The sequence below is a fragment of the Solanum pennellii genome, chromosome 2, assembly GCF_001406875.1.
Source record: "Solanum pennellii chromosome 2, SPENNV200".
Classification (NCBI taxonomy): domain Eukaryota; kingdom Viridiplantae; phylum Streptophyta; class Magnoliopsida; order Solanales; family Solanaceae; genus Solanum; species Solanum pennellii.
This window is the reverse complement of record NC_028638.1, coordinates 32,943,792-33,015,880: the sequence shown is the minus strand read 5'-3', so window position 1 is coordinate 33,015,880 and position 72,089 is coordinate 32,943,792. Positions and strand designations below refer to the sequence as shown.

Below are 72,089 nucleotides of genomic sequence, written 5' to 3'. Positions count from 1 at the left end.
GAAAGAAATTATGGTATATAAATTTTAAAGTGGTATACTAGCACTTAAAAAAGCTTTTCACAATTATTTGAACTATGTAAGTTTGATTAACATAACTGCTTATGATAAATGTAGAATAATTATTTAAAATACACTGAGAGTGTAAAAAATCCATATTATAAATAAATTTATTTAATTTACATCCAAAATATGGTCAATGAGTGCTGCTAGGCCACAGCTGGCCCCACACATTGGTACTACTATAATTAAAGAGTGGAAAAATAATAGCCCATGCATAGACTTTGGTGTAAAATGTTCTTGGGTAGGTTAGTTTTAAAATAGTCTTATTTGTATTACTGGCAGTTCTAGTCACATTTGTCAAATATGATATCACAAAATGTTTAATAAACTTTGACATCTGATTTAAATGGGAATTGTTAAAAAAAAAGTTTATCAGATAAAATTAACAGAATCCCAAAACAGACAACCAAAACTAGCAAAAAAAAAACGCACCTTTACGTGTGAATTTTCTTTAAAATTCTTCTTTTTAAAAAAATAAATAAAATTCCCATTAAATTTAACAACGAAAATTTATTAAAAATTTAATCTTTACAAAAATACAACTCCACTTTTAACAAAGTTAAATGATCAAACCATGTGATATATATTGCACGATTGCTTTTAAAGTATCCTGAGTATAAGGAGTATTTTTTTTTTATTCTCTCATATTAATAGTAGCAATTTAACATATTTGTGATTGTTCGCTTGTGGTCTCAAAGAGAACTTTAAGATAATTTTTAAATTACCTTTTAAAAGATTGTGATCGAAATAGTACTCTCTTTAATTCATATTAAGTGAATTATTTAGATTTTTTCATAAATCAAAATAATTGATTTATTCAATATATAAGAGAATTGTTAAATTTTTTTATATATATTTATTCTTCATTTAATGAGGGTTCTTAACTACTTTTTAGTTTAAAGAATAATAATTTTGAAATAATTAAAAAGGATAATAGTGTAAAGTAATATTTGATTTATGTCATTAAATAACTTTTTTTAAACAGTATTTCATATCTCAATATTTTACTTTATATAAGTTAAAAAGAATAATATTAAATTTATGTGTGATTAAAATTATCTTTCATGGTAGGAGAGAAACCTGAGAGCACTCCAAGAAAAGAAGAAACAGCCAATTGATCCAAATGATTATTCAGGAAACCATATAAAGCTAGTAGTTGTGTCCAACTCTCCAAGTGGTTCAAGCTATATAATGTTCATCCTATATGATTTAATAGATATTAATATTGATGTTTTATTCTAATTTTGATATTGAGCTTAAACTAACTATTAGGGTTGTATACTTGAATGTCCCACTTTGTTATTAATACAATTTATTTACCAAAGAAAAATTAAAAAGAAATATCTCATTAAAATTAGAATGTACATTTTAACGTAAGATTGATTCTTCTTAAATAATCGAAATTATTATAGATCAAGTAAGTGTCACCAAAACTAGAATGAAAATTTTTAATATTAGATTATTCTTAAAATATAAGAAATTATTATAGACTAAATATAAAAGTGTCACTAAAACTAGAATGAACATCTTAACATTAAATTATTCTTAAATATAAGAAATTATTATAAACTAAATTATAAGAAATTTTAGAGAATCATACAACAAAAGAATCACAAGATCATCGATCTTTTTAAATATTATTGGCATTATTGGTTTGTTCTTTTGATGAATTTGTATAGAGATCGTTGCTCATTGAAAAAAAATTGTACTCAAGAAAAATGTGAACCTTACAACTCCACAAATCCTCCAAATCAAATTATTTCAAAATTGAACTCACTTTTTATTTTCAAATGATAAAAATTTTATATACGGTAATGTTTTTTGTCCCCTAACAAAAAAATAATGGATACAATATTTAAAAATAATAATAATAATATAATAAAAATAATGTAGTAATTTTTTTGTTTGGCGGTTCATGCTAATTAGTAGTCTAAAGCCAAAAAAAAAATCAAAGACCTAATTTTTAATTATTTTTTAATTTTTTATTTATTAGTTGCAAAGTTATTTCTTTAGTTTTAATAAACAAACTTTATTTTTTGTATGGTCTTAAATCAAAATATTTTTTAATCTTGTGGTCTTAAGCATATTATGTGGAAATTTAAATTAAAAATTGATATCAAATAAAGAAATATTATTTAATATTTCGAACGAACTAAAAATGACAAGTAAATTAAAAAATATAATATAACTTTTTGTTAAAAAAACTTATAATAATTTCATTATTAGTTAAAAAAAAATGGGCTCTTCAAATTTTGGAACTTAAGGCGGATGCCTCATTTTTATAGGATTGACTCAACTCTACATATTTTTATACTTAGTCTTTCAGAATGGGAAAAGGAATTTGAAAAATACTTCAATTTTGATCGAAATTGTTGTTACGATATCAAATTTTATAGATGACCTTTTATCCCTTAGACTATTTAATAGTGTATTTTAAAGGTATATATGTGCCCACTAGACACATTACTGTTTATAATTATGCAATATTTTTTGTGTCTACGTGGACACATATATACTTTAAAACACACTATCAAATAGTGCAGGGGTAAAAGGTGTTATTCTTACTATAACCTGTATTTATAAGGTTAATAAACAGAAACAGAAATAAGATGAAGCAGAAAAAATATAAAATACAAGAATTAATCCGAGTTCACAGAAACTATTGTGTGTCCTTACGAAATTTAATCCCCTCACTGTACCCAAGGTTATGGATTAATTTCTCCCAAGATAAAACGGATTAAACCTGTTAAAGAAATAGCGGTACCTCAAACTTCTTTAACTTCAACGAACTTAAGAACAACAACAAGTCACACAGACTCAGTCGATCGACACTTTGATTTTATTTGAGAGAAAAATAAATGCATAGAAAGAAAAATTTTCAGTGTTTGAAAAATTGAAAATTGACTTTCTTTTACAGCCATTTTCAGCAAGAAACGTGTCTGTTCAGAGAAATCTGTTCAGACCTGTTTATTCCATAAAGTTGTGTCTTTTGGAAAAAATAACATCATTTGCCAAATCCAAATCCGAGCCGAGCGACGACGACGGCGGCGCGAGGGGGCATCTTCTTCTTAGCTCTTTAAGAAGTAATGGAAGTGTTTCCTTCTATAAGGACAACAATTTCCATTTCTTTTGCCGATATGGAGGAAATGACTTTTCATTTGCACTTTGCAAATGCCTTATCATTTTTCCCTCCAAAGTAGTTCCCTCACTTTTCATATTCTCTCTTTTCTTTTTTTCCCATTCACACTTGCTAAAACCCAACAAAAGGTCCTTTCCAAAATCTGGTATCATAACAACAATTTTGATCAAAATTTAAATATATTTAAGATATTTTTCCCTTCAGAATGACTCAATTAGTTTGGAGGGTGGTCATCCACATGAATGATCCCCTCAATGTTTTCAGAGTCAAGTCTGTCGCATGTGTCTTACTTAGTGCACTTTACATTCACTGTGATGTTTGCAACCTATTATAAAGTGGGGAATGCGCACATAGTGTTCACCCAAAGAACAGAGACCATGACAAAGATTGGGACAATTACAAAATTTATCATGGAATTTCGAAACAAAAAATAACTATTTATCTTTAAAATGTTTATTTTATCATATTTGTTTGGGACTTTATATTTCAAAAATTTTTATTTGCTTTTTAAACTTTTATCTTAAATTAAACTAATTTATATAAATTGAAATAGAGGGATGAAGTAGCTAATAACCAAGTCGTAAGTGAGGTGAGAAATTTGTGCTTAAAACTAGTTGACTTTGTTGTCACTAGCTAGCTTACCTTTTCATTTTGATTTTGATCACGCCTTACTAGTCGGGCCGGTGAGTTTCATCTTCTTCTTTCTTCCTCTTTTTCTTTACTTTAATGCGAACAAGTCAATCTCAGTCTTGACATTTTTTTATACTTGGTCCCACTAGCCCACCCTTGACGCACCACCTTACGTTATTATTTTTATCAAAATCTTCTCTTTTGACCACACCTTTTCTTTTTTCTTTTAGTCTTCATCTCAACCTTTTATATACCCTCTTCCCATTTCATCTTCAAAAAAGAAAGTCTTCACAATCATTTTTTTTTTAATATTGTTTCATAATTAATTGGTTTCTTATGGATAAAGGATGGGGACTTACACTTGAGAATAAGCCATTTTTTGGGTTTAATCATATGATGAACCGTAGAGAAGAGCAATTAGTAGCTGATCATGACAAAAAAGAAGTTGATTTCTTCTCTCATCATAATAGGAAGGCTATACATCATGATTTTATAAAGAAGGAAGATTTGAATACTACTACTATTACTACGCCATCGAAATTCGTTGTAAATGTAAGTAATTCACAATCATGTACTTGTATAAGTTTGTATTGTACACCTTTCTACTTATCGCTTTTCCATCTAAACCTCTGAACCCATCAAATGTTGTGTTTCGATGAGTTCAGCGATTCAGTTGATACATGGTTACAAAGGTCCATCAGACCATTTCGTTTTAAATCTTTGTACTTGATCACAACTTGTAAACTAAAATTGTTCCTAATGATTTAATGTATGGCTATATTATATATAGACTGGTTTGCAACTTGTGACTGCAAGTGATCAATCAACGGTAGATGATGGGATTTCATCGTCGGAGTTAATACTAGAAGAAGAAAGAGCTAAAAATGAGGTAAAGGACTGGACTATAAATTGAATTATGGCTTCAATTCATGTTCTTATTGAATTTACTACATATATATATCTAATTTCAGTTTCTCTTAATAAACAGTTAGCAGAACTACAAGTTGAATTGAGAAGGATGAATGCCGAAAATCAACGTTTGAGAGGGATGCTTACCCAAGTCACCAATAATTATACTGCACTTCAGATGCATCTTGCTACACTCATGCAACAACAACGACAAAACATTTCAATAACTCAAAATACACATGACCACAATTTTCAGATTGTGGAAGCAAAGTTAAATCAAGAAAAAATAGTTCCAAGAAGATTCCTGGAATTAGGTCGAAGTGGTAACGATCTATCTCATAATTCCAATTCTTCATCAGAAGAAAGAACAGTTTCTAAATCACCTAGAAACGATACACAAGTTACAATTATGCATAATAAAGGCAGAGAAGAAAGCCCAGAATCTGATAGTTGGGTACCTAAAAAGGTCCCCAAATTGAATTCCTCAATGCCAATTGATCCAACAACAGACGCAACCATGAGGAAAGCTCGTGTCTCTGTTCGTGCCCGATCAGAAGCTCCCATGGTACATATTCATCATTTACTAATAGCACTATAATTTATTTATTTTTTTACATTCGATCATTGGAAACAAAAACTAATGTAATAGTTGCAATATTTTTAGATTAGTGATGGATGTCAATGGAGAAAATATGGACAGAAAATGGCCAAAGGCAATCCATGTCCTCGAGCTTATTATCGCTGCACTATGGCTGTTGGTTGCCCAGTACGAAAACAGGTACTCATAAATCATGTTCAATATGATATATAACTCTATGAATAGTGCGATAATTTGGTATATATTGAGGTTATTCTAAAAGTTGTTTTAATTGTATAATTTTGCAGGTTCAAAGGTGTGCTGAGGACAGGACAATTTTGAATACAACTTATGAAGGTACACACAACCACCCTCTACCACCAGCGGCGATGGCTATGGCATCGACTACATCAGCTGCAGCAAATATGTTGCTATCAGGTTCGATGCCAAGTGCAGATGGTGTGTTAATGAATCCGAATTTCCTAGCTAGGACTATGCTTCCATGTTCGTCAAGTATGGCGACTATTTCAGCATCAGCTCCATTTCCCACTATAACATTGGACCTAACTCAAAACCAAAACTCGTTGATTTATAATCAAAGAAGTACTCAAATTTCTCAATTTCAAGTTCCTTTCCAATCAAGCCCGAACTTTATTACATCAATGCCGCCACCACCAATGCCTCAGGTTTTACATAACCAATCAAAGTTTTCAGGCCTACAAATTTCTCAAGACATTCATCATCCTCAACAATTACAACATGTTCAAAACCACCAATCATTTTCCGACACGCTCACCGCCGCCATAACGGCCGATCCCAATTTCACTGCCGCTCTGGCCGCGGCAATCTCGTCCATAATTACTGGTCCTGGAAAAGAACAGTAGTTTTGATATCATCTTTGTAAAATTGTTAATTAAATAAGTACCGTAATATTAGTAATTTTCTTGGTTCTTTGATTTACGAGGCTATTTTGGGCTGAAACTTAAGATTGAATATATACATGTTCATATTTTTTTTTTTTTTGGTAAAAGGGTTTGAGGAGATGAAAAAGAGTATATATTTTCATTCTTTCATATTTTGTTACTGTCAAAATAACTAATTAGTTCGAGAGGTTAAGATTTCTAAGTTATATTAAAGAGATTGAGCATCAATTAGGGTGTTCAAAAATCGAATCAAAATCAATATTTCATATCGAAAAAAAGTTATTGGTTTGTATATAATTTCTAATGAGTTGTTAGTTTAGCAATTTTGATAACAGTTTTGATTTTTTTTAATATTGGGTTATTTATACTTAATGATTTGAGGTTTTCTCTTAATATATTAATCCGATAGTAGATTAATTAATTATATTTCTACTTTTCAATATATATGTCATTGACAACTTAGAATTTAGTTTCATATTTTCAGTTCTGAATGCCTGAAACTTTTAATTATTCTACAAGGTGTCAATATTTCTTTTGAACAAAGATGACAATCCATCTACTCAGATACATGATTTATTTAAAATGCTAAACTTTTAAAAAAATTTTATTCAACATTCAAATTCAAAATCTCTATTAACAATAAATTTGATCTTTCATCTATCCAACCCACACCCACGTAGATGTCGTTTATCATTAAATTGGAGCACTCAAATAGGTCATTCACTATTATATTAATTTTAAATTTCTTGATCGAACGTGTAAGTTATGACTTCGTGGTCACCGTACTTATTACACCTTATAACAACGTTTACCAACTACCTTGTAGTTCCACGTGCTTCATGTGTGATGATAAGCTGCACGTAAATATTTATTTATATTGAGTAATATATAAAATCATGCAACTTTATCATAAGTTTAAATTCTACTTTTTCCTTTGATTTTTTGTTTTCTTAAAATATCTAAGTATTTATTTCATTTGAAAATAATTCGCTTATGATCTATTTATTTGACTCAATTACTCCCTTCTTTTATTTGATTCTTATTTACTTGATACTCTTTTTAAAATTATTTATTAGTAATTTATTTAATAAATAATTATCTTTATTAGTTATGCTTTAAAAATCTTAGTTTGAGTAGTACTATTTTATAGTAATAACTGATAATAGTGTGAAAAATAATGGTCTCTCTTAATTTGCTATAATGGAAAATTTAAACAAATCTCATTCATATATATACTACTAGATAAGATAAGTATGAATTAGATTGATATTTTAAAGTATCCATTATTGACCACATGAGCCTTAGCAGTGTATATATATTTATATTATTTCGACCGTGATGCTTCTAATTAGCAGTAATTGATATCCAGCAAGTCTAACTAGCAGTTGATGATAATATATTGAGCTTGTAACTAGCATAATTCTTGATAGTTAAAATATTTGATTTAAATTTCTGGAAAATCCGCAGTCACTTTCAACGCAAAAGGTAAAATCTCTGCTTTTATCGCAAATTACACCGGAGATGAAACTCGTATTAGGTAAGTCGACTCTGGTGTAATGAGCTCGATCAGAAGACAAACCCATTAATTTCGCTGGCAAGGGATTTCAGACCTGAGACCTCCAACATGGAAATCCTACGCCAAACTACTGGAGAGTCCAAAGGATAATATGTGAATAATGCATGGGGCAAATATCTCTAAATGTTTTAATAACTTTATAATAATTTAAGAGTTCGATTTGAATTAATAAAATTTTTAGTTTTGTGGAGGATGAAGACTAAGGGTGTGTTTGGTACGAAGGAAAATATTTTCTGTTTTCCTTCGTACCAAACACACTCTAAGAGCGTAAACTTGTCTGTCAAAAAGGTTGCCCCATAAGGGAAGAATAATTCATGCATATTATTGGAAAAAGATTAGGTCCACATCATTGAATGAAAAAGCTCTTAGTCTGCACTAATAAATGTGTTAAAGAAATGAGTTTAATAGCAATGTAATGTCAAATTTATAATTTATTTCAAGGCCAAGTTGTCATTTGTTGGGCCCAAATTTCTTAATTGTTCTTATGCATAGAGGACCCCATTATTGACTCTAGCCATTTTTGAACTTATTTGTGTTTTTGGACTAAATCTCATTGTTGAATTTTGCTAGAATTAATGAAGGATTCACATTGACTTGTAGTCAATAGGAGGCCATTGCAGGTCTTTGGCACAATTATTTGGATGGATTGAATAGCCCATTCAATTTGCTATTTATATGTTTATTCAGTGGTATAAACTTAGAACAAAATAATCCGTCTACATATAATAGGAGAAGAAAAAATGTCACGTGTCAGCATTAAAAAAAGAATTTATAAATTATTAAAATTAATTTAAAATATAAAAATCTAAAAATAAAATAAAAATTGCAATCACTAAAAAAAGATCAAATTTTTTGAATTAGATTTAATTTTTTTTAAAATACAATTTATAAATTAGTAAAGAAGATTTTTTAAAAATTATCCACTGATTCAATATTTAAAAAAGAAACATATTTATAAAAAAAGTTTAAAAAAATTAAAACGACAATTCCATATGTCCTCAATATATAACTTCTCAATTTATTTTTTTTAAAACCATTTAATCTAGGAAATATTCAATATTTAAAAAAAACAAATTTATAAACTTTTCCATATTTCTTTATTAATATTTTAAAACATAATAAGAATTTTAATGTAGTTTTGGAACTTCCTATTACATTCCAACTTATATACAAACTCTAAAAAAATTAATCAGAATTTTTTTAAAAAATCTGAAAATAAAAATAAAAATTTCAATTTTGATTGCCAATTTAATCTTGCCGGTTACTTTTGAAAACTAAATAAAATTGTAAACATAATAGAACCTGCATATATATTTATTTAAGCACTAGCAAACCCTATTCGTTTGATTTGATTTAAAACAATTTTAAAAAGCTTTTCTATAGATATATTAATTTGTTTTCAAATCATGAAATGAAAAAACATTTTTACGATTTTCTTTTATGCCCTATTTTTAGAAATAGTAACAAAAATTTTCACACAGTTTTCAAATATTTTTTATATAAATATAAATAAATCATAAAAATTAATGTTGTTGATTTTAAATTTGAATTGAAACCGTTTGTGATTTCTTATTTAATTGGACGTAGCAGAATAAATAAAAAGTAAAGCACACGATGCATACATGTCTATTTTTAATTCAAATTTAAATTTGCAATAGTTATCAGATTATAAATTATTTTGAATTGATTTCTTAATTTTTTTTAAAGATCTATAGCCCTAAGGCCTAAACAAAGAAACGGAAACAAAATTAGTTGGAAAAAAAACAGCTAAAATAACTGTCACGTTGTGAAAAAACAAAATTATTAATTTTAGGGAAAAGGCTCAAAATTTTCAGAACTATTTACGCTATCAATTAAAAGTTTGACTCATTTATGTCATTAAGAAAAATCATTTAATTATTTTTTTTAGAATTATTATTTTTTATTTAAAAATTGAAGACGTGGTCGAATTATAATTGAACACATGTCAAAAATGATTTTGCAAAATCATTGTAAAAAATAATGGCATGAATGAGCCTTTTCATTAACAGTAATAACATAAATAAGCCTAATTTTTAACTAATGACATAAATAAACATTGGGAAACTTACATAAATATACTATAATAAAAAAATATTTACCATTTATAGCAATAATATTTTTACCTCACTTGATCACTTTTAATTCATTTATAATACAAGTTTAATACATATTACAAAGAACAATTTATTATTTACATATAATACAAATTTTAATAATGAATAATATATTTATCACACATTTTAATACACTTATAATACAATGTGACAATTTTTTTACCAAACAAACATAATATATTTCAAAAAACAATTATAATTCATATATATTGCATACATAATTCACTTTTAATACATATTACAAATTTAACAAAGCATTGCTATAAATGGTAATAAACAAAAAGTATCGCTAAAATCAGTAATTATTTTTTAAAATGTATTAATTTATGTAATTTTTCCAATAAACATTTTCTAAAAGTTTAATGGTATATTTGAGCCTTTTCGCTTAATTTTATCTCTTACAAGCTGCCACTTTATTCAGGTTAAATTTAGTGTGTGCCCACATTCAACAACAATATCATAAAAGAAATTCTCTAAATATTTTCAAAATATTCAAATTTGTTATCTCTGCTTAAAATTGTCATCGAAATTGCTTTCTGATTCAAATGTTTTTGTTTATGTTGTCATATACAACAACGACATGATTCTCCAAAGTCAGTACAAATATTGTCTCACAATATATATACAAGTTTCATATGGTGAGTATCCTATTTATTATTGTTATTATTTCTGTAGTTAGTTATTTCTATTGATTTTTTCAATTAAAATTCTGGATGAAACAGTTTTAGTAGATTTTTGTTATTATTATTATTATTATTATTATTATTAATTATTATTATTATTATTATTATTATTATTATAATGGACTAAAGAATAAGGAAATCGAGTACACAACTATACATATCAATGATATTTCAAAATCTTATCTATTGTAGCAACAAATTGATATGATGTTTCAATTTAAATTTGAATAAAATTTGAATGGCCAAATACATACGCAGGTCCCTAAAGTTGTTCGCGCTTTTCCCCCCAGGTACCTCAACTAACCAAGATTCCTATTAAATCCTTTAACCCCCTATAATTTGATCCTTTTAAATATTATTGGCTGATGTGGAGCCAAATTTCAATAAATTATTTTTGGTAATTAGGCGCGTGAGATGAACCTTCCCCACGTGGAAATTTTGACCAATACACTCCAACCCAATTACACGTCAGTGCCACATATTAAGTCATCTAACCTAAAAATCAATTTCCCCCCAAATCACTTCTAACCCGTTTCTAAACGAGAAAACCCTAAGAATCTCTCCCTTTCAATGACTTTTACAGCTGAAATTCTTAGATTTTAAAGTGATTTCGAGTGTTTTGTTGAAGGAATCATCGAAGATTGCAGACGATTTTGGAGTTCATTCGCGATTTTCGAGTTGACGAGTGTGAGGTAAGTGACGAGCATGTTGTTGTGGTTGTGTGTTTTTAATATATATGTGTTTATCCTGTGTTTTTTATTGATATATACTGGGTTTTAGTATCAATGTGGTTGTTGTTGTTAATATTTAGATAAAGTTAGGGTTTTTTGGTTTTTATTGTTCATAACGTGTCAGAAAAATTTGGGGCCTTGTTTCAGGGAATCTTATGGACGCCATTATTATAACTCGTTTTCATCATGGTGGTAAGTTTATTCAGGACAAAACTGGAATTACTTATAAAGGGGAAGCCGAGGTGGAATATGTTAATATCGACAAGGACCACTTCTCAATAATCGAGTTACTTTTTTACACTAAACAATTGGGGTATATTACTGTTGGTGGGTTCTGTGTTAAAGACCCCACAAAAAATGGCTTTATTGAGGTGGACACTGATTTAACATTAGTAAATCTCATCAAAGACCTAAAAGATGGTGACTTTTTAGACATTTATGTAAAGCATGTGGTGGATGATGTAGAAGTGGTCACAACAGGTTTGCTTTGTGGGTCTGTCGTTGAAGAAGACTTAGAAGATATAAATGTGACTGCAAGTGAAGGGTTGAATCATGAGGCTGAATCTGAAAATGTTAATGTGGAAGTTGAGCCAGGAGATATATCAGATCTAGATGTGGAATGGACTGAATCAAATGAAGAAAGTAGTGATGACTCTCAAGAGGATGCTATTCCTGATGTGGATGACTCTGAGGTTGATGAAGAATTAAGATCTCTTAGAAATGAAAGGAGAAACAAAGTGAAAAAGAAAAAACCTACTCAAACTGAGGAAATAAAGCTTGGAACAGCTGGTGTTGATAGAGGCTTTGAAGACATAGGAAGGAATAAGGCTGCTAGATACACTGGAAGACTAGGGGGTGATGAGCAATATATAGATAGCTCAGAATTGGACAGTGAAGACAGTAGGGATGAATTGGATTCAGAATTTGTGAAGGGTGTTGATTTACCAAGAAGAAGAAAAAGTAAAAAGGTAAGATTTGATCCTGATTGTGTTGTAGCAATTTTTGAGCTTGGTATGGTGTTTGAAAGTGCTGAACAATTTAGAAAAGCTGTTGCAGACTATTCTTGTCAATATAAAACTAGGTTAAAATTGAAGCCTAATGACAAAAAAAGAGTTAGAGTTAAATGTGAGGACAAGAAATGTAAATGGTTGCTGTTTGCTAGTATAGATAAAGATTCTGGTGATTTTGTTGTCAAAAATTATTATCCTGTGCATGTATGTCCTCAATCGACCAAGAACAAGTTGTGTACATCTAAGTTTGTTGCAGAAAAGTTCAAGGATGAAATAACCTGTCAACCATATATAAGATTATGGGAAATTCAGGAATTAGTGAGAAAAAAATTTGGGTTATATGTTGGAAGAACTGTTTGTCATAGGGCAAAAAAGAGGATTATCAAGGAGTTCTTAGGTGATTGGAAGATGGAATTTTCAAGATTGTGTGATTATGCAGACATGATTAAACATACTAATCCTGGTACTTCCTGTTGGGTGAGGACAGATAGAGAGTCTCAGCCAGGAAAAACTTTGTTTGTTTACTTCTATGTTTGCTTTGATGCATTGAAGAGGGGGTGGTTGGAAGGATGCAGAAAAATTATTGGTTTTGATGGATGTTTTCTGAAGGGTTCTTGCAAGGGAGAATTGTTGGTTGCTGTTGGTAGAAATGGAAATCAACAGATGTTTCCAATCGCATGGGCTGTTGTTGACACAGAGACAAAACATAGTTGGAGTTTTTTTCTAAAGTACTTGATAGAAGATCTGAACTTAGGCACAGGACATGGACTGACTGTTATGTCAGATATGCAGAAGGTTAGATGGTTTTTGCATTGTATCTTGTTCTATTATTTTTTTTCTTGTGTTGCTAATACTTTTTAATGTTTGTGCTACAACTGCTTACATAGGGCCTTGTACCAGCTTTATGTGAGTTGCTACCAGATAGTGAGCAGAGAAGGTGTGCTAGACATATCTGGTCCAACTGGCATCAATTATGGAGTGGTGAAGAAAGAAGGAAACAGTTCTGGAGATGTGCTAAGTCAAGTTTTGAAGTGAAATTTGAAGATGAGATGGATAAACTCAACAAATTAGGTAATAAAATTTGTGAGGACTTGTTGCATTATGAAAAAACTACTTGGTGCAAAGCATATTTTAAAGAGCATTCTAAGTGTGACATTGTTGAAAACAATATGTGTGAAACTTTTAATTCTTGGATACTAGTTGCTAGACATAAGGCTATCATAACTATGCTAGAGGAGATTAGGCACAAGATAATGGACAGAAATATTGCAATGAGGCAATTTGCTGAAACTTGGATCTCAGATATCTCTCCTATGGCTAGACTAGTACTAGAAGAGAACAAAGATCTTGCTAGATTTTGTGAAGTTAGATTCAATGGTGATATTGGGTATGAAATCTTAGATGGTCAATACAGACATATTGTTGATATAAGAAAGAAGACATGTACATGTAGAACATGGCAATTGAGGGGCATACCATGTCAACATGTTGTGCTTGCATATCAGCACAAAGGCATAGAACCTGAACATGAAGTGGTACATTGGTATAGGAAAGAGACTTTTTTGAAGGCTTATAATCATTTTCTACAGCCAATACCAAACATGAAAATGTGGCCTCACACTAGTGGTGTAGTGATTGAACCTCCTGAACCAAAAGTCATGCCTGGTAGGCCACCAAAGTGCAGAAGAAAGGCAAAGAATGAGCCTAGAAAAAAGTATGGAAAGTTATCCAAAAGAGGAGTAAAAATGACATGTTCACTGTGTCATCAAGTAGGCCACAACAAAAAATCTTGTCCAACATTGGTAAGTTATTATTCTCTTCTAATACATTTACAATAAGCTTCAATTATTTACAATAATCAATTATTATTACTGTATTAATAGGCTGAAATGGGACAACCTGGAGGCTACCCAAACAGGAAACCAAGCTCAAGCCAACCATCACTGTCTAGCCAACCATCAAGCTCAAGCCAGCCACCATTGTCTAGCCAACCATCAAGCTCAAGCCAGCCACCACTTTTTAGCCAACCATCAAGCTCAAGTCAGCCACCACTTTTTAGTAGACCATCAAGCTCAAGTCAGCCACCAGTATTCAATCATCAAGGCAGTTCTATGTGTTTTGATTCTTCAGCTGTTAGAAGAGAGCAACAACCTGCTAAAAGCAGAGGCACATGCAGAGGCACTGGGAGAGGCACTGGGAGAGGTACTGACAGAGGAACTGGTAGAGGCACTGGTAGAGGCACTGGGAGAGGTACTGGCACTGCCAGTGAAATTGGAAGAGGCAGTGTTTTCAACATTGGAGGTGTATCAAGTCAGCAACCTGATCAACCAAGGGCTGTGGAAGCTTCAATATCAACAGGAAGACAAAAAAGGTCCAAGACTATAGGATTTGGCATCTATACAAATGCAAGTGGTAGTCAAACCTTTAATGTAAGTGTATACATAATTTTGTTCATTTCTTACTCTACTATATAAAGTCTCATTTTAAGATATTTCCATGCAGCCTGGTACTTCAGGAGAAAAAGTTATCAATTCGAGAGTTTATAAGGATGCATCTCCAACAAATATTGATATTGGTTATAAGCCTCGAGGACTCAAGTGGAATGGTGGAGATGCTGTCACTGGTTCACAGTTGCAACGTATCACTCAGTCAAGGAAAAACAAGCGTGGAACATCTAGTGCACCAAAGAATGCCTAATTTATGTAGAAAAGTCACTTTTTGGTTGTGTAATTAGCAGCAGAAATTTGTATTGACTGCTTTGAAACTTGGAGCTCACTAGAGCAAATTAATGGCATGAATGATCAATTTTTACTGCTTTTGAGGCACAAATTATCTTCATTCCTTCAATTAAATCATTACAATAAAAACACAAGGCATTTACAATAGAAAAATCGATCTAAATTGCCCATAAAGAACACTAGAATCTACCATACATACTTTTATGAAGGAATCTAATAGAAGACAAATGAATCAACTAAGATTATTTTGTTACACAAATCCAAGTAGCCAATATCACCCCTACGATGATGCATATTATCCATACTTTTCTTGATCGATTCCTCTCAAATTCATATGTTTTGACTCTTTTCAACAAACCCCATATCACCCTCCTAGCTTGAGCAGGCATTTCATCATCATACCATCGAAAATATCCACATCCACCTCGTGCCTACAAAATTAAAGAAAAACATTGAATTATAAATAAGTTGATTCTTTACTATATTGGACAAAAAAAAATGAATTTGATTTACCTTTGAAGTTTTGCAACAAAGGAACCTACGTCCAGGGTTGGATTGCGTCCATGAGGTCTTCATTTCCACAACGTTCCCACATTGACATAGTACCTTCGCAGTTGAAGAAGAAGAAATTGATGAAGAAGATAAATTCGACATTGGAACTTGATGATTAAGAAGAAATCAATGAAAAAGAGATATAAGAGGAGAAATAATGATGATGAGAAACAAAAGAGGAGAAATAAGGGATGAAGAGAAACAAAAGAGGAGAAATACGGGAAGAATGGGAGAAATTAGGGTTAAAAGGGGGAAGAAGATCGTTGGTGGGTGGTTCAAGATCCACATCAGCACTTTTAAAGCGTCTGCACGCGCTTAAAGGACGTGAGATCACGTTTGGCTCCACATCAGCCAATAATATTTAAAAGGATCAAATTATAGGGGGTTAAAGGATTTAATAGGAATCTTGGTTAGTTGAGGTACCTGGGGGAAAAGCGCGAATAACTTTAGGGACCTGCGTATGTATTTGGCCAATTTGAATTGACATGAAGATCCATTCCTTGAGCTATATATACATCGTTGCAATCTTTCTCCTTCTTCACATTTTTTAATAAAATTGTTTTTTCAATTTTTTAAAGGCACTTAGTAACCAAATAATATAAAAGTTAGTCATAATATTAAATAATTTCTAATGTTTAAAAATAAAAAGATGAAAAAAATGCATAAAAAATTGAAGGATAAGACTTATTTGAAGTTGAATTTATACCAGATTTTCGTACAAAATTTAAAATTATGTATTTTTAAAATGGGCATGAGATGAACATTTTTATTTTGTTGTTGAAAAGATATCGAATAATTTCACATTTGAGAAGATAGATAAATTTTATTGAGGATTTAAGAGATAAATATATTTCAAACCCTAATCGATTCAATTATAAAAATATTTAAATGGACTAATATAAGTGATTACAATTGTTTTGTGCTTACTTTACTTTAAGAATTAACATTCAATTTTAACTTATTACATGATAGTTTATTTGAGTCCCTTATTACGAACTTTTACATAATTTGTAGTAGCAATTTTTGAATTTGATATGCATGCTATTGTTGCTTTTTAGATCAAAGGGTTATGCACTCATTATAAACACATTAGTGAGAACCTATTAACCATTGTTTATATGAGAAGAATTTACGAGATTATAGTTGCTTTATATATACAATTTACTTTTTTCAAAACTTTGTTTAACATCAATAATTATTTTTTAGCATTTATCGTATAGTGAGCTGTCTTCTCACATTGTTACTATGTAATTGCTTTAAGTGATTTTTGAATTTGATGATATGCATGCTATTGTTGCTTTTTGAATCAAAATGTTATGCACTCATTCTAAACACATTGGTGAGTACCTATTAACCATGGTCTATATGAGAAGAATTTAACTGAATATAGTTGTTTTATATATACAATTTACTTTTTTTCAAAAGTTTGTTAAATATCAATAATTATTTTTTTGCATTTCTCGTATAGCAGGTTGTTTTCTCACTTTGTTACTATGTAATTGCTTTAAGGACATAAAAATGAGTTTCAAAAATGATATTTGACGAGTGCATTTAAAATTTATTTCCATTAAATTTAATAATAATTTTGTAATTGAGCAAATTGAGTATATTTTATAGAAAAATAAGATGATAATGAGATATCTTTGAACTCAATATGTCCTGATACATTTTAACCAAATAAAATCAGTCATAAGTTAACATAATAAAATTCGTGCATAGCACAGGAACATATATTAGTTACTTTATAGTAGTGTACTTAAGATTAGAATTGATTTTCTAGCTTACTTACAATTTCTTGTGAGTTTTATTTCCTTTGTACAAAAAAAAATAGTAATCTTTGTTTTTACATTAAGAGATTCAAAAACGTCAATTTTTTCTATCATTTTATAAGTGGTTACAAATTCATAATTCGTCTATTTTTAGTTTAAGAGACTTCACATTAACGGTTCTTCGATCCTAATAGGAATTCGAAACCTTAAATAACGTCTAAAAATAAGAATGTCAAATTAAAGTGAAAAATAAAAATAACATTTTTCATATGTAACACACGAAATTAGAGTGCTATCTCACCTGCATAAATGACTCACACTTTAGCAGTTGGTAAGGCCTGTGGACTCCTACGGGAATAATAGCATATATGAACCACTTTTTAACGAGAGGTGGAGGGTCTAAATGACAAAGTTGAGAGTATATCAAATCATTTTTCTTAAATGAAATTACTATATATATCACTAAAAATGAGTCCGAAACTAAAACGGTACAAAATTTTAACAAAAATTCCAAAACGGTATATAAAATTTTATATTAACCAAAATGGTAAAATCGCTGCAGGCGCAGCGACTTACCTCACCTGAAAAAGTAAAATCGCTACTGAGACAGCGATTTTGAAAAAATTATTTTTTTTTAATAAAAAACTGAAATCGCTGCCTAAGCAGCGATTTCAAAATTTTGCTTCTTCCAAATCGCTGCTTTGGCAGCGATTTCATATTATTTTTTAGTTATAATTTTTTTTTAAAAGAATAAGGTATATCGCTGCCAGTGCAGCGATTTACCAAAAAAAAAATTTTTTTTATAATATAAATCGCTGCCATTGCAGCGATTTATACATTTTTTTTTTTTAATAATATAAATCGCTGCCAGTGCAGCGATTTATAAAAAAAAATAAAAATTATAACATAAATCGCTGCAAGGGCAGCGATTTATGTTATAGGATGTGATGATGTGACTAAGAAGATTGTAATAAAAGCAAATTAATGAGTTGTTTATTGAGATATAGTAATTTACATTAGAAAAAAAAAGTAAAATTAATGAGTTTTTTAATAAATCGCTGCACTGGCAGCGATTTATATTATTAAAAAAAATTTTTTTTTTTTATAAATCGCTGCAGTGGCAGCGATTTATATTATAATTTTTTTTTTCTTTTTGGTAAATCGCTGCACTGGCAGCGATATACCTTATTTTTTTAAAAAAAAATTATAATTAAAAAATAATATGTAAAGCAGCGATTTGGAAGAAGCAAAATTTTGAAATCGCTGCTTAGGCAGCGATTTCAGTTTTTTATTAAAAAAAAATATTTTTTTCAAAATCGCTGCCTCAGCAGCGATTTTACTTTTTCAGGTGAGGTAAGTCGCTGCGCCTGCAGCGATTTTACCGTTTTGGTTAATATAAAATTTTATATACCGTTTTGGAATTTTTGTTAAAATTTTGTACCGTTTTAGTTTCGAACTCCACTAAAAATAGCATCAAGTTTGCAAGATTTTCTAACCTTAGCTTACAGGTTGTCCTATTTTGTATGTTTTAGTTTCTATTTTATAACATAGAGACAATTCAATGATATATATGTACCATTTAAAATTTATAATTGTGATATAAAATTTGTGTTAAAATTTATAATTGCAATATGAAATTTGTGTTAAGTTGTCATGACCTAACTTACTCGATCGTGTGGACACCTACTCTAACACCTAGATATATTGAAGAATCCTCTCACCCAATTTAAAAATGGGCAATGTGAGGATTAACTAATTTACTACAAAATTTCTTCAACACTTTAAAACTCATGAATACATCAATATTTGAATAAACTTTTTTACATTTGACTGAAAAACCCCTTCGAAGGAACTAGTTTGGACAAGTACAAAAGCTACTGAAGAAGTATAGTTTATACAAGAAAATAGATACAACTCCTAAGATAAGCAAAATAAAATAAAAATTGTTGGAGATCATTCTTGTTACACTTATGAAACATCACTAACCCTGCAACTAGACTATACCAAGTAAAATAGTAAGAAAAGTATCAGTACAAATGCAATATAAATGTTGCACACCCAAGTTTCTATCCACTTGTTTATACTCTTTCATGCATTAATGCATCTTGATCCCAAGCTCTACCTCATTTCATTTTCAAAATCCTCTTGCCACTATAACCTTCCCAAAACTACCTGTGTCACCCTCATATTAGATCATAATCTAACCCATCTATCATGCAGATATTTTTGAATACAAGACCATCACTAACTATTTTAACCAACCTACTATCTTGGTCCTTTCAGATCAATACTTGTGATTGACGTCTAGACCAACTCGTCCATCTTGACTTAAATCCCCCTTTTAGGTGTGTTCTAACCACCGTACAACATAGACAGTCCCCAAGTATAACATAGCTTGAACTCTTAGTTCTCACGTTGGATTCATATGCACAACTTGCAATAGTGTAAAAATATGCCAATCACATATAACAACAATCACGGATACATAGATTTCTAGTCACAATATCATGAAATCAACCAATGAAGCATGTCCCACATGATCAGAAATGTACATATATGGTCCTCTCATGGAACCAACACATAATTGTTAGTGTATCGGTATAGTACCCAAGCCAACTATTATTAGTGTACCAATATATTACCCGACCCAACCAAAGTTGATTGTCATATCAAACTTGGTATTCAAGTCAACCATTAGTATTCATGTTTATAGATCTAAATCAACTAGCATTAATCACAATGAACAACAACACTTGAAATCATAAGTCACATAAATAGGTTCATCACATGAAATTATCAGCATGATTACATTTCCTCCCCTATGATTTCCCCATTATGCATTACAGAAATGAAACAAAAAGTAGTAAACATGCATACATATATCTATTGTTTGGATAACCCCAATCATCACTAAGATATATGTGATCCAAATACTACAATAAATTGAAGAGGATGTGACCAAAAAGTGTTGAAATTAAAATTAGTGACAAAAAAGGATTGACCAAGTCAAACTTTTTAAAAATTAGTGATTAAGATAATCGGGTCTAAAATATAATATTTAGAACTTTTAAACTTGTAAAAATATTTAAAATAAATCCAATTTCTATTTTCAAAATGTTTGAGAAGTTTTCCCTCTCTTCTTAAATTTCAAAATTTAAAATCTCTTTCAAGATTTCTTTCTCCCTATTCTTCCTTCTTTATTTCTCTTTCCTGATTTTTTCTTTCCTCTTCTTCTATTTACTTGTTATTTTTTGTTATTGCTATCATTATCGTTGCAATTCATTATTTTTGTCACATTTTTTTCTTTTTCTCTTGTTGGTCCTGTTACACAAATTAATTTGCTTTTATTTAAAAAAAATTTAAAGTCGAAGTCATTGAATTATTATTATATTTTTTTAGAAAATCAAGCAACAACAAAAGTTGTCGCAATAACTGTTGAATTTATTGTAGCAACTAGGGATGACAAATGGGAGGGGTAGGTTGGGTGCAATTTAAACCCACATAAATCCGCAAAGTCTTTATCCCGCCCCTCTCTGCCTCGAATAGCACAATTATTTTTTCTTGTTTCGCCCCGCCCTGACTGACTATGCTTAATTTTTTTGTTGAAGGCAGTGTGTTATTTAAATAACTATGATGCAAATTTCAAAGGTCAATATTATATAATCTTGATTCTGGTCTTTTGAGTAGTTTCCATTCACTACAAGGCATAAGTTATATTCATTCACCAAATTGACTAAAAAACATTTAAAATGCTAACATCTTTTAACTCACATTGTTGTACTTGTAAAAAGAAAAATCTACACAGACAAGTTGAAATGCCAGAACTGATTTTGAACATGTATTTCCATCCACTCCACATATGAAATTTCAGAATTTTTTAACTTTAAGAATTGAGATTCCTATTACAAGAGATTGCTAATCACATTCTTGGATGTTACAGCAACAAAAGACTACTAATAACATTCAACAAAATCAAAAGACTCTCCAAGGCACTACTAATCACATTCAATAAAAATTACAAAACTCTCCATGTCCTGTTACAACAATAAGGATTCAAAAAACAAATCTAAAGTAACAGTCTTTATAACTTAAATCAACAATCTACAACTTAAAGCAACACCAACTCTTAAAAATAAAAAAACTAAAATCAATAGTATCTTCTATAAACTATATCATGGCATTTCAAATGGTCTACAACTTGAATTCGGCTCCTCTTTTTCATCAAGCAAGGTCGGACATGAAACTCTATCAATGCTCGAAGCCAAACCTAAGAGTAAAAATATATCGTTAAAGTATTAAGAACTGAAAAAATTGTAATGAATATAACAAATCATTGAAAAGTTAGATCCATTTATTTTGTTCCATAATTAAGTGCAAGCACTCATTAAAGCTTTCAAAGTAGTAGGATGGAGTCTACTGCGGTGTGGACTAATCAACCTTCCACTAGTGCTAAATGTGCAGAAGCAACACTAGACACAGGAAAGGCTAAGAGAGCCATTTTTTGTAAAGTAGAAAATTTCAATTCCAACTTAAATTGTCAAGTGATGGAGTTCGAGGAAACAAAACTTTCTTATAAATATATATCCAACTCTGGTTTTGTCTATGTATTAGTAATTAGTGAAAGCAACAAATCTGTCAAAGCTTGATAGTCGATCACTTTTCGAAATGCCAATTATTTCATTTGAACTAGATATTTCAACTAACTCATGTGGAGAAAATATTCTACTTTTGTACTCTTTAAATAAAACATCACATGAAGTACGAACTTCTTGAATTTTACTTAAAGCTTCTTCACCATAAATTAGTGGAAGATAAAGCTCAACTAACTTCATTTTATATCTCGGATAAAAAATCGCAGCTACTCCCATGAATATATGCATATCATTCCAATATTTTAGAAATTTTAATAACATTGCTTCTGCCATATTTTTAATCAATGGATTGGAACTTCTTAGCCATTTTGAGCTTAACTTCACAAACTTTAGAAAAATATTGACTTGAAGTGGATACTGAATTCCTGAAAATTGTTCAGTGATATGATAAAATAGCTTCAACTTACCACAAACATCCTCTGGTTCACTCCATTGCTCTTCGATTGGAAAACAACGATAATTAACATCCGTTATACTCAACTTTTGAAATACCTCTTAGAATTCAATTGTAGTTCTCAACATTAGAAATGTTGAGTTTGAACATAATTACGTGGCCTACGTTTAGAATTTTTATAATTCGACTTTCAATTGTATAAATTCAAAATTTGTATAATTCAATTTTTAATTGTATGAATCCTGAATTTTAATTTCTAATTGTATAAATTTAAGAATTTGTATACGATTACCCTAGCTTGTATATAATTATCATGTTGATACATTTGATTTGTATAAGTTTTGAAAGTTCATAAAATGTCACCCTTAATTCATCTTAGCACAAGTCCCTTATTTAAATTACCATTCTCCACTAACTCACAATCATAATTACGTGGCTGACATTTAGACTTTGTATAATTCGACTCCCAATCGTATTAATTCAAAATTTGTATTATCCAGTTCTTAATTGTATAAATCCTGAATTTTAATTTCTAATTGTATAAATTCGAAATTTGTATATGATTACCCTAATTTGTATATAATTATCATGTTGATACATTTGATCTGTAGAAGTTTTGAAAATTCTTAAATATAAAAATATAAAGTTTATATATACTTACCCTACTTGTATATTGGCAAGCAAATTACACAAATAAAAATACCCATTACAAATGAAACTATTACTATAATGAGTAATTAAACAAATTGTAGCTAAGGAAGCTTATTATTTTTATATTAATCTCTTTGCGATTTATGAAATTCCCTCGTTATTTGAACAAGTTTCTTAGTTTGGAGCCCCTTTCACTCAACCTATTTATGTCATTCAACCTATTTATGTAAACATTGTTACATGTTTTCAAGAACATTTTTTTGCTTATTTTATTTTAATAAAACTTTATAGCTTGAAGTTCATGTGCAATGCACATCCGTGCGAGGATGAGAGTATCTTCACGGACGCGTCTACTACATATTTGTTGGTTTCTACATTATATAGACTATTGTCACGGGGCTAATTTTTCACCTCATGGGACAGTCTATGAAGGCTTGCATAGCCCTTCAAAACTTAGTCCAAATAGCCAAACAAATACCCAAGGATGTAACAAACAAGACAGTCAAAACGCAGCCCACAAAACAGTCAAGGAAAGGCAATACAAGGAAGACAAAGTTTTGGGAGGCAAGAGCCAATTTTCCAATATATTTCTCCAAGTCTTTCTACAAGATAAGATGCCTAAAAATTCTATACAAAGTGCTTATATGAAAGCCAAAAACGTTTGGGGACAAATCCCAAAGGAAAAGCTACAAATGAAAATCTTTACAAAAGCTCAAAAGTGGGCAGAAATGCTTTTCTGCTTTATTGCCAAATAAGGAAACTAGTGCATCAGATTTTGTCCCAACATTGGGGGATGTTCTTGGCTGGGCATGGTGAGCATTAATTGTTCATCTTAGCCTCCAAACAACCCCCAAGGGTTGGGCTGAAGTTTGGCATACTCTCTCGACCCTCCGAGTCTCGATATGATCCTGCCACGTTGACGGAGGGGCTGGAATTGCCGGATTTTAATGTAACGCCTTGCGGGGCGATACACGCTCCCCCACCTGATTTGGCGACGACCCCGACGCCACACAACTGCAAATAATTTTGGACCTTGTCGCGAAACTGCCACAAGTCATCATACTTTTCCCACGTTGCCTCCTCCGGTGCTGTCCCTTTCCAATGAACTAGGAAATGCGAGCTTGAGTTGTTCCAGCCCTTTCCACGAACAAGTTGATGATCAATTATGGCCTCGATCTGGTTGTCCATGGTCGGTGGTGTGATGAAAATTCTAGCTCTCCCGGACTGCCCCCACTCTTTGTCTTCCATGTCTTCAAAGTACGGTTTCAATTGGCTCGCATGGAAGACAGGGTGTATCTTCAAATGATGGGGCATATCGACTCGATAGGAAATCTTGCAAGCCTTGGCAATGATCTCGAAAGGCCCCTCATACTTGTGAATCAAACTTTGACTCACACTCCGCAATGACTTGAACTGCCTTGGATTGATTTTCACCATAACTCAATCCCCAATTCGGTAGTCAACTGGACGCCGCTTCCGATCAGCAAACTTCTTCATTTTCCGAGCTGCCTTATCAAGATACGACTGTGCAAGGTCAACATGCTCCTCCCAAGATTTTGACATATGATAGGCACCCGGAATCTTCAAGCCGGCATCAACAGGCAAAGATTGGGGTGTATTAGGCTGCTGCCCCGTTTCTAATTCAAAAGGGCTCCTTCCCGTAGCTTCGCTCCGCTGCAAATTATATGAAAACTGGGCAGTGTCCAGCAGTTTGCCCAATCCTTTAGGTTGGCACTAACATAGTGCCGCAAGTAACACTCCAAGAGTGCGTTGATACGCTTGGTCTGCCCATCCGTTTATGGATGGAAACTGGTCGAAAAGTGCAATTGCGACCCCAAGAGACTGAATAAATCTCTCCAAAATGTGACGGTGAATCGAGGGTCTCGATCACTAATGATGTGCTTGGGGATGCCCCAATACTTGACGACGTCGCGCAAGAAAATACGGGCTGCCTCTTTAGCTTTGCAACTGGCCGTCGTGGCAGTGAACGTTGCGTACTTTGAGAAGTGATCCACCACGACCATGATAGTTCCAAACCCTTCCGAGTTCGGCAAGCATGTACTGAAATCCATAGTGACGCTGTCCCAAGGCTTTTCAGCAATGGGCAGCGGCTCAAGCAGTTCACCCGGCGCCTTCATCTCGACCTTGTCTTGTTGACAAATAAGACAAGTTCGCACATACACCTCGATGTCGTCCCGCATCCGAGGCCAATAAAAAGAAGCCTCTAACAAGGCTAAGGTCCTCTTCTGCCCAGGATGACCAGCCCATGTAGTGTCGTGCCCCTCTTTGATCAACGTATGCCGAAGGTTAGCCCACTTCAAGACGTACACACGTCTGCCCGTAGTGTAGAGCAGACCACTCTCTTCCCAGAACTTCTTCATCTTGCCTTGTTGGGCCAAGGCGAAGAGTTGTTTTGCTACGGGATCATGCTGCATGCCCTCCTTTATCTCCTCAACAATAGAGCTACAACTCGAGCTCATGATTGCATCCAAGGCAGACTTGCGACTAAGTGCGTCGGCTACAATATTAGCCTTCCCCGGCTTGTACTCGAATGTGAAATTGAACTCCGCCAAGAAGTCCTGCCAACGGGCTTGTTTGGCAGTCAGCCTCTTTTGAGACTTAAAAATAGGTCGTCGCGACGTTGTCCGTCTTGACGACAAAATGAGCACCCAACACGTAATGACGCCAAGTTCTTAGACAATGAACTAAGGCCATCATCTCCCTTTCATGAGCAGAATACCGCCTCTCCGCATCATTCAATTTTCTGTTTTCAAACGCTATCGGGTGGACCTCTTGCATTAGGACGCCGCCAATAGCAAAATTCGAAGCATCGATGTGAACCTCAAATGCCTTAGTGAAATCAGGCAAGGCCAAAACAGGTTCCTCCGTTACTGCTGCCTTAAGTCTCTCGACTCACGATTCTTTTTCAGCAAATCAGTGAGTGGGGTAGCAATAGCCGAATAGCTAAAAATGAAACGTCGATAATAATTGGCAAAGCCAAGGAAGGACCGCAACTCGGGTACCTTCGTTGGAGCCTCCCAATTTTGAATGGCTTCCACCTTGTGTCTGTCCATCCTTATCTCACCATGGATGATTGTGTGTCCGAGGAATTAGACAGTAGGCTGAGCAAAACTACACTTCTCTCGCTTCACGCACAAGTCATTGTCGCGCAAAACCTTGAACATTTTGCATAAGTGTTCCACATGATCCTCCATGCTATTGCTATAGACGACGATATCGTCTAAATAGATGAGCACAAACTGATCCAAGTAGGGATGGAACAACTTGTTCATCAACGTACAGAACGTTGCCGGTGCATTTGTCAAGCCAAAGGGCATGACCTGCCACTCAAAGGCACCATAACGAGTCACACAAGTTGTCTTAGGTTCATCACCTTCGGCAATCCGAACTTGGTAATAACCCTTCCTCAAGTCCATCTTCGTGAACACCTTGGTCTGTCCCAATCGATCAAACAAATCAGCAATCAAAGGAATGGGATATTTGTTCTTTACCGTGACCTTGTTGAGGGCCCGGTAATGGATACATAATCGCAGCGTCCCTTCCTTCTTCTTTTGGAACAAAATAGGCGCGCCAAATGGCGCCTTAGACGGCCTAATGTGTCCCGAATCAAGCAACTCCTTGAGTTGTTTCCTCAGTTCTTCTAATTGCGGGGGCACCTTACGATAAGGCGTCATGGCAGGCGGCTTTGCCCTGGGAACCAGCTCAATCTGATGATCAACTTTCCTTCGGGGTGGCAGCCGTTGGGGAAGTTCTTCCGGCATCACGTCCCTTAAATAACAAAATTTCAGAAAATGATTTTTATAAGGTAAAATATTATTTTATTTTAAAGTGTGTTTATTTAATGACTTTCTACATAGTTCAAATTCAACTAAGAAAACAAAATTAAAGTTTTAGCTATGTCAGAGTCCTAGTTATTATAAAGAAAATCAAATAATAAAATTTTAAATATAGTAAATGAAAAATTTATCTATGGTAGAGAATTTTAATAATATAGGGCTAAAAGTTCAATGAAAGCCAAGCCAACAAAACAAATAAGAGAATTAGGTTAAAGACAAAACTAAAACAAACGTACACTTAAATGGTATGAACTTAAATTAAAGAGACAATGTTTACATAAAATTCTTTTTTTCTATTCAAGTACAATGCTTAACAAAATAGGCACTATATTTTTGTTATTACTTTGGAAAAGACAAAACTAAAACAAACGTACACGTAAATGCTATGAACTTAAATTTAAGAGACAATGTTTACATAAAATTCTTTTTTTCTATTCAAGTACAATTCTTAACAAAATAGGCACAGTATTTTTGTTAATTACTTTGGAAAAGATTTCTTAGGACTCCTTTGAAGAAGTTGTTAATGTGATAATAAACTAGTGTACCGCCCCGCAAGGCGTTACATTAAAATCCGATGATTCCAGCCCCTCCGTCAACGTGGCAGGATCATATCGAGACTCGGAGGGTCGAGAGAGTATGCTAAACTTCAGCCCAACTCTTGGGGGTTGCTTGGAGGATAAGATAACAATTAATGCTCACCATGCCCAGCCAAGAACATCCCCCAATGTTGGAACAAAATCTGATGCACCAGTTTTCTTATTTGGCAATGAAGCAGAAAAGCATTTCTGCCCACTTTTGAGCTTTTGTAAAGATTTTCATTTGTAGCTTTTCCTTTGGGATTTGTCCCCAAACGTTTTTGACTTTCATATAAGCATTTTGTATAGAATTTTTAGGCATCTTATCTTGTAGAAATACTTGGAGAAATATATTGGAAAATTGGCTCTTGCCTCCCAAAACTTTGTCTTCCTTGTATTGCCTTTCCTTGACTGTTTTGTGGGCTGCGTTTTGACTGTCTTGTTTGTTACATCCTTGGGTATTTGTTTGGCTGTTTGGACTGAGTTTTGAAGGGCTGTGCAAGCCTTCATAGACTGTCCCACGAGGTGAAAAATTAGCCCCGTGACAAGTGGTATCAGAGCATCGGTGAAACATGACGTCAAAGTCCCAACGGAATGAGGAGTCTGTCCAAAAGAAGGAGCTTGAAGTTCGGAGGGACCCTTCCAAGAAAGTGACAAGACTAAGGTAAGAGAACCTTCTTGTAACCCTTTTTTTAATGGTAGAGCTGCTGGTGAAGAGGGGGAAGGGTCGGACACTAGTCAACTCGATGAAAAGATTATCGAAGTTGAGGCGGGGTTGTCGGCCCTAAATAGAAGGGTAGATGTTGTTGAGAACAACTTTAGTTCTCTTGAATCAGTGGCTCTTGAAGGGTTGGATGATTTAAAGAACAACCTTGTTGATCTTGAGGAAGTTCACAAAAAGGGTTTGTCCAACCTCGAACTCAAGCTCACCGAGGCCCTCTCCTCCCTTTATAGAGAGTTTGAGGCATTGAAACGGCAGGTTGATGAGGCTGCCGAGATGGGGGTTGCTGCTCCCGTAACTGTGCATGAGACACGCATTGAGGCTCCCAAACCCAAGGAATTTCGTGGGGAAAGGAGTGCTCAAGATGTTGAAAATTTCTTGTGGCAGATGGACGCTTACTTTGAGCACGTGAACATGCAAAGCGAGGCTGCCAAAATCAGAACGGCTGCCATGTATTTGACTGATACAACAATGTTGTGGTGGCGGAGGAAGAAGGCGTACATGGAGAAGGGGGTTTGTTTTATTGACGGCTGGGAGCAGTTCAAGGGAGAACTCAAACGTCAATTCTACCCGCAAAATGTTGTCCATGAGGCCCGTCGGAGGTTGAGGGAGTTGAAACAAACTTCCTCTATTCGGGACTATGTGAAAGAGTTCACGAAATTGACACTCCAAATTTCAAGCTTGACCAGCGAAGACTTGTTGTTTTACTTCTTGGATGGTCTCCAAAACTGGGACAAACAAGAACTTCAAAAACGTCACGTTCACGACGTGCACGAGGCAATAGTAGTGGCAGAATCGCTCAACGATTTCCGGGTAGATGCGGCAAAGGGGAGGGACAATCGGAGCAAAACTGTTCCTTCCAAGGTTGACAACAACAGGAACAAAGGCAGACCAACTCCACACCGAGGCAGCGACACGAAAGGTAACACCCGTGATCAACCTTCTAATTTCCGCAAGAGTTATGAGGACCGCAAGGAAGGTGCTCCTCATCGTGAAGGTTGCTATATTTGTGGTGAGACTCGTTATTGTCCATCATTGAGAAAATTGAGTGCTATGGTGGCTGCTGAAAAGCAGCAAGAGAAGGTTGCGACGCAAACCGAAGGTTCGGCCAGGGAGCAACGTGGGCAGAATAGCGGGACGGACAAGGGAAAGAACGTTGTTGTTGGTATGTTCAATCATATGCCTTTGTTTTATCATATTTCACTTGCTGCTTTGGCTACTCAACCGGCTAGTATCAGGCCGCGCGAGTCACTGTTTGTCGATGCCAAGTTGAATGGCAAGGACGTGCGGATTATGGTGGTCACGGGTGCGACTCACAACTTCGTGACGGAGCAGAAGGCCAAAGATCTTGGCCTGACTTATGTTGCTAGCAACACGATGTTGAAGACGGTCAATGCCCTCCCCACTTCTGTCCATGGCTTCGCTCCTAAAGTCCCCATCGATTTAGGAGGTTGGACGGGGTTGACCGACTTCACCATTGCACCTATGGACGTGTTCGATATCATTTTGGGGCTGGACTTTTGGTACGAGGTTAACGCGTTTATTTTACCGCGTCACAACCAGCTGCACATCAGCGACACCGGAGGTTCATGCGTGGTACCCCTTATTCGGGTACCACAAAACGGGATGCACTTATCGGCGATGCAAATCGTTAAGGATTTTAAGAGAGGTGAACCAACCTTTCTTGCTGCCCTTGTTGGAGGTGTCGAAAGTTTTTCTGAGGCAGTTCCATTGCGTCATTGCATTGAGCAGGTCCATAGTGACAATAGAGTGTTATTGACGTAGAGTTTTTATATTTTACTGTAATTTGTTGTAGTTTTATTTCAAGTTCTCTCCATTAACACTTTGTTTGGATCATTGTTACTCATTGTTTCATAATCTATTGTATTGTATTGTACTCTATTGTACTGTATTGTATGGTAGATACAATGTTTGGTTATATTGTATGGTTTGTTGTTTTTTAATAACATTTTAATTGTTTAGTTTGATCGTATTGTATTGTAATTTATAAATTTACTAAAAATACTAATTATTCTAGGGTAGGAGGTTTGACTAGATTTAAAGAATTAAGATAAAGGGTAAAATAGTATTTTGAAATATTATGTAAATATATAATTGAAAAAAGAAATTAAGTAACAATGGAACACACCAAATTAGTTGTTCCATAAAATAGGGGTTTTCATTGTTATGTAACAATGAAATTTAACGATACAATACAATACATTTTAAGTAACAATCAAAACAAACATTGTAGATATAGTAACGTTATAATATAATACAATAGGTAACACTGATCCAAACATAGTGTAAGAGTTTCGGTATATATATATGACCTAACACTGGCAATTTAACTTAAAATAAACTTTTACTTGTTAAACATACATTAGTTTGGACTTCACCATTTTTAGTTCTTTTACCTTTCCACAAATGTACTATAGAAAACTTATAATATAAATGAATTATCTTTCTATAGTCATTTTTTTCTTTTAAAAAACAAAATAATAATCAGTGTTGTAAAGAAACGACTTCGTTCCTAATCATTTCCACTATAATATTTATGAGAAAAAATAAAAATTTGGGGCTCTTATGTTTTACAATAGTCTTTTTATCAACAAGTATTGCTTTATAACAAGGTAACCGTTACAAGTTTTTCTTTTCTTGCTTCTAGGCTTAAGATACAAAATATATGTTATACTTTCAAAAGCACTATCAATGACGATACTAAAATTTTTATAATGATTATACAATCAAAATGGCAGAGGAAAACATAAACCAACAAACATTGTTTTTCACCTTTTTTTCTTCCTATTTATGCGATTTATTAAAAATCTAAAATCGTATTTTCTTAAAAAAAAATTTTAATTTAGAAAGTAAAAAAAGAATCATTGTTGTTTTTATGAGATAAAATAACACATAACATATCATATTTTCTTTTTCCCTTTTATGTGTTTTATTTCTTTCCATTTATCTCTGATTATTTAACACAATAGAGTCATAAATAAAAATTGACCCGTTTTCTTTGCCTATCAAATACTCCAAATACTAATAAAGGTTGATTCCTGTTTTTCCTCTAAAGAGTTAAATAAGCATTTGTTTATGTTCACGTAGCAATTGTTGTTCTTAAATCCATTAGTTATCATTTCTTTTTTATTTGTTTTCGAAGTTTTATTTTCCTAACTCATACCTAATTACATACTCCTTCCGCTTCTTTTTGTATGTCATATTTTTATATTGCACTGCATTAAGAAATTATGTAATTTTATCTTTCTACGTATGCTCTTATTTAATGTTTTCTTAAATCAACTTTACGATGAATATGCTAAATTTCAAAAATTAAAATAAATAATTGATTGTTTAAATTTTTGAGTTTATTTTCAAAATCAGATTTTATAGAATAGTGAATGGAGAGAGTAATTAATCAATGTATGAATTACTCCAGTGAATATACATGATTACTCATTAGTTATCCTAGGTTGGTTAAAGTATATGTTTTCAAAACTAATAACTAATTTGTCAAGGATATAATAGGAATAACATGATATTTTATGCATTAATTTTATGAAATTATAATGATCCACCTATTTATAGAAAGTAATGGGATATTAAATGGAAGTGAGAGAGTATTAAATTTCTACTCTTCATAATTTTCATTTACTTTTGTATTTATAACCTATAAATATCTAATTTATAAATTTGAGATTGTTTATGATATTCTTTTTTAAACTTTTTGTCTATATAAATTTGTTTTTTTAAATTTTTTTTGTAAGATTATTCAAAATCATCTTTTTCATTTGAAATTTAATGTCTTTATATTATTATTGCAGTATTAAATTCATGTTTTTGTTTAACTCAACGAAGAAGGTTCTTAATGTTCATAATTGGTTTGCGGTAAGAAATATCAATAAGAGCACAAGAACTTATGCATTGATTCTGTAACTTTTTTCCCGTCTATTTTCTTATTATTACTGTAATATTAGATTGATGATTTACGCATAACACATAAATAAGCATTTTAAATTGATTTTAATTGTCATTTATGTCCTTTAACTTTAGTGATACATATTTAAATTTATATAAAATTAAACAAATAGACACGTATGATCTACAGGCTACATGACATCTTATGTAGCACTTCTCACATCCTACATAACATCTTAAATGCAACGTGTCATGTCCAACATGTGTGTTTATTTATTCAACTTTATACAAGATTATGGGTCTGCTTATATATATCTCGAAGAACATATCCTTAACTTGATGTCAACGAACAACTATGAGTCCAACTTTGAATGTGCACAAGTAGGCACTTAAACTATTATAAAATTGAAGTAGACACAAATGTCCAACATCATAGGCGTATCAAGGAGGGGGTCACCAGACACCGGATTCACGTGAACTCATGCTCCCATCAGAGGCGGAGCCAAAATTTTCAATAAGGGGGTTCATAACCTGTAGAAATAGATAGCCGAAGGGGGTTCGACATCTACTATATATACATATAAAATTATTTTAACCATGTATAAATAATATAATTTTCCGTCGAAGTGAGTTCGGATGCAATGTAGCTCCGCCCCTGGCTCCCATCCTAAAATCATATATAGTATTGTTATATTTTTAAAATATTTAAATATAGATATATGAACCCACACTTGAAGTATCATACTATGCGATTATGAGTGGGTGCACCTCTCCAAGTGAGTTAAGAATTTGAATCTTTTATTTATCTTGTTTTATTTTCTTTTTAGAATTGATTAGTGCCTCTCTAAGTTGTTTGGATAGGTAAAAATAACTTTGGACATGTAATTTTAAAATTTTAATTATTTTTGGTGATAGAATCTAAATGTTAAGCCGGTCAAATTTATATCTTAGATCCACTTTTTCATAGTAGTGCACCCATCATCTCAAAATACTGAATACGTCTCTGTCCTACATGTCATAATACATGTAGGATGTCATGTCATGTAGTATATAAAATCGCCATGTAGGACGAATATGTTTATTTGATCAATTTTATACAAATTTAAGTGTCTATATATGCATATCCAAAACTAACTATTATAGTTATCAATTTACGAATTATATTTATTTATTATGTCTTAAAAAATTAATAAAATAAAAAAGAAAGAAAGATGGAAAAAGAAGAAGAATGAGGTGAAAAGGGCAAAAGTGCTGCATGCATTCCTCCAACACGTAAGCTTTCTGTTATATTATTCCGCGTCGTTTTTCGTCACGTTATTCCATCCTTGTTCCCCATTATTTTCTCATACAGACCGTCGATTTACAATCCAACGGTTCAGATCAAATTACGAATTGTTCTTTGCTTTCTCAAAACAAAAATCTCGTGAAAGCCATTTTTGATTTATAAAACAAAGCGACGGTACAGTTTTAATTGTAAGATTTAACGGCTAAGATCAAAAGAATAGCTGATCTCGATTTTGTTTTTCTCTTGTTCCTATTTATACATGCAGGAGTTTTTCTTCTCATTCACCCTTTCTCCTCTCTTTGCTTCATCAATCTGGTTAGTATTTTTTTGTTATACTTTTTCAATATTTGCTTTATCTACCTTCAGATTATATGGTTTTGAGTTTAGCTTTGTACACATTTGTCTTCTTTTGGCAAGGTATGGAACAGTTATTTCTGGTTTTTTTATTTCCATTTTGGGTGTCTGCTTCAATTTTGATGGTAATGGGCAGTGACAAAGCTACCTGCGGGTTCGTGGGTTCAGACGAACTCAATAACTTTTTCGTAGATTCTGTATTTGTACTAAGAAATTAATTAAATATATATGTATATTAATTTGTAAATCCCTGATCCACGGTTCTAAAACCTCCAAACTCTTAATCCTGACTCCACTAGTAATGGGGAGTTTAGGATTATATATTTTCCTGTTTCGTCAATTTTTTCATGTTTCAGGTCTAATGACATTTATCTATGTTTATGGTTTGCATGGTGTGAGGGGTTTTGTCTCCAGGTGTTTTTTAGGTGATAATATGTAGTACTAGTTGAAAGGACCAGAAACTGTACAAATTTCTGAGATGAAAGGCCTGATTTTCATTATTCTCTGGCATTTATTTCTGAATTTATGCTGAATTGGGTACAGAACTTGGGATAGAAAGGAATCAGATAACTGCACCCCAGATTTTCGAATTGAGGCTTAATTGATTGACATTTGATTTATCTAGTTTCGGCTGCTGCTGTTAGTACTTAGCATTTTCCTATGATTTTGTGCCTAAACCATGAGTTTGCAAGTGATTAGTTTGCTAAAATGTCATGATTTAGGAGGTTTTGAGGGTTTATTAAGAAGAAGAATTTATTTATTTATTTGTCTAGGTTGAATGTTATAATAGTGTTGTTTTCTTGATTGATTGGCTAAACTGAATAATGATTTGAAATCTAATAGGCCAATATGGGAGCAAAAATATTTCTTGTTGCACTGTTTCTCTCAGCACTGTTAATTCCATTAGCCTCCTCATCAAATGATGGCTTTGTTAGAATTGGGTTGAAAAAAATGAAATTTGATCAAAACAACCGACTTGCTGCACGCCTTGAGTCCAAGGAGGGGGGCCTTATGAGGCCATCTATTAGGAAGTATAACTTCCGTGGTAAACTTGGGGACTCTGAGGATACAGACATTGTAGCACTAAAGAACTATATGGATGCTCAATACTTTGGGGAGATTGGTGTAGGCACTCCACCTCAAAAGTTCACTGTGATCTTTGACACTGGTAGCTCGAATTTGTGGGTGCCATCATCCAAGTGCTATTTCTCTGTAAGATTTTATACATGGTTATGATACAAAGCATAGTAACGAATGCTAACATTAGCCATGCATCCGTCTTGAATCTGATGATTGTCTTTCTTGTTGCAGGTTCCCTGTTTCTTTCATGCCAAATACAAATCTAGCCTATCAAGTACTTATAAGAAGAATGGTATGTTATTTTTTCGTTTTTGTATATGGATGCAAATACTTTCTTACGGTCATTTGCTAGCTTGTTGCTGTGTGAAACATATGCTGCCTTCTAATGCCACTTATTAAATGCTGCTAACTTTAGAATATGTGCGGTGTGCCTTCTTGTTCATATGGAATATGGTGGGGTGTACAGGGTTTTCTCTCAGAGGGCCGGGGGTTTATCTCCCTGTACCCACCTTTCTTATTGTCCTTGTGTGTTTCTCACGGTGCATCAAGGAATTCTCTTGGAAAGGTTAAATGATGAGTGTGTGTCTCAGACTGTTGGGACATAAATGGAGGCTGTTTATTTTGTATTTTTCAGTACATACCATGGTTGGATTTTGCAAAGAACATTAATGTCAGTGTTATCAAAGGTGAAAAGAGCAAAAAAGCTCTAAGGCCAGTTGGTGCTTTAAGCGCGAAGTGCAAATAAAGCATGGGCTTTAATGATAAAAAGTGCAAAGGGAGAAAAAATACAAATATATATATATGTATGTGTGTGAGTGTGTGTGTCTTTAGTCCAAGACTAATGATTACAAACATGAATGACCAAAGAAATTAAAATAAAATAAATTATGATAAAGTGAAATATCAATTGTATAGTGTCACTTCTTCAAAAGAAGCTCATTGGCAAAGGAAAAGTTTGCTTTAAAACCTTGAATACGACAACAGCAGTGCACATAAAGCGAGGTGAAGCGCTCAACACATTTTGAGCCTCACTTCAGGGCTTAAGCGCGCCTTTGACAACACTGATAAATGCTCTCTCTGCGGTGAGCTTTTTGGTGTCTAGTTGTTATTCTATCCTCTGGTTCTTTCTGTATAGCTGGAAGATCTTACTTCTTCCTAATTAACTAGGTTTTGCATCTGTGTCTTAGCAAGTTTTTCTTATAAAAAATAATTGCATAAAGAACTAGTTACTGTTGCATTTGTGTTCTATCACAATTCCATTAGCAGTTGACTAGGTTTACTAGATGTGGTAACTTGCTCCTACCTTGTGCATAATACAATCAATCTTGTCAAATGCTTCCACGATACCTTATTTTGCATGATATTTCCTGTGATATAGTCCGTGATAATTCTTCAATTTGGCATACAGGGGAGTCTGCTGCAATTCAGTATGGTAGTGGAGCTATTTCTGGATTCTTCAGTGAGGATAATGTGAAAGTTGGTGATCTTGTGGTAACAGATCAGGTAACTACAATCACCCCTCAGTTGCTTTAAATTGTCTTAAAGTATAAATCTCATATCTCAAGGTGTTAATGTATTAGGAATTTATTGAGGCAACCCGAGAACCAAGTGTCACATTTTTGGTAGCCAAATTTGATGGTATATTGGGTCTTGGATTCCAGGAGATTTCTGTTGGAAATGCTGTTCCAGTTTGGTATGTGGATGATGCTTTGTTTCCTCTCTTTCTTTCCCATAGACCATATTCATGCTCTACACCGTCTCTTTTCCAGATGTTGCTTAACACATTAAGGACTAAATTTTTATGAATGTAGGATATGCTGGATGTCTCTTTTTGGTTAAACTCGCTTTGATAATTAACCTGGGCAGCATCTTCTCTCTTGTCCAGGTACAACATGGTCAAACAGGGCCTTATCAAAGAGCCCGTCTTCTCATTTTGGCTCAACCGAAACACAGAGGAAGAGCAAGGGGGAGAAATCGTGTTTGGTGGTGTTGATCCTAATCACTTTAAGGGAGAAATCACTTATGTTCCAGTCACGAGGAAAGGTTATTGGCAGGTGGGTTATCAATTGGATACTGTCTGCATGTTCATGCTTTGTATAACTGCTATCTTATCTTAGTAATATGATTGGCAGTTTGACATGGGTGATGTTCTGATCGATGGTAAAGCTACCGGTATGTTTTGCTTCTGTACCTTTTGAATTGGATTGCCAAATTAAGGGCTATTATTGAAAGTCAGTCTCTACCTGGATATAGAATCTGCATTTTATTTGAGTTGCCTAACATGAACACATTACGCAGGTTACTGTAAAAGTGGGTGCTCTGCTATAGCAGATTCAGGGACTTCTCTCTTGGCTGGTCCAACGGTAATATAGATAGCCCTCAAATTGGAATATTAAACATGTCAATTTTTTTTGTTAGTATTATTGTCTTAATAGTTTCCACCATCACTACTAGCATTTCCATTGTTGAATTCCTTGTTTCTCTGAACCTTCCACAGCTTTCTCCGCTACAGAAGTGATGTATTCCTATGATTTATGAGTTAATAACAAGAAATCCATATCTGTGTTGTGTTTCAATTTTTCATTCACATAGAGGACAGTACTGAAATTGATAATGTCTTCGGATTTACCATCTTTTAGCTTTATTAGGTCGGCCAAGTTCTGTAAATCTTCTTCTTTCTTTGGCTTGTTCTGTTTAATGGCCAAAGCTGCCACAGTAGGTACTGTTGTTTTTTGCTTCTTGCTGATGGTCTCGCTTTTATGATATTTTCAATGAGTGTAACGCTTCTTATTCTGCCTTCATCGTTCTCTCTATTTATTTGCTTAAGCTTCTTCTATTTGAGAAGAAAATTATCCAACTTGAAATCTGTAGCCAGTTTTATCTTATTAACTTTATAAATGACATCAATATAATCTACGGAGAAAAATCTGCAATTGTTTGTCTCTGCAATCGTAGACCTGAAATGTTTCCAAGGCTGATCAGTCTCAAAACGTCCCCTTTCTTTCAGACTGTAATCACTATGATTAATCAAGCTATTGGAGCCTCTGGAGTTGCAAGCCAACAATGCAAAGCTGTAATTCAGCAGTACGGGCAAACAATCATGGATTTGCTGTTAGCAGAGGTGAGTATTCAACTGTTTAACTGCATTTTCATTTGTTTGATGTGCGATTACTGCAGAATAGCAGTTGGTATCTATACGTCTTTCCTAGTTATCTCATTGGTCAGCTTTTAAGTAGGCACATCCAGAGAAGGTCTGCTCACAGGTTGGAGTATGCACTTTTGATGGAACTCACGGAGTCAGGTTAGTCTTGAGGCTCTATTTGCCCTGCTGGGACCATATAGTGCATTAGTTAATCCATCATGCTGATGTAAATGCTGGATCTTTCTGTGGCCTTCTTCTGCAGTATGGGAATTGAGAGTGTAGTGAATGAGAAAGCTGGCAGATCAGCCGGACTGCATGATGGTATGTGCTCTGCTTGTGAAATGGCAGTCATATGGATGGAGAATCAACTGAGACAAAACCAGACTCAAGATCGCATATTGGACTATCTGAACGAGGTAAAAAGTCCTGTTGCTATAATTTTCTCTTGTTGTTCGATACAGAATGCTGACTGACTAACCGACAGCTTTGCGAGCGTCTCCCAAGCCCAATGGGAGAATCAGCTGTTGACTGTGGAAAGCTTTCTTCCATGCCTACAGTCTCCTTCACAATTGGTGGCAAAGTGTTTGACCTCTCCCCCAATGAGGTATGCTTTAAAATGGATTTTGACAGTAATACTTAGCTATGCCTCTCTAGTGCAAAATTTGTCAAACAGGAAAGAAAAAAAACAAGAAGTACTTCTATATTTGAGATTGTGAGTAGTTGGATTTTCCCAGTCTTTCCTGTTCTTTCAATGAATATTTTCCAACATTAAATGTGTAAAGTTGCAAGTCGATGTGTGGATCCTTTTCGGTTTGTTCCAGTTGTGTTCCTTTTAACTTGCTGTCGTAGATATGAATGTATGTGCGTACTGACTTTGGATTCTTTTCCTGCTATCAGTACATACTCAAAGTTGGCGAGGGTGATCAAGCACAATGTATAAGTGGTTTCATTGGCTTGGATGTTCCTCCTCCCCGCGGACCTCTCTGGTAAATTTATCTTCATATGTTTTCTCTTTCGAAGGGGTTATAAATATCCAACTGTCCTTTTAATGATGTACTCTCCATGGTTACAGGATCTTGGGTGATATTTTCATGGGTCGATATCACACCGTCTTTGATTATGGCAAACTCCGAGTTGGATTTGCTGAAGCAGCTTAATGTAACTAATGCCTCTACATTCACAGAGAGATATATAACAAATGGGATTGAATGTATGAACACTCTAAGGTTTTAGAAAAACCATACTTGTAAATATTTGCCTTTTCTCTTCGACTGCGTGATGTAGCACTGCACTGCTACTATATACATGTGTGTTTTACTGATATATACATGTGTGTTTTACTGATATTTGTGAAGAGAGCTTAAATTTACTTCATCAATTGTTCCTTGCGTGTGCAAGAATAATATAAGTTTAGTTTCTTTATCTAATTTTAGCTACAGAAATCAGTTAAAGAATGTATCATCTTTTAAGACCGGCGTGTACGGTACGGAAGAAAACATTTTCCGATTTTTTTCATATAAATTTTAGTAAAACAATTTTGGAGTTCCTTAAAATTGAGAAAAATGATTTCCCTGATGAAAATATATTGTGTATTGAACACAGGAAAATAAGTAAGAAATTCATTTATACTTTTCGTGAAAAAAACATTTCCAACCATATCGAACATACTCTAAAGAGTTGAAATCATTTAGGACTAGTTGGTCATTGAATATGAAGAACAAAGTCAGCTGGTTGATTCACGTATTGAACAATGATGTTCAGATACACCTAAAACACAAGACATCTAAACTAAGGACTTAACAGAAGTCATCGGGCGGCCAAATACGTGAAGCTAAATTTAATGTCCAGTATTCGCCTCAGCCACGTCTCTTAGCAAGAACGACAATCTTATTCTATCACCCTTTAAATAAAATATATAGTAAATTCAATGTTTTCACTGGGAAATGATTATACGGTAAAATTGGTAAAGTAATCTCCAAACTGGACAAGTAAAAATGAATAGAGGATAAGTAACTGTGGACAGAAAAAGTAGTTTAATGTTAAGGTCTAACTAAAATAAGTTGTCAACTATAGTCTTTGATTTCCTAAAATGACAGTTAATTTAGGACAACTTTTTTGAGCTAAAGTGAGAGTTAAAAAGTTGGAATGACAGCAGAGACGGATCACATTTCCTGGTGATAGAGTAATACTATACGTTGAAAGAAGAAAATTCTAGTATTCATAATGTTTAAACCCCTTTTGCATTACGACATGAAGACTGTGATAGAGAAAAATGAAAAACCCTCTCAGAGCTTTGCATTCTCACACTTTATCGTCCAGCTTTTGAGCAGGGACTTACCAAGGTAGTGACAAAATCATCATAGAAATTGCAGGTCTTTTCACAGGACTGGGACATGGTTCTTTATGAAACCTTCTTGCTATCAGAACGTGACAATGTACGATCCAGTGATTGCAATTGAGAACGAAGGTTTTGGTTTTCCTCAAGTAACCGGTCATATTCAAGAAGAAATCCTTCTGACTGCTTTTTTAGAGCACCTGCATTGGCTTCAGCACTGCTTGCTTCTTTGGCCTTCTCCTCCAGTTCTAACTCCAGCTGCCTAATTTTTTCACGCAATGCACTTGCCTCTCCCTCCAAAGTTTTGATCTCCTCTGAAGCCCCATTCTTCCCATCCTCAAAGGCTCTGTTTTGCTTTTTCACAGCTTCCATCGTCTTCCTCCTCATACTAAGTTCTCTTATATAATGGTGTAGTCTATCAATCATAAAGGCAAGGAAGAGGGAGAATCCTGCACAAAAGGTTAATTGTGAAACCCAAAAGTCGAACAACACCAAAAGAAACTGGGAACTCGGATAAAATGCAATAGATCTCCATCAAGTCAGATGTCTTTCAAGACACACTAAAAAGAAGTCAAGGTTACATGCCATACAATTGCCAGCATCAGTCCATAAATACTAAGAAAATTCTCAAGTGAATAACTTCATGTTTACTATAAGACCAGGCTGTAGAGAAACCTCAAAAGGGAAGATATCAAGTTGATTGCAAGTGAGAAAGAACTTGTAAATAACATTTTACAATTACTACATACACATCTAAATATACTTAAACACTAATAATTTTGCGAAAAAGAGAATAACTATCAGTTGATAGCTCATTTCACATCTCATAGCAGTAACAGTGGAAACATAACCATCATTAGTGACATTTATGCATCATTGTGACAAGATGACTTGAAAAGAATCAATAGCTCGCAAAAACCATGTCCATGCAGGAATGTTCTTCCAATTTTTCTATCTTGATTCATGAGCATTTCCCAACAATATTTTTTCCAAAACCAATAAATCCATGAGGGCTAGTGGCACACGGTTTGAAATTCAATGGCTAACAGGCTTTTCCCCACTACCCTTCCCCATTAAAATACCAAACTTCAGTCTGCGGAAGGTTTAAACCTATGACATGCTCCTAACCCACACACTATATCTTACGTTCTTACCACTAGATCAAAGCTCTAGTAGCCCATTTCCTTGAGATTCTTCCTAGTCTAAACTTCTAATCCTTTTGATTGAAAACTTCCAAATCCAAAACAAGGGAAGAGTCTAGCATTACTCTTATATATTAAATACCCATATAACCAATCCACAGCAAGATAACTCTCTTTACGGGTATCACTCTAAAAGACGGCTGAGACTTTGTATGTGTACATACATATAAGAAATAGAATAAATAATGATCGTGCCACCTGGAGAACTGATAGAAAGAAAGGTGCCAGTGGTGAAGGATCAAGTTTTACTCTCAAGGACTCGTCTTTAATTCCTATCTGGTGCACACATCAACATGGTATCTTAATTTTAAAACTTTTTAACTTAATCTTTGTTGACCTTTTTTCTTTTATTAAATTTTGACGAATTGCATTTTCTCTCTTTATTTTAAGCATAAAAGATAAATAGTTTCCCTCTTCTAAGCTGTATGCCTTGAGCCAAATTGTCATAATTATTACATTTTTTCATTCAGTTATTTGTCTTTATATATAAAAAGAAAAAGATAACACAAACCGAAACCCAAAGTTGGTCATACAGATCAAATGTACTCTATTTGGATCAAGTAAATGGCAACACCTACGTTCACGATAGTGGGCAACCAGAACCTCAAGTTCTAGATCTGCCTCTGCTGGCAATCACGAGAGAGAACAAGGCAAGGATGAGAACGTAGTTCATCTAGACAGTAAGAACAAATGTAATTTCACAGATGCAAGTTTCAGAACTATCTCAGTGATAATGTCCTGATTCAAGAACCTGGCAGAATGCCTAGTGAAACATCTCAGCTTAAGAAAAACTCTAGCTTAGAAATAAACAGCCCAGAAAGGTCAACACCAGGCCATGACATGTTTGAATGTGTACCTTCTCCTTCCTTCTCATAAGAGTTGAATAATCAATTAACTAGAACAGCAGAAGGCAGAGTAGTGACTAGAACATAAAAGTAGATTGTATTTGTGGTTGCACTCAAATCATCCATTCTCATATCAAATAGTTGCTAAATGCTGACTTAAGAACACCTTAATAAGATTGCTTTGAATGAAAAATAAATTGCCTTTCCGGAGCACCCTCGGCATGTCTTTGTAAAGAATTAATAAAACAAATTATTGAATACAAACGTATAACATATAATTAAATACAAAAACCAACAGATAAGGCTATCACAGATATAGATCAACCCCTCCCCCAAAAGATAAGAAAAAAAAGAATCAAAGTGAAGGAGAGTGGTTGAGATGCAGACAGTGAAGAACAGATCAAATAGAATTTTATCAAGTGAGTATAATCCATAGATCATTATTCCATTACACCCTTCTACGGATAAGATATCAATTTTTGGTCGGAAGTAATTTGTAGAGGAAGGCAGAAGTAAAGTCACAGCATATTCACGTGGCAGTTTATATTCAACTACAGTACCAACATAGTACTCCCTCCTTTAAGGTCTTAGCTAGACAGGGAGTTAAAAATTTAAAAATAATTTTAACATATAAGCTAATTATATGAAAAGTACCAAAGTTATCTTTTAAATGAGTGGTGGTTAGAGTTTTAAATGACTTTTTATTTTGTATCCCTGTATAAAAGAAATAAGTTTTATATCAAGAGAGAACTAAAAAATCCTGTCATTAATGGTAACATGGGAATGATAAGCTTATATAGTTTCTACGAAGGAAAATGTAGCATTCTTTGGGACAAACTAAAAAACGAAAACGGGATGAAGGAAGTAATCTTTTATCTAGTATTCATAATGTGCACTGACTGGCCTATAGCCAGATGCCACAGGTGAAGAAAACATGCATAAGTTTGCAAAGTTGACTGTAAAGGCAGGATCTCCACCACTCCATTCTAAACCGCAGTTTTACCAAAATAAATGAGGTATTGAGGTTTCCTCCCTTTTTAAAAGAACAAAAATTATGCTTTCTGAACATTTTTTCTAACACCCTATGCTTAAAGAAGTGAAGATCGACGATTCTATACAGCAGAGGATAATAAGGTCGACAACAGTTGTTGTGCAAAAAGAATGTGTCAAACTAGCATTTAAAGTTTTTAGCATGTCCAATTCAATCATTGATACACAGATCGTCATGAACTACTCATAAGTAGTCACTTATCAAAAGTAATAAAGCATTGTTTGGAGAGGACTGAATAGAACCACTATCATATAACAAGGTTCTCAAAAAGAACTAGAGAATCAAACTTTAATTTGACACTTAAGCTAACAAACTGAAAAAGTCAACATTATTCAGATCAATTAGACCTTCATTAGTATGGACTATATACAAAATGAAATAAAAGGTATAAGCTTCACTGAATAAACAAACTATAAAAGCTGTAATTCCTAGTAAATCACTGATGCTTACTCATACTTCAGAAGCAGTATACATATGAACAATAACTCAAATCATTCAGTTCAAAAGTTGCAGGGATAAAGAGAAAAGTTTCAATTTATAAATGCAGCAATACAGACAACAATGAAGCAAAATAGATATACTAGAAAACACAAGGAAAAAGAAAAGTATCGTAGAAGAGGGGATTGAATTTCCAAAAACAGAACAAGAGGAAGGTTTATTTATAGGTAGGTGGATTTCTACATACATATGTGTGTATATCTAATATACATGAATGTCTATAGTTTGAGTCTGAGATGGTAGTGCAGGTGAACCCACTGTTTGCATGCTGGAGAGCTGATACTGCATACAAGCGGTGGATGCACGTGCACGGCATGTGCTGTAAAAGCCATTGTTTCATTGCGTAAAGCGATGAAGCGATGATTTAGGAGTTATAGCTTCATGCATGAAGCCATACATTTCAGAGAAGCGTACGCGTCAATGATGATGCAAAAAGTGATCCCAACGAGAAGATGTCGGTTTCTAAATCTCAACTTTTGAGGATTTTGATTTTATCTTTATGGTAATTTTAATTTTCTGTAAACTTTGTGTTTCACTTCAATGAAGCATGCACTTTGCTTCACCATATTCGCTTCAAGCCCCATGAACCTTATTGTTGTTTTACACCTTTTGCTTTGAGAAGAAGTACACTACTATCTCATACTCAAGCCTCATTTGTTTGCATTGAGATAAAGACATTTGAATCTGAATGCACATTTAAATGATAAAATGTTGCTCTAGATCTGGACACTGAGTGATACAGACTGTTTGTTTTTTTTGAAACTAATTTTTTTTTAAAATTAAGACTCTTTGTTTTTCAACATCTGAATGTGCATAAATTATTTATTTTTAAACATAAGAAATATATAATTTGAATAAAAATTAATTAAATATTAGGAAAAAACATAAATTTAATAAAATAAATCATTATTTGATATAAAGAATGTAACTTTATGTTTGCTAGTAATGGTGGAGATGGTTTGTGGTGGTGGTGGTGACAGGTAGTGTCAATGGCTAGTAATGGTGATGGTGATAGTTGTGATGGTAGAAGTGGTTATGGTTGTAGTAAGCGATGCAATGGTGGCGGTTGGTATGGTGCTGATGGTAATTTTGATGGTGGAGGTGGTTAGTGTTGTAGTGACTGGCGCGACAATGGTAATGGTGGTTGTGATGGTGGAGTTGGTTGATGTTAGCAGTTGGCGGAATTGGTACTAGTGGTGGAGTTGGTTGATATTAACAGTTGGTGGTATTGGTAGTGGTGGTTGACAATGGTGTTGGTGGAATTTGGTGATAGTTGTGATGGTGGAGGTTGTTAGTAGTAGGAATTGGTCGTGGCGGTGGTCGTGCTTGGTAGTGTTGGTGGAGACGGTGATGGCAGCATTGCATATAATAATTACAGAGGTGGTAGGTGTGGTAGTGAGTGACAATACTCGTTGTCAGTGGTAAAAGTGGTGCTAGAGGTGGTGGATAGAGGTGGTGGTGAAAATTATCCACACAAAAATATATGTTAATAATATTAAGACTTAGTAAATAATGATCAAGATCTATTACACCGAGCGAGTGCTAACTTTCATATAAAAAATACACTTAATGACCTAAGGTTTGAACCACTCAGATTTAGACCTAAGTACAAACAAATGAGGCCTCAAACTATGTTGTTTATGCATACAACAAATTTGAAGGAACATCTGAGAATCTGTATACCTACTACCTCCAAATCCGGAATCTGCCTCTACTAGCACAATGTTGCAGTCCACGCACACATATTTTATATAAATTTAATTATCAATTAATTAATTTACATCCATAAGTTTCAGAAATACTAATACTTCATCAGTCAAATTGTGGCACTTTTGGATTTCGATAGTTTAATTTTAGTTTTGACCATTAATTCACATAAGAAATTAAGATTTTAGAATAAAATTTATTAAAATATTTAAAACACGTTGACTCTCGAAATCCAAAGGTGCCGAATAAATTGGAACGGTGCAAATAGTATAATCACATCGGTTAAATAAGTCAACATCAAAACTGGTAAATTAAATTAGGGAGATAGAAGATGAGAGTTCAGTTACCCATAAGAGAAGCTTCTAGAAGATGTTGAGCCAAAAGAATCTGATCAGTAGGAGTAATATCACCACCTTCATCAACCCATCGCGTGTGGATCGATGCAACACTGTAGATTGTAGACATCATAACCACGAAGACAGTTCCAGCAACAGTTTTCACAATGATTGGTCCTCGTCCTCTCTTCACTCGATCAAGCCCCATTATAACAAGCTTCCTTAATGGCGTTTTGAAGACGAAGATGATGATTAATGCCATTTCAGCAAAAATCAAAGTGAAAAGTAACTGAATCATAATTCAAATCGATTTCAGAGTCAGCTGACAAGGGCGACCACCACGAAGAAAAGAAGAAGAATTTGATTTGGAGAGGTTTTTGCATCTTCAATTGCATTTATGTATACAACTCTTAATTACACTCAGGTCCTTCAACTTTTTAGAAATGTAAATTGAATATTCTTGGTTGGTGTACTGGGTTTGGGGCTTCTTTAATACTTCCATTTTCATTTTATTTTATTTTTTTTATTTTAAAAATAAGTAGTAGTATTTTATTATTAATTATATTATTAGTCAAATTTAGATTTTTAACATATAATTAATAAGATTAATTTAATAAATAAATCTCAGATAGATACTTTAAGTTTTGTAACAATTGGTGAATTTCTTTTAAGTTGTATTTTATATATATAAAAATATGAACAATTCATAAGTTATGAAAACTATTAAAAAAAATTCAATTGTTATACAATTTTATTGAATAAACAAGATATCAAAAAAAAAAATTAGCCAAGATAAATAGCTAATTCATGTTTCTTTATAAATAAATATTCGCATTTACAAATTTTCAGATTAATACATAAAATTTTATAAAGATCTACTAGTCAATGATAGTAGTAAATATTAAATTTTTTAATACAAAAAAAGTTATATAGTATGAATAATCTTTTAACGCTAAGCATGAGTTTTTTAAAGTTAAATTGATGAGTCGTCTTCTTCTTCTTCTTTTTTTACAAAATATAAATTCATGAGTTAAGTTTATATTTAAAAAAAATTAAAAATAGTGATTTGAAATCTCAAAGTCATGTTTTTTTTCTTTTTAGAGAGAATGAGATTTGTAATTATAATTTCAAATTGCATATATAAATTTGAAATCATAATTTTATACGGTGTGTCTAAAAGCAAGTTTAATATTAAAGGCAAAATAACACAAAATTAGTTACTTTTATCTTTGATTTATAATTAATAGTAATTCTTTTGAAACGAAAACTTTTACCAACCTTGCCAATTAAAATGTGACAGCTAGTATAATATAAGCCTAAATTGACTTGTAAATGAGGCTAATAAATCCTTTTGTACATGTGATTGCTTTACTTTTTATGAATTAAAAAAAAAAAGTAAATCCTAAAATAAGTAATTTGTTTGTTTGTTCTGGTTTGGAATAAATTATATCAAATGATAGAATCTTCCATTAAGATTAAATTAAACAGAATTTTGTTTTCACATTAATAAATAAATGAGTGGAGAAGTTCAATCGTTCAACAATAGTCAAAATTGTAATGGATTCAAATTTATGGTACTCAAGTTAGAATTGTTGTTCCCCTTTGAAAAGAAAAAATAATTTATTTTTCTATACTTGAGCTATTATTTTATTTTCTTTTAATATTATTTTTTATTTTTAAGTAATTATATAGAATATTAATAATCAATTAAAAATCTTAAAGTACATATAGTGTGAGGGAGATTCAATAAAATAAACATTTAATAAATGCTCCCCAGACCCCGGCCTATTTTAATGGTTATCTTTTTTTATAACATATTAAGTTATTTTTATTTAACAAAAGCAAATTGAATTTTTTTTCTTTTAAATTATGTATAAAAGTGAATTGAGGAAAAGGGGTGTGGAGTATTTATTACCTTAATTTTGTTATAGGCATTCATGCCTTGGGAGTATCAATAATAAAAATTTCAACAATTTAATGTTTCTACATACTCCAATAGAATTTCTCTATTGGCAATTTGTTACCATTACAACAAGAAGTAAGATTACAAGTTCCCTTTTTTTCTTATTTTACTACTCTTTTATGTTCCAATTTATATATTGCCTTCTTAAAAATAGATAATCATTAATATTTTTTATTTTATAAAATCAACATATGAATAACATTAATTTTTCCTATTTTATCCTTAAAAGTTATTGTCCTTAAAAATATAAATTTAATTAATATTGGACAACTAAATGATTAATTCATATTTATTAGTCAGTTTAATTAATCAAATTAAATTAATTTATATTCACTTATTGAAAATTTGGTTTCAAAAGGACACTATACTAGGATGATAAATTTACCTAATCTCTTGAGAGACGTGAAATCTAAAACGGTGACATAGAAAGAAGAACGGAGGGACTAATAACATATGTGATAGTGTAAGAGGAAAATAAGCATACGGTGAAGAGGAAGCTTCTGCACCAACAAGGATTGTACTGAAGTGTTAAATACTCTTTCATTCTTCGATATGAATATCAAATACCGAATATAAAAACTAAGTGCCTGTAATAGCTAACTTGTACCTAAACAACTTAATTGTTGAGCTAAACACTAGCTTCCAACTACAATTCATTTTGGCTCATCGAATTGAAAATACTACTGATATACCTACTTTACTACTTATATGAATACATTTTTTTTCCCAATAGACTAGTTAGGCACATAACTAAATATTAAAGGCTAGATTGAAATTTGATTTAATTCAAGCTCGATTATACTTCCAAACATACTGCACTAGGTAAAATTATGTCTGTCTAAATTGTTCGATATTAATGGTTTTTTGGTGTATATAAATAATAAAAGGTAGAAGGGTTGAAAATAGGTTTCAAATTTTAATTGTTGATACAATTACTTATTCAAATATAAAAATTAAAAACACTTCTCCTGTACTTGATTAATAAAATTAGTATAGCAAGAGAAATCATCTTTAAGAATATTGTGTATTTCTATAAGAGGAAATATTGTGTCAATGTATTACCATTTGTCATTTTAAAGCAACCATAAACGTTGAAGAATTCTTTTTATTCAAACATGGTGTTCGTTATTTATTTTTTCAAGTTTCGTTTGTGAATTGATGTCATTTGTAGCATAAGTCTATAATTATGTCTTATTAGTTTTACTTTTATTATTTTTGAGCTATGTTGAATTCGAAGTTTTGATGATCGACAAATAGTGTACATAAATCAAATTCTTAACATGTCATAAATAAGGGACAAATGACTAGACAAGAATCAACTTATGCACAAAATTAAGTGCAATCTTGAGAAATTTAGTTTATGGCATAAATAGTGGATCAAGGAACTAGAACTCAACATGAAAATATTACTATATATTTGAACACTTGAAATTAGAAGAAACCATATGAAGGCTTTCTTGATAGAAATGGTACAATGTCTGTTTGACACACAAAGCTAAAGGTGCTTGTCTACAAAATTGTCGTTCCAACTAGTTTGAGAGGTCAAGAAAATTGAATAACAGATGACAATAGCTCTCCTAAAAGCAGTTGTTGCCAAGGTCCTGCCTAAGAAAATAGGGAAGCTCTTTTAACAGTGACATAAGATCCTAAAGCATGTCATCGAAAGAGAACCAATACCGCAAAGTGTGATGTAGATCAAGATTGGCAGCTCAATGATATATGAGATGGTGCACCGCTTAAGAAATCACATTAGCCAGACCTCCACAGAGAACTTTGGTTATATTACTTGCTCAAAGTATTCATTCCCAAGTCAAAATTTTGACAGTATTCACACATGAGATTGATCACATATTCAGTGAGGGTAGAAGGGAAATACTCTTCTTCAGGGTTTTCCGTGCTCGCCAGTGAATGGCTGCTGCAGTTTCTGATGTTCCCAACTGAACAGTAGTTTCAAGGAAAAAAAAAAGAATCAGACCATGAGTAACATCACAAAATTAGTACATACTAATAAATAGCAGCAGCAAATACTTCCACACCCAACGCCCATTTAAGAAACCTCCCCACTACCTTCAACAATCGCTGGATCATAATCTTTTACAAAAGCATAGGTAAATAATTAGTGGCACAACACACATCATTACTTACACTAATGAGTTAAGCCAATTAAACAATGCCTTGAAATACTAGAAATGCTACTTGACTCCAAAGGCTGACCACCCCAGCATAAAAAAACCTCCCCCCAAAAAATGAATAAATAATAGGCAGAGGAGGATAACTCTTGAATATATCACTATTAGAGAGAGGACATTAGTATTTTTTTAATTTTATGTTCATCGGCATGATTCTTTATCATGAACCAATCGAAAATAACTGCTGTTGCACTGACAATAAGACTTAAGAACTCATGACTTATAACCATGCCAAGATATGTGATCATTTAAGAAGGCACTTCTTTTTAGGTTAACAACTGGAGTTGAAACAGCGCACACCTTTTTCCTCTAATTCCCAGCATATCTCTGAACATCTTCTGCTAACTATTTAGTGAGAAAAATAATTTGTTCGCCAAAGGAGGAGGAGAAGGAAATATCGCGTACCTTGACTTCCATATTATAATAGTCTTGCCACAATCTGACATCTTGATCATAAGTTGTAAGTGAAGTTTCAAATAGTTTTCGCACATTTCCAAGACTAATCTTATCTCCACTAGACGCAAGGTTCAATTCCAGCTCAATGCAATTCCTGTACAAAGAAAGTCCTGGATGCGGTAAAGCAAGAAATCTGCACAAGGCAGTCAATGTCAGTCAACATGTACCTATATAAAGAAAAATGAAACATCATCTACCATCTCAGCACCCCTAAATTTTATCCCACACATCGGAAGAAGTTTTGATTAAATAATACTTGATAACAAAGTTTTAAGACTGAAGAAAACCCTTATATCACTCAACACTTGGAAGTCCTTCAATTTTAAAGGACACAATATCAAGTAAGAGTTGCACCAGGTTAATCTTTTTGATACTAGTAAGCAAGTGAACAAACATGGTACCTAATTTCCTAAACCAACTTTAGAAAACAATTGATTAGCTAACGCAATAATGAAGGACTATGATTTGTTCATAAAATGATCCAGTTGGAAGAGGGTTCATTTTGTAGACTGTATTCCCTTAACCTTAAAAAAGTGGGCTAAAGATAGATGTCAGCACATTCTTACCACGCTCTTAAACAAATCTTTCTTTAGGTTAACGTACAGGAGCACATTTACTATAAAAGAACAGTTTATCAAACATAGATGTTTGCAATAATATATACATGGCAATAATCAATCAGCAGTAGCATACCTCTTATACAACTCTCTAGCACTCCCAAGTCCATCCCTTTGCAGAACAAAATTGACGATGGTAGCAGAGAGGGAAAAACCATCATCACTTCCACCATCTTTGGCCAGTAAAGATATAGAAGTCTCAACCAACTTGTCAAAGAATTTCTTATGAGTGGAAAAATATTTGAGCGCCTGCATAATATGTAATGAAAGTGGATCTTAAGATTTTTTTGGGAGTAAATGGATCTATGAAGTTCAAGCTCATTAACATTCCACTCATTCAACACTAGTAAAACTAAAGCATAGAAGGAAATCAGACAGAATGGCATGTAACAATATTACTTGAAAGAAAAATTAAAATGATAAACGAAGAAAATTCATGTGCTTGATCAAAATACCATGGAACTGGCTCCAAGAGGTCCTATTTTTATTTTATTTTGGCACAGCGACCTTCCATCCAAACAACTACAGAGAAAATATCAATGTTTCTGTTGGGTAATATTAGTTTAGTTTCACATAGACATGGACGAATCCCGCACTATTTATGAATGCAAATCTATGCCCAAAACACAACCAATAGTGAAACTGTGATGCCTCATGCATCCGTCATTTACTTATACATCTCTAACATGCTAACATGCTCAACAATGTAACATACACTGAACTCAATGGGATCTGCAAACATATAAAGACTGCTCAGACTTGTATTCACATATGTAATCACATGAAGCCCTCAACAAATGCTTCCCTATTCTACAAAATCAAAAGAAAATTAAAAGCACAACACAAATGATAGTCAAATGGTGTAGCCATGTCCATGTCTCAACCACTGATACATCTCTAACATACTCAACATAAAGTGCACTAAATGGAATCCACTGAAATATAAGCACTGCCCAGACTTGCATCTTATATGTAGTGTTGTATCAAGCCTCAATGCTCACAAAAGAATCTATTCAAATAGCAAAAGTGTTTTTTTAAAAAAAGAAACACTATATTAATCATCAGTACAAAGATGGTGAATTTACATGTTAAAAAGAAGCAAAAGATGTATCCTTGGTCAGCTTACAAGTACTCTATAATATCTAGTAAGGATTCAGTTTCATCTACATAATTTCCTTTACGCCAAAAATGTATTAGCAGAAGAAATATTGATATATGCAACTGGAAAACAAGATATCATCTATCACAGCTAAGTCAGAAGGAGCAATACAGTTTCTATCACCATCTTATAATGCATGAAGAAGACTCTAAACAGGAGAAGATAAAAGCGTTGGCCTACCATAAGCCATATAGTTTCTGCTTCTGATATGGGAAGTTTCAACAAAGCATTTCTCATGGGTTCAAAGATAGAAGACAGAGCTGCCTTATTTGGAGTAGAGTTCTTCTGGATAAATCTCATTTCTATTGAGAATCGTAAAGCCCATAGCTGCACTGCTTCTGAAAATTTTCCAGAACACAATTTCTCCGCCAAAGTCTTAGCTTCATCTACTTTCCCAAGTTGCAGTAGAAAAGAAACATGCTGGCAAGCAAGATCTTCTGTGATGCACCCCATGGTTTCAGCCTTTTCATATACTACCAAGAGATGTGAAATAGGATCCATAGCATGACTAGCTGTACTGAAGAGCTCAGAAGATTGACTTCCCTTGTTTTTAAAATGGATGACGTCCATCAGGAACTTTGCATAACAATCAAACATTGAAGCTGAAGGTACAATTTTTAAACCCTCCTCATAAACCTACAGAATCAATGTGGGTAGTCTTGTCAGCAGGGTACAGATATACACCATAAAAGGAGTACTGCCGATAATGAACCAACCCCCCACCCCACTCGAGCCCACAAAAAGTATATCAGAATTTGTCGCTCAAGAACATACAGTTGCCTGCACCTGCTAATGAACGGAGAAATTATACAGGCTATTCTGTAAAACAGTGATTTACTACCAGTGCACTGAAAGAGTGAATCAAATCATAAAACTAAAGGAAAGGAAGATCTCAAACAGTAAAGCACAAGCCTCGTAATGTTCCATGTGCAACCAAAGACTTTTGGTATATGTCATCTGATTTAGCCATTGGATAAGTATAAAATTGTCCACAACAGTAAAGTTCAAATAGCACGCTCTGTTGCACATGAACGGAACAATCTTCCAACCAAGCTAGAAGACGAACTCTCAGAGGAGGTAATTACAGAATTAATGCCACTTTTTCCTTAGACTGAAGAATTGAAGTAAACAATGATTGAGGATTATTAAGGAATTAAGAACCTTCATTTATAAATAGCAAGCCTAAGTTTCTGGCAAACATATGTCCTTTTAACGTGATCTTAGACATGAAAGATCCAGAAATTATCACATTACAGGCAATACAGGAATTAGATTATAACATCAAAATCGAACATGTGGATCAACTAAGGTTTAGAATTACCTGAATAGCGCTGCTTAACTGATCAACTGTCATTGCTTCAGTAGTCTCTGGATTATTAAGATCAATCACTTCCTGTCTTGCAAGCCAATCCCAATATTTTGGTTCTTTTGAGAAGTCCCGTTTCATATCAGCAAGTATTTCATTTCGCATATCTTCTGAATGACCTAAATCTGTTGCTTCTAGTATGTCAAGAAACTTTGTTCTTAAACTGAAACTGGAAGGGAGGGCTTTAATAGAACCACCATAAACTGTCTGGAGAACACTTAAACCTTGTTCCCTAAACAAATCTAATTTTTCCTTAGAGTCTCCGTCGTGAAGGTTGGATAATTTGTCTTCCTCTCTTTTATCATCAAGGACAATAAATAATTCCTTGTTCTCATCTCTCCACTGTTCCTCTTTAGCACTATTGCCAGAACGAGCTAGTGTTCCCTCATCCTCTCCTAGCACAACTTTGCGTGCCTTTAATTTATTTAGGTATGTTAGCTCCATTCGGAGATATTCTACCCAAAGATCCTCAGAAGTTGGACATGCTCTCAAGCCGCTATGCATTAGGGCACGAGCAGCAGCAGCATTTAGGTTGTTATCAAATTCCCAAGCTGCAGCATATATCCATACTCCAGGCACCTTAGGATGAAACCTGATTACCTGCGCAAGGGCCTATTGAAGAACAAAAGGCATGAGAACAGCATAAGACACCTGAGAGCACAGTTTCTCAACATTTAATGATTTTACACAAAGAAAGCCGTCCAAGTTAAGACACTCTCATGCTCCAAATCCTACTTGAACCATTGGCAGAACTTAATCTGATTAAATATATATCTAGCATATAGGAAAGAGCCTTGGTTAGCTATTCACTTAGTTTTATCAGCTTTCTCCACAACCTGTACCCCAGTTAGACTCTAGCAGTAGCAGGTTTTAATTATCAAGAGTTATCAGATGCGCTTTATGCAAGAACAAGCGCTCAAAGCTCTTTTTCAGTCAAACAAACAACCTATCCATTTTCAGAGAACTCTGTGCTATTGGAACTCATAATATAAGAGGAAAATCAACCCCAGACAGATTTTTTCCATTTGCCAGGTTGCAAATGACCATATGTGTGTGCATAAATACAGGTAGGACAACCAATGATTAAGAAATATATATTGATAGTTAAATCCTAAGAAAAGTAAAAGAGTCAAAGCTAGAAACTTTACCCAGAATAACTTGTAAACCAACTTTGTAATCAAGGTTTAGTATGTTCACTGCCTTGATTTACAATTATATTCAAAAGTACACATTAAAACCCTGCAGCTTTGGATTTTTATGTAGAAAATAAGTTGATCAAATTCACTGGTTTGCAGAAAGTGCAAAACTAATACACTAGGACAACGACAAATCGAACTTTATCAAATAAAAGACACGAAAAAAAATTAACTGGCCTTCAATTATACTCATTAATAATGTTTTAGAACTTGCTTGCTCTTTAATAATATATTAATCTCATCAAGAATCAACTAATCAACTATGCCTCAATGCCAAATAACTTTGTCAAGTCATTTCACATTTTTAGACAATTTAAGAACTCTCTAAATGTCTGGATTATAAAATAATTAACTAGTTGAAGGATAAAACACAAAACTTGAGGTTTCAATTAAACAAGTTTCTGCAAAGGTAAACGTACCTTCTTCATTCGACCGTTCCTTCGCTCCCTACAGAACTCCAAATACTGAAACCAAAGCTCTATATCTCCCTTAAACCTGGTGGTGGCGAGCCTATAAATCTCAATAATCCTGGAAACTCCAGCATAATCTGAAACAGACTTTTTCAGCTTTCTATCGCCGGTTGTTTTCATCTGAGCTTTTTTACGTAGAAGTCTTAGAGAATCGAGACTTTTCTCATAGTCAATGTATGCTACAAAATCCTGTTTCAATGGACTAGGTCTCTTCAGCCTGTACTCAAATTTCCGGCGCTGTTTCACTATTTCCGCTATTTCCTGGCGGCTAAAAAGACAGCGTTTTTCAAGGTCGTCGAGCTCAGGGAGCATACGCTCCAGCTTGTACTGTACAACATCTGCCATGGATTTTCTTCTTCTTTCCTTTGTTTTCTTTGTACTTTGTATTTGTAGTAGAAACAGAGAGAGAAGAGGAGGGTTTGGGAAGAAAATAGAAGTTGAATTTGGGCTACATTTGTTTGATTTCTAATCCGGCCCATTAAAATGAATATGGGCTTAGCAACCTTGTTGATGGATCTAACTACTTTTTGATTCCCTAACCACCATGTAGGGGTGTTTACGGGTCGATTATTGGTCAAAATCAAATTAGTTTAATTGACTTTTAAATTCTTAAGGCCAAACCGAATCAATCATAATATATATTTATCGATTTGATTGTATGGATTTGGTTTGGTTCGATTATTCAGTTATTAACCATATACATTAAAGCAATGATTTATTCGAGATGGGAGAAAAAGTAACAACAATCCATTCAAAACGAATAATAGTTAGAATAATGGACATTATAAAACTTTCAATCTCTAAATTTACTATGAAAAAAACTTCAAAATTCACCATTTTGTCCTAGAAGAAAGAGACATTGATATTTCTAGTCCTATCAAAAATTGTCATAGATACTCATATATATACATGAAACCAATAAGAGAAATGTTTTCGTATTGGACATTTCGCTTTCATAAATAGATTAAAATAAAATTGATGAAAATGTATATAAGAACCTTAGAATTGTTTGTAAAAATATTATAGCATGAGTGTATAATAACAAAATAGATGTATATAATTTGTTGGTTTGGTTCACTTATTTTTTCAAATTTTTCGAACAAAACCAACCCTAAAGCAAATACTATGGGTTTATAAAACCTCTAAGAGGGGAGTCGGTATAACGACTTTGTGGGTTCAATAGTACTTTGGGTTCAAAATCCCCTATTGATTAAGCGTAATTGTACTTTGATTGGGAAGGTGATATGAGTGTAAATAGTTTGGCCAGGGGTCCAATTGCGTATCATATAATAATATATATTTCTTTTAATATAGTTTTTATGTCATCTAATTTATCTTCATATGATTTATAATTATAAATTTCTGCAACGCCCTCTGAAATTGTGAAGCATCATTCCTTTTATAAAGTAGATAGTGATTTGATCACCGATCTAATTGGCAAGTTTATAATGGTATACAGGGCCATGTGTATACTAAGAATGAGGTAACACAATTTCTTTCTTTACCCTCAAGGACAAAAGAAAACTCTTAAATGTAATATGTGAACACTTATTATTTAGCTTGAAAAAATGTATAAGTATTCTTCTAAACTATAATCAAAATTTTAGAGATACATCTTAACTAAATTAAGGTTTTATTACCCTTTGAATTTTATTTTTTTTTTGTAATTTTTTGCACCTTTGGTCTTACGTGGCACACTCCGTGACATCACGCAATTGAGACGTGTGAGAAATATTTGGATGTCATGTAAGCCAAAAAGGTGCACAAAATTATAAAAAAAAAATAAGTTCAGAGAGGTGATAATGTCACGACTAGAATGTAGACCCCAGACGAGACCGGCGTCGTTGACCTCTCAGAGGTCGCAAACAAGCCTACTTACGTCATTCTTACTTTACATAGGTTAATTTTAGCGAAAAATTTGAAATTTTTGATTCTTTAAATATACTTGCTGAATATTTTTTTTTTATTTCGTAATCGTTCATCATCAACCATCTAACATTTAAGAGATAAGCAACTGAAAGAAATAATTCATTAAGTGTTAATTGTATATCGGCCAAAATAGCACCAATACAACGTCTGAACCAAAACAGGAAAGAAACGCTAGTGGAACATGCTCCACTAGCTCAACTCTAAAACTAAGCTAGAATGTAAACCAGTAGCATCCTCGAAAGCGTGAGGACCTACCAAACTCCGGATGAATGCTGACGTCCGGATAGCTGCAACAACGAACCTGTAGCTCTACCGTCCACCTGTGCCTGCACCTAAAAGTAGATGTTTGTATGGAATTAGTACACACTTGTACTAAGTATGGGTATATGCAAGCACACACCAGGGACATGCATGAGAAAGAATAGCTTTTTCCTAACGACATGATTTTTGAAAGTCAAGTCGGTGGACTTGCCAAATTGAGATTGAGAAAGCTATGCCATGAGAGCGACATGCATCATTATAATTATCGTATGGCACACAACACATGATATCTACATATAGCACATAACATATAACACATAGTTTCTTTCATATTATTCATTCATATGCCATGAGACCTTGTTATCATGGACTTGACCTTAAGACTTTCCAAAATGAGGGCTCAACATATGGGACCTCAACTAGGGAGCCTTCTTTAGCAAACACAGAGTCTGCTTCATTCATTCATACGTACCTCATTTCAGTTCATTCATAGGCCAGTGTGAACACCAGCTATACCTAGGATGTAGTTTAAGACTTTCATCGGGTTTGCTGTGCAATGATCAGGAATAACCTAATGTCATTACCTGAATCTAGCTCACCTCTTGATTATCCTATCCTAACACCTTCGGTATCATTCATTTCTTTATATATTCATTTGAGGCTGACCTCATTCATTCATTAGGAACTTTAACTTTAACCGACATAGATCATGTGAGCATCATGAAATTCAATGTATCCCCCACACCAAAAAGAGGTGGAATCACCGGCCAAAGTGACTCAATAACATGCTAGCGTATATGGGAATTTAACCCCGCTAGATCCCTATATTGGCAGTATAGGTTCAAAGACTAGGAGATGTATGGAGGCTTATACCCGGCAAGCCGGACAGTCTCATCTCATGAGAGTTACGTGAACCTTCACCCTTCCCGAAAGAAGGCATCACCGCTCATAACTAGCCTATCGGTGCTCAGTATAAAGTTCCATTACATTCAACTCATACATCATGGAAGCTGGCTTCAGGTATGAGGACATCATACCTCAATAGATGATTTCTCATCTCATCATTAGTATTAAGTGTTTTAAACTCAATATTTTCATTAGAGTGTTCATAGAGATTGATCTCTTCATTATCTTACACTCTCATTGGTGAGTACGTATTGGTAACGTTTACTTAGGCTCATTTGAGATTGCTCTCATCATATACATTAGCCTCACATCATGATTATCACCACATTCTTCATTATTAGTACCTTTGTTTTTCATAGTTAATCACCTCTTATTACGTGAATGTTCATTTCTTCATTTCATAATTCATCTCATCATATGCCAATGCACTTGGCCATTTAGTGTATCTTACACTCGTACTTAACCCTCCTAAAGTTCATCATTTCATTACGTACATCTTAGGTTCACTTATTTTTGAACGTATGTTAGACTTATGTGTCTATACGTACAAGCCATGGGGCTTCATTCATAGTTCGTTTAAGTGATTGTTACTTTCCTAAGATTATGTATTACAAGACTTATATAACTTGTATATATGCCAAGATCTTGATTTTTGATCTAAGTAGATGGCATTATTCTTGAATATTTTACTCACGTATGACTTATGTATCAATACGAAAGTTTGGGCACGGGAACCCAATTCTTAAATCACTTGGATATCATTTATATTTTTCAATGATTTTATTTCTAATATTCATAACATTAGAACTCTAAATTAAATCTCAACATTTTCATGAAATAATTAATTTTCTATTTTAATTAGAATTCTAAATTAAATCTCAATATTTACATGAAAGAATTAATTTTCTATTTTTAATTAGAATTCTAAATTAAATCTCAGTATTTACATGAAAGAATTAATTTTCTATTTTAATTAGAATTCTAAATTAAATCTCCATATTTACATGAAAGAATTAATTTTCTATTTTAATTAGAATTCTAAATTAAATCTCAACATGTAAGAATTAATTTTCTATTTTAATTAGAATTCTAATTTAAATCTCAATATTTACATGAAGGGATAAATTTTCTATTTTAATTTTACTATTAATTAACCGAAGGGTTGGGGGTTCGAGCCCCCACAACCCCTTTGATATTTATTTTTTTGCTGATGAGGCTGTGAGGTGGTGGATTCGAACCCCCACAGCCGCTGTATCTTTAATTTATTTAAATGGGGCGAGCAACAGTGAGTTTGTGGGATCGAATCCCCACAGCCTCACTTCTTTTCTTAATTAATTTCGCTCATCCTTCAGCCTTGAGGTCGTGGGATCGATTCCCACGCCTCGCGTCTTCTTTTCCCCATTTTTCCTTTCTTTCGCGCGTAGCTGGAGGTCGTGGGTTCGAATCACACGCCTCCCATTTATTTTCTGAATTGATTTCCTCCTCCTCCTTCCCCCAGGTCGTGTGTTCGATCCCCCCCAGCCCCCATAACTTTTCCTTCTTTTTTTTTTCTCGCGCAATACAGGGGCCAAGGGTTCGATTCCCCCCAGCCCCATTTTTTTTCTTTTCTTTGCGAATTTCGCCGGCCCCCAGCCCCCGGTTCGAGCCCCGCCTTGCACATTTTTTTTTATAAAGGCTTACTTTGGTGAGGTCTCGGGTTCGATCCCTGCAGAACTCACCTATTTTTATTTATTTTTGTTTTGTTTAAAATTTCGAGAATTCATCTACAACTTATTTGCAGGGTCGGGAACATTACTCCACAATTTTGTACATCATTTTTACGGGTTAATTTAGCATTTATTTCTTATACATTCGTTAAGGTTCTTAAGACAAGTTTAGAGGGATGATTTGATCATTTGTTTTAACTAGAATTTATAGCATTTCAACCATGTGAATATCACGATTTTAAGAGCCTCTAATTGCACATAAAACATGAATAACCTCTATGCTATTAACATGCTAAAGAAAAACTCAAAATCATGATCACAATCTTACACAAATACATACGTATTTACATTCATATTCCCAAAAGACACAAAATATAAACACATAGTCATGAACACATACTCGAAACGAGATCATCACCACAAACAAGTATCCCTAAATTCTACCAACAAGAATACCCAACCTAAGATCATAGGGAGCTAGTGACAGGGGCATGCAACGGGGAACAACCTTAGTTTCGAGGTGAATAGTTTGAATCATAAGGGGCCTCTTGGGAAAGGAGCCAAGAGAGAAGAAACTCATACCTTAATCGATGTTCAAACGCTGATGTTGCTGCCCGAAAACTCCTCCAAATCACTCCCAATTTACTTCAACGTACACCTCACTCGACGAACCTCTCTTAGCCTTGACGTTTTGATTACTTTTTCTTTTACTTAAAAATTCTTGTGAGTTCTTCAAATGTGATTAACTCTTGATATATTTTCAGTTCTTGAATTTATTTTTGGCAGAAACCAACGTAAGAGAGAGATATGGAGAACGTGAGAGAGAGAGAGAGTGCTATTAGGATTAGGAGACTAAATTCAAGACTAAGTCAAATAGGATTTAAATTAGATTAATACAAATCTGATTTATTTTAATTAATACGTCAAAGGACCATTATGCCCTTAAAATTTCAGATTTTTAATTAATAATTAAATCACCTTAAGTACCTATTATTTTATTTTATTTTATTTTTTTCGGATCGTTACAGATAAAACCTTAATTTATTTAAGATGTGTCTTTGAGATTTCGTCATAATCTAGGGGGTACTTGTGCATTTTTCCTATACCCTTTAATTTATTGAATCAAGTGAAACAAATCGAAGCAAGCTTGAGATGATCAGTCATAGGTACCAAAATTAATATTTTGTTTTTGCTCTCTTAGGGATAAACAAAAAATTCCCCGTTTTTTTCATTTATGGTTCCGACGAAGATAATTTAAGGTAAGGTGAAGGTTAGGTGGCTCCGCTCCTATCCTATCTCCATTCGCCGGGTCTGAACATGACTCTGATTCTGTTCGTATTCCACGCGATAATGTTTCAAAGTTATATTCGTCATTGATTTATAACTTCAATATGACGGGAAAGTAGAGAGAAAGAACAAACATATATTAATACAGGGCCAAGTAAATTAAGAAACATATACGTGTTATTAAAACTTGCATAATCAGCCAAACTACAAATTTGACTCATATATAAGAATATACTAAAACATGCCAAATCAAACCATAACATATATATATTTGAAAGAAAGATGAGTAATTCTCCTAATTAATTAGTAACTAGCGCAATGCGAAGTTAGTCTTATTTGTGTGAAATCAGGTAAATACTAGTAATATATCATATTATACTATATCATATCGTAATGAATTCAAGGTTTCTGATTTCCAAGTGATGCTTTAGCTTGGCCACTAGCAAATGAACCATCACCTCCATTACTATCACCGTTAAAACCAAAACCTCCACCGACATTTCCTGACCCGAAACCTCCTCCTCCAATGCTAGACCCGAAATTTGATCCACTTCCAATTTCAGTTCCACTTCCTGTTCCAAAACCTAATCCACTTCCATTATCAGTTCCGGTTCCTGTTCCGAAGCCCAATCCACCACCGTTGTTTGGACCAGCTCCCCCCACAACTCCTCCAAAAGGACCGAATCCAATAACCGGTCCTACACCAAATGCGGGCCTACCAAGCCCGTGACCACCAAAAAATGGTGGTAAAATTGGATGACGTACAAACTTCATGTGTTCATCTGATTGAGATTTCATGGAATCAAGGCTCCTAATTGCATTTGTGGATAAAACAAGTGCAGAAGCAACAATTAGGAGAATCATATTGGTTGCCATTGTATAAATGTTAGTAGTAATTAGTAATTAAGATACAAGATGTTGTGATGAGAATTTTGAGTTTTGGAAGCTCAAGTTATATAGTAGTAAAGTAAAGATTAATAATAATGTGAAAGTTAGGTAGGAAGATATTAAGTCATGTATGCATTGCGTGTTATTGACTAGTAGTATAATATTTTGTTTACAAAAAGCCAAAACCTTCGTGATCAACCTAACTCTTCCCTTACATCAAATTAATTAAGTAGTTCATTCCTTCAAATGTACATCCATTAATCTTTTTTAACGTCATCTTCTTGATTTTTATTATACTAGTTCGTTGTGTTTCTTCCGTTAATATTTTCAATTTTGATATTTAATTATATTTTAATTAGGTCTCATTCATAGAAATATGACCATGGAGATTTATGAAAATAATAACATACTCATTATGGTTATGATCATGCTTCGACTTTAATCCCTTAAAGTTATCAGCATAATTCAAATAGATACTTTAATATATATTAACAAGTATTTATCTATTGAACATAAAATGACAACTAGCTTTAAAAATATTTCGATGTTTACCTTTATATTTCATATCGTTTGAACTTTTACTTTTAGAATTCATCTAAAAATTATTTTTTATTTTATTTAAAAGTTGATGTTTGATCATGAAAATCTGAAATACAACTTTTCAAATTTAAGGTATATTTCGAATTTGAAAAAGTATGTTAGTATAATCTTTTTTAAACTCATTTTTCACTTTTGATATTACGTTTAAAACATGAATGTTATTTCAATTTTTTTTATCAAAATAAAACATAATTTTATTTTCAACTCTTGCTCCATATATTTCAAATACAACAAAAAAATATATTTAAATTCTATGTTCAAATGCCAAATAATTTTAATGTTTAATTTAATAACAAGTGTTTCACTATTCTTTGTAACTTTTTTATATATATAAATTTAATTATATTGCATTAGAGATTTATTTTACTAAATTAGTGTATTCATCTATACTGAGTAAATTTGGGATAGCAATTGCATATAGATTTAAGAATAACATAAAATTAGAAAAAAGAAGGGAAAAATTAGAGAATTGCGGGAAAGAGAAATTAATGGCAAAGAAGAAAAACAAAATATGGATCCACAGATAAAAATATATGTATAATAAAATAATGCATCATACAACTTGTACTAGTTGTACCTCATACATAATAAAAATTTTCCCACCTAATCCATTGCCCTTTCTTCTTCATCTTCTTCCCTGTCACTCCATGCCAACAAAAAAGAAAACATATCCCACCCCAGCCCTAATACACCCACCTAATCTTTTGCTTTTTTCCCCTTCCCATATCACCCATTGAATTATATTCTTCCTGTAATTATTGATATTTTTGTGAAAATAATCGATGTCGCAAAATTATTTCAAAATTGACGATAAAGAGAAATTAAAAGAATATTGATATTTTTTTTTATCATTTTAAATAAGTTTAATGAAAGGTGATGGTTGCTTCGGAGTTTTTGAAAATAGAGATGCATGAATATCGGCTAACATTTTAACTTTAATGGCCTGATTTTTCTTCTTTTCCTTGCAAATTCAATTAGTTTAATCTTCACGAAAATGAAAAAAAAAAAAAAAGAAGAACAAAACAAAAGGCAGAGAATTTGAAGTATTTAAAATGGTGGGTTAAAGAAGAAGATGATTGTTGTTAGAGGGGTGTGGGTTTACGTTTGGATTATTTTCTTTTATAAATAATGAGATAAATGTTTAGTTAAATGAGTTTTTAGTTATTTAAAAATTATACGGAATGACAAATTATTAATTTAAATTAAATGTTGTAGTCATAGTTTATTTTAATTGTAATTCGCTACAAACATTTTTTTTTGCCATTTGATTAGATATTTGATTAGCCATTTTCTATGTACAATTAGACATTTTATACATTTCGGTATAAAATGTATAAAATGTGTTTGTGTTTATATAAAGCGAGAAAAAAGTGTATATACATATACAAATAAAAATACATATATTTTCAACCTATGCACTTATAATTATGCAAATATAAATCTTGTTCTACAAATTACAATGTAAAAATAAATTTATACAAAATTGAACAATTTGTATAAAATAGGGCGTTTCTAGAGAGTTATACAAATCAAAAGCTCCATAGCAAACATAAAATATGCTATGGAACGTAATTATACAAACTATAACTATAACATATAAATATGATTTTTATGTTTGCTACATGTGAAAGTTGTTCTCTAGTTAATACATGCCAAGTGTCAAGAAAATAAGGACTATTTTATTTTAAAAATTAAAAAATAAAGTCCATTCACGCATTCAGCAAGAGTGAGTTACATTTATTTCGCCACATCGGCGTTTTGTGTTTAATATGTATATGTTTTGAACAATTTAGATGTTCAATGAGTACGAGTCCTAATTGAGATGTCCAAATGAATTATGCAGATAACTTTAAGGAGCGGTAGACGACTTAATTTTTTTTTATTTGGGAGGAGGGGGGGGAGGTCATACATGCTTTTAACTATTATCGTCTATCAAAACAAGTGAAATTCCGAAGCTGATATAACACACACAAGTAGAGGTATGTACAGGAATATAACCAAATCAAAGAAAAAGATCATGACATTTTTGGGTTTTGTTTGATTTTGAACATTTTTAATTTAAAAAATTCATTGTATTTAATTTGATTTTGGTCTTAACAAAAGAAAAAATCCAAAAATTCCAACCAACCAAACTCTCTCTATATATTGTGTGGGTATATATTTTATATAAAATTTTATGCTACATATTACTCCGTCCGTTTCAAATCATCAATGCGAGGAATGGGGTACTTGTTCTTAATAGTTACCTTATTCAGCTGCCTGTAGTCTATGCACATCCGAAAACTAACATCCTTCTTCTTCACAAATAAAACTGGAGCACCCCAAGGAAATGCACTCGGTCTAATAAAACCTTTACCTAACAACTCCTAAAGTTGGATCTTTAACTCCCTTAACTCAGCTGGGGCCAGGAATAGGAATGGGGCGAGTCCCCAGCTCCAGGTCAATACAAAAATCAATATCTCTATCTGGTGGCATACCAGGCAGGTTTGCAGGAAAAACATCCACAAACTCATGAAATATCGAAACGGATTCGATCGAAGACACTTTAGAAGTATCATCCCTGAGATGTGCCAAGAAAGCTAAACAACACTTGCTCACCAACCTCTTAGCACGAAGAAACGAGATAATACGAACTAGGGTGGAAATACAGTCACCCTCCTACACTAGTGGATCTGTCCCAGACTTGCCAAGGTCACAGTCTTAGCATTACAATCTGAGTAGCAAAATTTGGAGAAAGCCAAGTCATACTCAGAATTACATCAAAATCGACCATTTCTAAAATAATCAAATCTACATATCTGATGCTCCCTCAAAAGTCACAAGGCAAGACGTATACACCTTCTCAACTATCACAGACTCACCCACAGGAGTAAAGACACGAATAGACATATCAAGCAAATCACAATGTAATTCAAGACCAGTAGCGAACGAGGATGACTCATAAGAAATTGTGGATCCAAGATCAAACAATACAGAAGTCATGCAATCACAGAAGAGTATGTGATAACAACATTAGATGTCTCTGCCTCTGACCTCCAAGGGAAAACATACATGGGCCCATTCACCTGTCTGTCCATTACCCCTGCTAGGCTGCGCTCCAGTAGTTCCAACCTGCCTGCCACCTCGGCTGAATTGGTGACCACAATTACCTTGGCCACCACATCCTTTAGAATGATGACCTCTACCCTAACCACTAGGGCTGTGTATCGACCGATTCGGTTCGGTTTTGAAGTTTATCGGGTTGGCTTATTAGTTATCGGTTTGTAAAGATGCTAAACCTTTATGTTACCATTAAGATATTGTCTTATCGGTTATTGCTTTATCAATTTTTGATCGTTATCGGTTCGGTTATCATTTTAACCGTTAAGATTTGACACAAAAGAAAAAACATTGAAAATCACTTAGAAACAAGGTGATAAACCAAATAAACCATGCACTTGAGTTCACAAGTTACATCTTGCTCAAAAGCAAACACTTTTACATTGTAGAATAATCAAGTGTTTGAGACAAACAAAAATAAAAGTAGGAAATTAAACTGTAAGTCGAGGACTTTATATACAAAATGATATAAATATAATTATTTAATTTACTATCGGGTTATTGGTTAACCCGTTAATAAAAAACTTTAAACCTTCGTTAAGAACCGATAACCAGATAATAAAAAATANCCCGTTAATAAAAAACTTTAAACCTTCGTTAAGAACCGATAACCAGATAATAAAAAATAATCAAAATCGTTATCAAAACCACTAAACTAATAACCCAATACTATAAACCAATGACTTTTTTATCTGTTCGACTTATCGGTTTCGGTTCAATTTTGAACAGCCCTACTGACCACATCTACCTCTAACTGCTGGGGTTTTGTAACTCTGATCATATCGAGCCTGAATCTGCTTTGGAAAATATTTTCTGATATGTCCAGCCTCTCCACATCCATAACAAGTCTTGGAGTCGAGTGTAGGTCTATGTGAAGACGAAGAAGACTGGAGATAACCCCCAAACTCAGAAAAAAACTGAACAGACCCTCAGCTGAAGCCTGCAATGAAGACTGAATAGGACGGGGTAGATAACTCCCTGAATTCTGCCCTCTGGAGTAAGAACCACCAAACTCACCTCCCTTACGAAACTTCTTCAATGTCGACCCCTTGGTTAAGTCATCCAACTTCACCCTCTCTACCTCCATCACAAAATCAACCACTTCCTGAAAGGATTTTGCAGTAGCAGCTACCTGTAAAGCTGGACTCTGCAAATCTGACCTCAACCGCTTTTTCGGACTGAAACAAAGCTGAGTGGCATACCTGGATAATGCACGGAATTTGGCCTCATAAGTTGCAACATACATCCTTCCCTTCTCTAGGTTTAGGAAATCATCTCTTCTCCTGCCCTCAAAGTCAGGGGTATATACTTCTCCATGAAAAAGCTAGAAAATACTACCCAAGTCATAGGTGGTGCCTTCGCTGGTCGACACTCGACATGAGACCTCCACAACATTTTGGCATCCCCTTGAAACTGGTAAGTAACAAACTCAACACCAAATCGCTCCACTATGTCCATCTTATGTAACAACTCATGACAATCAACCAGAAAATCATAAACATCTTCAGATTCAGTACCCTCGAAGACCGGAGGTTTCAACTTTAAGAACTTAATAAAAAAGTCATGTTGATCACTGGTCATTATAGGCCCTGTTGTCAACCGAGGAAACATGCCTATTTCCAAAGATGCATCAATGCAGGGAGACACAACAGCTGCATGTTGTACTCCCTGAACCTGAGCTGCTGGTGCAAAAAACGCTGGGTCGTCTGGCCTTGATCAGATAACCCTGAGATAAGTAAGAACCCGATTAATCATCTCTAGAGTAGGATGGGGTGATACTTTCTTCTCCTGAATCTGCTCATTTTCCCCTTCATCACTCTCTCTCACTACCTCTTCAATTGGCGGAGAAGTCACTGCTCTATCCCTAACTGGACCAGGTGCTTGTCCTTTGCCTCTAGTGGGCCTTCTCCCATGACCTCTACCACGACCTCTTGACACTGCTCCCCCTCGAGTTGCAGCCCCAATGGTTAGCTCAGGAGCACCTTGTCTTGTCGATATTGGTGTTGGCACATTTGTTGCTCTAGTTCTGACCATCTGCGAAATAGAGTGAAGAAGGTCAGAAACCAGTTGGATCCAAGTAATAGCACGAAAGAAAGAAAAATATGAGTTTTCCTAAAGTCATATAGTCTCTCGAAGAAAGTAAAAGCGTCCCTATATCGTTTCGCAAGACTACTAAACTTGTCCTTCTGTGATGCGATCATCTAACCTGATGCTCTGATTCCAAGTTTGTCACGATCCAAAATGAGTCATGAGTGACACTCACACTTAACATCCTAAGTGGCAAACAAAGGAATCTAAACTCCAACATATATCAATAATTCAACTACGAATACCAATAGAATGCAGAAGCTTAAAGCTTATTAAAGTAACCAATCCAATAAACATCTGAAGCCTAACACTTATTATCTCCAGAATCTGAAAGTCATCAAATCAGTGACATCTATTCTCAAAATACCCAACCTAAGAGTATTAAAGACACCAAAATACGTAAATAAGATGGTGCATGTTCGAAATTCAAGGACATCATGACATGAATGAGAGGAACCAGCACAAGCTAGAAATAATAGCTCACCATGAACTCTGATGTGTCGGAGACTGGCTAGAGCTGAGGGCGAGTCGAAGCCGATGCTACACTCGCTGCACTCCACAAAAGAAAATACAAGTAGGAGTCAGTACAAGGAACACGTATTGAGTAGGTATCATCGGCTAACCCAAAATAGAAATCAATATATATATTGAATAATAATATAAAATCAACTACAATACTTGGCAGGTGGCAAGCAATAAACAACATGAACCAATGACAACAACACCATAGTAGATACACAATCAATCACAATATAAAGCACAAATATGAGGACTCATGCCTCCACACCATACATACTCAATTGAAAAATGGGATTTTTGAGATTGAGTATATTAAGTTAATTCAAGATTCCTTTCCTTTAATGTTATCATACGGAATGTGATACTCCGGTCCTATATACCGTGTCAGAACGTGACACTCCGATCTCATAATACTGTGTCGGAACGTGACACTCCGATCTCATAATACCGTGTCGGAACGTGACACTCCAATCTAATAATACCGTATCGGAACGTGACACTTTGATACAATTATCTCATTAATTTATTTCATCAAGCCTTCTAATTTATTCATGGCGTCATCTCGATATAGAGGGTTCAAGATTACCACGAACCACACAACCAAGATATACAACCACAGTCAAGTACATAGGAAACTTCACAATATTATTCAATACATATCAATCACTATTGAGAGTTTATCTATCAAATAGAAATAACCATAACCTACCTCCACTGGAGAACCGAAGTCAAGCAAACTACTTCTCCAATGCTTTTCCCTTCATCAATGCCTCCGAACCTTTCAATCTATCAAGTATATATGCTAATTTGTAAGCTAACGAGTCTATAACCACTCAGATTACTCTATGTTTAGCCTAGACCCAAAAACTCACCTAATTATATAATCAATTTCCTAAAGTTCTAACCTAAGGGTAGACCTTAATTCCTCCCATTAGCATCACTTTGATGTAATTCATATAATATACTACCTTATATTTAATTACCTATCTCAATATATCAATAGTTTAAACTATGATAAAACTGAAACCACTGGTAATAATACCAGTGACAGCTAACACAGGAGACCCCAAATGGCTAACCAAAGAAACCAAAAGTAACACAGGAACCCAATCCAAGATTTAACATACAGAAGCTCAACTTTTCTACCCCTTCACATGGCACCTGAGAACATTTATATTATGCCTATCTGAACTCACATGAATAAAGTTTTTCATACAGTTTTTTAATACATAAACACTAATCAAAACAACCTAACTAATATTATCTAATCACTGTAATATTCGTTCTTCTCCAATCACAATTTCCTACACCACATTATAATCACTCTTTCAATTTTTGACCAATCATCACGTTCCTCAACTTTGCACCATTCAATTTCTGTTTAATGTTTTTCCACTATTCATCATAAAGATCTACTATCGATAATTAATCCACAATTATACATGTTAGCAATTAGTAAGGAAGCTTACCTCTAAAAGAACCCCAAGTTGATCTTTGATGTAGCCACACAGGTAAACCTTCTCTCACTTGGTTTTTACGCGTCTATTTTTCTTCTTTTATGCAGATTAGTTATCACCCAAATTGTATACCTTAAATTATAAAAGTGATAAAAGTGACCTACTATTAATTTTAAAGTTATCTTCTTTAACCACCAACTAACTTAATTATAAAAACTACCCCACTAATTTCATAATTGAAATTACGAATAGTCCAAAATACCCAATTAGAATCTATCGAAAAAATATTTTATGAAACACAAGACTTTGGCACTCGAAACGACCAAAAAGGTCGTTATAGAATATTAATGGGGCTGACTAAAAAATTGTTGGAAAAAGAGCACGTAAGAAAAGAGTAAAAAAGAACATTTGACCCTCTCGTACAAACAACACAACTGGTAGACATTATCGATCGACTCGAATCCACTAAATAAAATCATAAAATTATTAAGAAAACCCGAAACTTGAAAATAAAATTAATACCCCAATCCATCAACTCACCACTTTTACTATCAGTAGATTTACCTTGGAATTCATACACTCTATCTCACGTCACTCCACTTCCAACCCTCCCATCTTGGACATTCCACCCTCATATCAGATCATAGATTAATTCTTTCTATCACATAGAGATTTCTCAAATACAAGATCATTACTAACTCTGCTAACTAGTCTACTATTCCCCTCAAGCTCTCATGTCAATACTTTAGCCTTAATAATACTCCAATTATAGAATACGCATAAACAATCCCAATTTAATAAAGTAAGCAAGTACAATTTCAACCCAATTATATGACAGTATGAACTTATATTCTTACCTAGATATAACACTTTGCATGAAACATGTCCCACATAATCACACCATCACAACTAGTTTATATATACGGTTCGTTCTTTCTTAATGGGTGATTAGTTTTAAGGGTAAAAGTAGATCAAAAAGGTGGATAAAAAAGTATTATGAAGGATATATTTAAACCTTTTCAGATAGTTTAGAGATATTTTAAACCCTTTTTCGTGATAAATTTAGGAGTGAAGAACAAGGGATAAACAAATTTGTGCTCACAATTTCATGAATAAAATCATAATTTTTTTTAAAAAAAAATAAAATTAAAGGGATTACATTAAAATTTGGAAAAATGCATAAATACATCAACCTATGTTCGAAATTTCATCGATACACTTATACTATACTAAAGTCCTATTACCCTCTGAACTTATTTTATAAATAATTTTCTACCCCTTTTCGGCCTAGTCCTACGTTGCACTATCAACCAGATAGTTTAAAAAAACTGTCAACACACGCTAGCCCTAGAAGATAGTGCCACATAAGCAAAAAAAGAATAGTTTATAAAATAAATTTGAAAATAATAAGATATTAGTATAATATAAATATATCTCTAAAATTTCGAGCATAGATTAGAAGGTACTTATGCATTTTCCTTTCACCTTTAGCACAAAGATGGTACTGGGCAAACTATACAAATGTAGCAAAAAAAGCAAATGTTATATCCATTTGTCTATTCGTGTAGGGATTCGATGACTCGAGTTTTAGTTTGAGTTTTATCAAAGTAAAAATGACATGTCCAAATATAGCTTAAAAAACTTTACATTTTTAAATTTCTAACTTCAAAATTTATGATTAAACAAGAGCTTCATATTATGATAGGGTGAAGGTGAACATACTGCTATTTTTAATCACAAATTTTGAATTCAAGCCTCGAACATGATGTTGTTTTTGGAGGAATTTGTCAATATAAAATTTTCATTTATGAAAATTCAGCTGCCCTCTGTGTCTCCCAAGTCACTTAAGTTTCTTCTAAAAGTTATTGTTAGGTCTATGATATTCCAATGAAACATCAG

At 33.5% G+C, this 72,089-nt stretch overlaps 6 protein-coding genes and 1 long non-coding RNA gene across 7 annotated transcripts; 3 read left to right on the top strand and 4 right to left on the bottom strand.

Moving 5' to 3' along the window:
* Positions 1-4,073: 4,073 nt before the first annotated feature.
* Positions 4,074-6,333, top strand: LOC107009441 (WRKY transcription factor 6-like). The gene is made up of 5 exons (XM_015208779.2): positions 4,074-4,381; positions 4,620-4,718; positions 4,818-5,303; positions 5,403-5,516; positions 5,624-6,333. The coding sequence occupies exons 1-5, from the start codon at positions 4,166-4,168 to the stop codon at positions 6,197-6,199; spliced, it is 1,491 nt and encodes a 496-aa protein (XP_015064265.1). The 5' UTR covers positions 4,074-4,165; the 3' UTR covers positions 6,200-6,333.
* A 5,182-nt stretch (positions 6,334-11,515) lies between these two features.
* LOC107010558 lies at positions 11,516-15,187 on the top strand. The gene is made up of 4 exons (XM_027914398.1): positions 11,516-13,168; positions 13,261-14,175; positions 14,257-14,802; positions 14,876-15,187. Exons 1-4 carry the CDS (start codon positions 11,519-11,521, stop codon positions 15,068-15,070), a joined length of 3,306 nt encoding a protein of 1,101 aa, XP_027770199.1. The 5' UTR covers positions 11,516-11,518; the 3' UTR covers positions 15,071-15,187.
* Positions 15,179-15,709, bottom strand: LOC114076059. Its single transcript, XR_003576517.1, has 2 exons — positions 15,625-15,709; positions 15,179-15,542 (listed from the first exon to the last, which is right to left on the bottom strand). It is a non-coding gene; the product is annotated as an uncharacterized LOC114076059 (long non-coding RNA).
* Positions 15,710-33,731: 18,022 nt separating this feature from the next.
* Positions 33,732-39,439, top strand: LOC107009084 (aspartic proteinase-like). Its single transcript, XM_015208353.2, has 14 exons — positions 33,732-33,800; positions 34,683-35,051; positions 35,151-35,211; positions 36,328-36,422; positions 36,500-36,612; positions 36,805-36,973; positions 37,052-37,091; positions 37,218-37,282; positions 37,927-38,040; positions 38,156-38,220; positions 38,324-38,477; positions 38,546-38,665; positions 38,959-39,047; positions 39,134-39,439. The coding sequence occupies exons 2-14, from the start codon at positions 34,689-34,691 to the stop codon at positions 39,216-39,218; spliced, it is 1,533 nt and encodes a 510-aa protein (XP_015063839.1). The 5' UTR covers positions 33,732-33,800; positions 34,683-34,688; the 3' UTR covers positions 39,219-39,439.
* Positions 39,440-40,090: 651 nt separating this feature from the next.
* Positions 40,091-46,348, bottom strand: LOC107008891 (B-cell receptor-associated protein 31). The gene is made up of 2 exons (XM_015208099.2): positions 46,047-46,348; positions 40,091-40,845 (listed from the first exon to the last, which is right to left on the bottom strand). Exons 1-2 carry the CDS (start codon positions 46,330-46,332, stop codon positions 40,463-40,465), a joined length of 669 nt encoding a protein of 222 aa, XP_015063585.1. The 5' UTR covers positions 46,333-46,348; the 3' UTR covers positions 40,091-40,462.
* A 3,041-nt stretch (positions 46,349-49,389) lies between these two features.
* Positions 49,390-55,880, bottom strand: LOC107011913 (U3 small nucleolar RNA-associated protein 6 homolog). The gene is made up of 6 exons (XM_015211596.2): positions 55,400-55,880; positions 53,740-54,396; positions 52,599-53,054; positions 51,336-51,508; positions 50,592-50,775; positions 49,390-49,934 (listed from the first exon to the last, which is right to left on the bottom strand). The coding sequence occupies exons 1-6, from the start codon at positions 55,793-55,795 to the stop codon at positions 49,842-49,844; spliced, it is 1,959 nt and encodes a 652-aa protein (XP_015067082.1). The 5' UTR covers positions 55,796-55,880; the 3' UTR covers positions 49,390-49,841.
* A 5,814-nt stretch (positions 55,881-61,694) lies between these two features.
* On the bottom strand, positions 61,695-62,536 carry LOC107010499 (glycine-rich protein 5). The gene has a single exon (XM_015209784.1). It carries the CDS (start codon positions 62,413-62,415, stop codon positions 61,939-61,941), a length of 477 nt encoding a protein of 158 aa, XP_015065270.1. The 5' UTR covers positions 62,416-62,536; the 3' UTR covers positions 61,695-61,938.
* Positions 62,537-72,089: the final 9,553 nt, after the last annotated feature.

Coding starts and splice junctions, on each gene's coding strand:
- LOC107011913 (XM_015211596.2), bottom strand. CDS start 55,795: ATGGCAGATGTTGTACAGTACAAGCTGGAGCGTATGCTCCCTGAGCTC. Junction 53,055..53,739: donor AGTTAAGCAGCGCTATTCAG/GTAATTCTAAAC, acceptor TTGATTCTGTAG/GTTTATGAGGAGGGTTTAAA. Junction 51,509..52,598: donor CAGAAACTATATGGCTTATG/GTAGGCCAACGC, acceptor CATATTATGCAG/GCGCTCAAATATTTTTCCAC.
- LOC107010558 (XM_027914398.1), top strand. CDS start 11,519: ATGGACGCCATTATTATAACTCGTTTTCATCATGGTGGTAAGTTTATT. Junction 13,169..13,260: donor TTATGTCAGATATGCAGAAG/GTTAGATGGTTT, acceptor CTGCTTACATAG/GGCCTTGTACCAGCTTTATG. Junction 14,803..14,875: donor GTGGTAGTCAAACCTTTAAT/GTAAGTGTATAC, acceptor ATTTCCATGCAG/CCTGGTACTTCAGGAGAAAA.
- LOC107010499 (XM_015209784.1), bottom strand. CDS start 62,415: ATGGCAACCAATATGATTCTCCTAATTGTTGCTTCTGCACTTGTTTTA.
- LOC107009084 (XM_015208353.2), top strand. CDS start 34,689: ATGGGAGCAAAAATATTTCTTGTTGCACTGTTTCTCTCAGCACTGTTA. Junction 38,041..38,155: donor TGGATTTGCTGTTAGCAGAG/GTGAGTATTCAA, acceptor GCTTTTAAGTAG/GCACATCCAGAGAAGGTCTG. Junction 38,221..38,323: donor GATGGAACTCACGGAGTCAG/GTTAGTCTTGAG, acceptor CTTCTTCTGCAG/TATGGGAATTGAGAGTGTAG.
- LOC107008891 (XM_015208099.2), bottom strand. CDS start 46,332: ATGATTCAGTTACTTTTCACTTTGATTTTTGCTGAAATGGCATTAATC. Junction 40,846..46,046: donor TCTAGAAGCTTCTCTTATGG/GTAACTGAACTC, acceptor CCTTTTGTGCAG/GATTCTCCCTCTTCCTTGCC.
- LOC107009441 (XM_015208779.2), top strand. CDS start 4,166: ATGGATAAAGGATGGGGACTTACACTTGAGAATAAGCCATTTTTTGGG. Junction 4,382..4,619: donor CATCGAAATTCGTTGTAAAT/GTAAGTAATTCA, acceptor TATTATATATAG/ACTGGTTTGCAACTTGTGAC. Junction 4,719..4,817: donor AAGAAAGAGCTAAAAATGAG/GTAAAGGACTGG, acceptor CTTAATAAACAG/TTAGCAGAACTACAAGTTGA.